Source organism: Protopterus annectens, chromosome 9.part0 (assembly GCF_019279795.1).
Source record: "Protopterus annectens isolate FY-2018-M chromosome 9.part0, PAN1.0, whole genome shotgun sequence".
Lineage (NCBI taxonomy): Eukaryota > Metazoa > Chordata > Ceratodontiformes > Protopteridae > Protopterus > Protopterus annectens.
The window spans coordinates 1,938,100,839-1,938,172,927 of NC_056743.1; the positions used below are offsets into that span (position 1 = coordinate 1,938,100,839).

General features: G+C 40.2%; 1 protein-coding gene across 1 annotated transcript; it reads left to right on the forward strand.

The window, feature by feature from the left end:
• The first annotated feature begins 19,853 nt into the window (after window positions 1-19,853).
• On the forward strand, window positions 19,854-47,345 carry LOC122812334 (uridylate kinase-like). Its single transcript, XM_044084745.1, has 4 exons — window positions 19,854-20,092; window positions 31,479-31,595; window positions 37,884-38,075; window positions 47,110-47,345. Exons 2-4 carry the CDS (start codon window positions 31,491-31,493, stop codon window positions 47,188-47,190), a joined length of 378 nt encoding a protein of 125 aa, XP_043940680.1. The 5' UTR covers window positions 19,854-20,092; window positions 31,479-31,490; the 3' UTR covers window positions 47,191-47,345.
• Window positions 47,346-72,089: the final 24,744 nt, after the last annotated feature.

A 72,089-nucleotide genomic window follows, 5' to 3' on the forward strand; every position in this document is an offset into this window, starting at 1 on the left:
GCTGCTCTGACACACAAAGGATTAGATATTTTGTAGTGTATATTAAGTACAAGTACAAGAATTTATTTTATGCCAGGAGAACACAAGCAATGTTTTTATGCTTATTTCCTGGTTTGTGAAGCAAAATTGACATGGTGTTTGCAAAAGGATTTCAGCACTGCTAAAACTATGGATAGACATTTGGAAATCTTCATGTAGATGGTGATGACAAACAAGAATTGGTAATTTCTTCAAGATAATGGAATCAAATGTAAGTGCATCCAGATCATCTTACAAATACACACGTGAATTTTCACAAATAAGTAATTTTTATTCTGAAATTGCACAGAACTAGATAAGATAGCATTCTAGAGGTAGTTTTCAAGTTCAGATTTTTCCTGTATGAGTTTAGTGATGTTACTAGTAATTCTCAAATTGTTATAAAGAAAATATAAGTAATGTAGGACTAATTAATTAACTGATGGGATTAATTAGAGGCAAAGGGAGAAAGAGTAAATCAGTTGCAAAAAGTTAGGAAAATAATGGAGAATACTTTAAAATCACGAGAATAAAAGCAGCAGGACTATTTGTAGAGTTAGTTGTGATGCATCATAGGTTCATAGGTGATTACTAGGCTATCAACTCCAGGGGGCCTTTTAAGCCTAGCCCTGCTTCCCAATTTGCCTCTGTGAGGTAAAAAAGCTTAACTATTATGCCATTTGAGATGAATAATGGATCATCTGGGGACTGAACCTAGGACCTTCTGCATGTAAAAGAAATGCAATAACAACTATACCACAGAGCTTTATAGATTAGTACTAGACCAACTGCCCTTGTGGGCCATTTTAAGCCTAGCCAATTACCCTATGTGAGAATCAAACCCTGCACCTTGTGTCTCCAAGGTAGACATTTTAACTGTTATGCCATCCTCCCACCCCTTAAGATAGCCTAAAGGACATTTTTGTGTCTGTGCATCGGGGGGAATGGTACATAGGAAGTGTGAGACACCTTTAGTGATTGTAGTTTTATTTTATAGCAATACTAATAAAGGAATGAATTAGCTTATTAAAAATATTTAATTGCTTTCTTCTCTTCAAGTAAGTCTGGCACTTGGCACAGAGGGGTAAGACAGTGAACTGTAGTTCCTCTGGTACAGGGCATAAAGTCCTCAATTCTCATTTGCCTACTATGTGACCTTGAGCATGTCACTTAATATTAGAGCACAACAGGATTCTATTGGAATTCTATTCATATGAAATACAGTCATCTTATGTTTACATTTACCAGACAATTTTCACAGTATGCATAGTATGTGTACTTGGATTTTACAATATGCACAGGATGTGTATATGATTTATACAACATGCACAGGATGTGTATATGATTTATATGACATGCACAGGATGTGTATATGATTTATATAACATGCACAGGATGTGTATATCTGTCCATTGCTATGTACTAGGCTAACAGCCACCAGGCCTTTATAAGCCTAGCTACACAATCCAACTCAGTTGTGTCCATATGTATCATGGGAGTTTATTAGGAGGAGGTATGTTAGGAAGTTTCTAGAGGTTATGTGGGGGATATGTTAGTTTGGGCATTACTGTTGCCTCTGTCTATCACAGACATGAGGCCAAACCTGGGGTGAATTTCAGATTTCCCATTCATTGTTCCGGGTTACATTTAAATAGGGTTAGGGATAGATGCTGCATCACATAGATGAGGAGCCTGTTTCAGAGCACTGGGATCCTCTGAAATGCATGTCTTACTTATGCCACAAGCAAATTTTATATTCTTGGATCTAATGGTTCTTTTGTTGTTCATTTTGCAATCTGCAAAAGGTCCATCAGAGCTGTATCCGAGAATTCTTTGTATGCCAGGCATAGACTGTCTCTCTGTTACCTGTAGGAGACAGAGATAGAGCTTTAAGGCAATCCGTATAGAACAATGTGTTTATACCCTGGATTCTCCTGGCAAGGAACCTCTGTGGGCATTGCAACTGTTAAATATGCTTGGTCAGGTACATGCCAAAGGAAGTATTATACTCAGTGGTGGGTCTGATAAGGGTGGAATGAAGTGGCACTATGACTTTCTTGGAATACGATTCTCATGTCAGCTACAGCATAGGTATGTGGCCAAACAGGTTCACATTGGGCAGTATTCAGACGTCAGCTTAATGGGTAAAGGACATGTTGTAACATGTAACATTGTAACATGTTGGTTAAAATGTGTTATTACTACCTGAGGTAACAACCAGTAAAAGCAATGAAATTCATAATATTGTAAACCAGGCTTCAGTGGATAAATAGCATGCAATTTGGTAAATAAAAAAAATACTATCAAGATGCAAAAGACATGATTTTAATACATCAGAACAAAAAGAGGGAAGATGTGGAAGTGCAGTGAGATCAGTAAGCAAATGTAGGGTAAATTAGGATAAATGCAAAATGATTGCTATACACAGCAGCATTTCATGGAGGTCAAATCCTGACCTTTGTGACATGATGATAAACAGACAGCTATTTCTGATGTTAGCACAGGTAAATAAAATGTATTCACAGTAAGAAAGGGGAGAATGCATGAGATATAATATTGCAGTATCATTTCAGGTAGTGAAATTAGATTTAGAGATCATCTGGGTACACCTTAATACTTGTAAATATTCTATGTGCTGTAGGAGTTCCAGGCTCCCTATGGCATGGATAACCACTTTGTTTCAATGCCAGGAATAAGATTTTTTAAAAGGATCTTCATTGTAGTGTTTGATTCTAATCTTGCTATGCTGTGCATGTAGGACATTAATAAAATAATACAAGATAGGTACTAGGGAATTAATGATAGAGGATGTAAGCACATAAATACATGGACTGAATGTTACCATTTAAGCACTCCAGTCAGTAGGACTGTTTCTAACCTAGTGCTTCTATTTCTTGCACGTCATGCATATCCTACTGAGTTATTTCTCAGTGTGAATCTAAAGATAAAAATAACCAGATGGACATCTGAAGTAGCCTCAGTCCTGCCACCTATCTGTCACTTTTCCGGACTACTGGGAAATTTAAATGTTAGTCCGATAATCCAGAAAGCACTGTACAAACTCCAGTATTTTGTCTATTTGCACAAAAAGAATGTTGGAGTTTGTAAAATTACAGCCTTGAGTGAACATTTCAATTGAAAAGCATCACAAATGCAATGCATTGAAAATTGGGACTTCTTAAAAATGGGGGTGGGGACAAAAGAAAGCAATACACCTCATCATAAAATGGGTGGGAAACTGGGAGGGGTAGGTATGGAAATGGACAGAGAGGTGGGGTTGTGGGTAGTGTAAAGGTTTGCTTTTTGGTTTGTTTTCTGTCACATAGAAAAGTGGCAGCCCTGTCTACTAGACTCAGATCTTGAATACCCACTTTTTCTTGAGTATATTTCACATGATTCATTGATAAAGGCTGAATCAAAGAGAACACTTTTAGAGGGAAAAGTATTAAAATGCAAGTAAAAATGAAAAGCATAGGGTGCTGACTTGTTGGAACATGGGCTAAATTCTTGACTAGGCTTGTAAGGGCCTCAGGGCCAATAGCCTTGTAACTTCCTATGATCCTACAATCCTATGAATTTCTGTACTTCAAACCAGAAAAAAGTTTGCATTCTGTGAAGCATCAACACTGGAACTATAGTTGTCCCTTTAAATAAATGTCACAGTACTACTTTGTTATGAAAAAAATACATATTACGGAACATGCTTTTCTAAGAGAAACAGATTGATTTCTTCTCTTGAAATAAATCTGGCAGATGGCACAGAGGGTTAAGGAAGTGAAATGCAGTTCCTCTGGTACAGGGTCTAATGCCCTCAGTTCTCATTTGCCTACTATGTGTGTCAAAGGAAAAAACTTCAAAGACCAATTCACATAAGGTTCAGGTATGGCACCCTTTGTTACTTGCAACAAGGAGACAAAACATGCAGATACAGGATTTTGCCTAAATTACTAGTAGGCAGTATGCTTCTTTTATACAGTTCTATGAAATGTTACTTTTCTATGGTTGACATAGTTAGACACAGCTTTCTGTATTATTCTATAGAAAATGTTACTTAGATTTCCTGCTGACATGTCCAGATTTAAAACTCACTATGTGTTACATAGAAAATGTTACTTGGATTTCCTGCTGACATGACTGGATTTATGAAAAACATTTGAGAAAAACAACCTGGCCTTAGGGCTTTATTTTTAGCCCACTACAAACTTTCTATTCTTCAGTTGTGCAGTTCTAATATATATGTGTTACATTTCAAGGTACATTTCTAGCTTAGGTACAAGTAATGCTGACTACGGTTTATATTTTCAAGCAGCCTTTGTTTTCATTATCAATAGCTTCAGCAGTTATGTACTTTTCTCATAGCATAAGCAGAAAATCAATAACTCTTTGTTTAAATCTCATGACATTAGTAGAAACGAGACATCTATTATTATTTTCATGACATTAGCAGAAATCAAATGCTTTCCTGTTAATTTCCAAAGCATAAGCAGATCATAGCTGCATATATGACATAACAGGATTGGAATGTAGCTTCTGCAGATTTATGCAGTGTGAACAGAATAAATGTATTAACCCTTTTTAAACCTCGAATGCACTAAGTATGCATATTACTAATACATATTTTTCTAACATTTCCCCCCTTTTAATACTTTTATTCCACTTTCAAAATAAGCATAAACAATGTTTTCTTCCCCTAACCTCTTCCTACTCAGGATCTGCAGTTAAGAGAGTCATTCAGTTTAAACTTATGAAAGCATTTTCAATTTTTCAACAATTCTTCAAGTTCAGCACCTTGGTATAAGGTTTCTGAAACTGACATGTCTATAAAGTCTTTAATCAGTCTTTTCATGCAGGGGATGCAGCAGCAAACACATACCACCAGTAGGATCATTCCTACACAGATGGCAATCAGGATGTTCATCAGGATACTGCCCCACCCCCCAAACAATCTCTGGAAAAAGTCCGTCAATAGATTTGGTCCTGGTTTGGTCATAGCCAACACTTGCTGAATTACCTCAAGGTGATTGTCTATCTCGTGTTTGTGGTCAGGAATATACGAACAGCACTCCCCCTGGATTAAAGCGCAAGTACTTCCTCTCGCCGCTAGGGTGAAGTTGAGAGCCATGCGGTTTTGAAGCACTATAGTTCTCATGGCAGTTAGTTCATCAGTCACCAATTCTAGAGCGGAAAAGGTTGCATTGCTCATTATTTCGACAAGTTTAGACAGGTTTCTCAGTTCCCAGATTGATTTCATTGCTCCATATGCTGGCAGTATACCTGCCCACGAGATGATGGTAGCACCCAAGTCCATATGTGACAGTCCATTTTTCCCTATGCCCACAGCGTGATGTTTTTTCCAGCCTGCACTGATCTGCCCCACTGGATTGACAGGCTTCTTGAGTTCTCGTCGAACATTTTGAATTTTCCCCTGAGGCAAAACTGCTGTGTGTCGTATGGCCGGAACCAGGTACCCCAAATAACAACTGCCGGACCAATTCTCAGGTAACCACTTGTATGCTTTCCTACCACATACAAAATAACAGTCCTCTACTTTGGTAGTAACTTTACTATGTCCTGGTTCTGGATGAAACATTTTTTTGTCAACTATAATCACTTGTTTATAGAGGTCAGCATTATGTCTTACTTCATCAGTTGTCCTATGCATCAGTTCAAAAAATGAATCATAGATTGTGTTGCAATAGGAACCTGTGTTATCAGTTTTATTGTAGCATCTATAGGGAACAGTCACATTGCAATTGCTCTAACCCACCTGAACTGTATCATTTTTGTAAAAACACACAGTCCCCTTCTGTCGAACAGACAAGTGCAATGCTACTTTATCTTGTGATGTAACATCTGATGTAACATAGACTAAATTTTTCCCAGGTCTTGTTGGCTCCTAGGGGGACTGAAGTTAACAATAACCCCCCCGTATGCTGTTGGCAAAGCTGTGCAAATCCAGCAATTCGAAACATTGAAGGTCTCCGCATACACATATTTGATTGCCTGGTAAATGTTGAAATTTGGGTGCCACTCTACGTGCAACTCTCCACGCATATTCAGTTCAGTTTGTGTGGCTGGGAAAAGGAATGGCCACAACAAAAAGATTATTGTCACTAGTACAGTTAACAGGATGATTATGCAATACTTCTGAGGAAATGGTTGTTCTGCATTCCTGTTTTCTCCGACTCTTCCGAGTAGTTTTATTTGGATTTTTCTGGAGTCTATCATTTTTGCTTTTGACATGTGATCTTACTCTCTGCCCTAATAGGACCTTCAGCACCGATGGTTTCTTCACTGGGGTTGAGACGGATCAGTCCTATTGATCTGACCCCCCCGTTTGTAGCCAGACTTTGTGCTGAGAGCCCCGATGGAGAGATAAGATTTTTGTCCAGTTCAAAGTTCTTAACTAGTTAGCAGTGCATCAGGTGGATCCACGAGGCTCGCTCTGTGATTTTCACTGCAGTAGGTGTCGAAAGAAGCACCTGGTATGGACCTTCCCACCTTGATGACGTCCAATTTTTCCTTTTTATGGCCTTTATCCACACCCAGTCCCCCTGGGATCACTGCCACTCCCGATGTTTCGGTTTGTTCTTTATCTGAAACAGAATTTGACTGCAACAGATGTTTAGAATTCAACAAATTTCTCATATATTCAGCTAGTGTATAGTCAGCTTCCTGGTCTGCGGGCATGAGAAGTTTCCACTGAGGTGTATAATAAGCCCTTCCAAACAGTTTTTCAAAAGGCGTCAATCCTTTTGCAGTCGGAACAGTTCTCATGCTCAGCAGTGCCAGGGGCAGACAATACACCCAGTTCTTTCCTGTCTCGGCTATTAATTTTCTTAATTTATTCTTTAATATTCCATTGTGCCTCTCAACTAGCCCTGCAGACTGCGGATGGTATGCACAATGATTTTTTAAAGAAATACCAAAATGCTTACTTAATTGCTGTATGGTTTGGTTTACAAAGTGTGTACTGTTGTCACTGTAGATCCTTTCCAGAATGCCGAATCTAGGGATGATTTCTTTGACAAGAACTTTTGCTACTGTGGCTGCATCTGGATTTTTGATTAGAAAGGCTTCCACCCATCTGGAAAACATATTTACAATGACAAGACAATACTTCTTATTTTCACATTTGTTCAATTCTATGAAATCCATACAGATAGTGTGAAACGGATATGGTGGTGTAGGGAAACTCCCTTGCTTGGGCTTTAACGCCCCTTGTGCATGATGTTTGTTACAAATTTGGCACAGCAAACAAAATTTTTTAGAATAGTTTGTAAATCCGTACGTTGTGAACACCTGGTTCACCAGCTGTACCATCCCCCCTGTTGAGACATGGCATTGCCCATGGCTCAACAAAGCTGCATATCTAAACAAATTAGATGGTAGTATCGGTTTCCCTTCTTTAGAGATGTACAGCCCCTTTTCGAGAACTGCTCCTCGTTTTACCCATTTTTGTTTTTCAGCTTGCGTAGTGAGTGTCTGCATTGTCTTTAACATTTCTAAGTCTAAAATTTCAGAGGGTTGTAGTTCCTCATTTAAAAGAAATACTTCTGAAGCTGCTTGTTTTGCAGCTGTATCAGCTCTCGCATTACCTTTTGAAATCCTATCTTGTTGCTTGGTGTGAGCTGTGCATTTACAAATAGCTACTTTCTGAGGTAAATGAATAGATTCTAAAAGATCTGAAATAAACTGTGCATGACTGATAGGTTTGCCAGTAGATGCTATCATTCCTCGGTTTTTCCACTGTTGCGCAAAAACATGTACAGTAGAAAAAGCATACTGGCTGTCAGTAAAAATGTTTACACATTTAACCTTTGCTAAGGTACATGCCCGTGTCAGGGCAATCAATTCTGCTGCCTGTGCAGATAAGTTGTGTGGTAAAGGTTTAGCTTCTATAATCTCAGTGTCAGAAACTACTGCATATCCTACTAGGTTCTGTCCTGCAGGACCCCTTTTGCACGAACCATCCACGTAGTATGTCACCTCGGCATCATCCAAGGGGGCATCCATGAGATCTTTTCTAGGTAGTGTCTTTTGCTCAATCACCTGCAGGCAGCAGTGTGGTGTGCCGTCTGCAGGGGTTGGGAGCAAGGTAGAGGGGTTCAAAGTCGTACATCGTTCAATTGTCATGTGAGGTTGGCTCAACAATATAGTCATACAGGAAAGATGCCTAGCAGGGAAAAGATATGCTACCTTCTCTTGCAGTAAAATAATCGCAACTGCATAAGGCACTCTCAAAGTGAGAGGATGGAATAAAACTACTGAGGCCGAAGCCTGTACTGCCATTGCAGCTGCAACTACTGCTTGTACACAGTGAGATATGGACCGTGCCACTGGGTCTGGTTGTGATGAATAGTAAGCAATGGGGTGTTGCTTGTCCCCATGCTGTTGTGTTAACACTGATGTCATATAACCTTGCTTTCAATCTACAGTTTGGAAAAAACGTTTATGGTAGTCTGGTAATCCCAGAACTAATGAGGACGCTATTAACTGTTTCAGTTTGCAGAAAGCAGATTCTGCCTCTGGTGTCCATTGTAACAAATCCTGTGCTGCCATAGGCTTTTTATATATCAGGTCAGTCAGAGGTGCAGATTCCAAGGCATAGTTTGGAATCCAACTCCGGCAAAACTTAGTTGTACCCAGGAAGGACATAATTTCCTTCTTGGTAGTGGGTTTTGGTGCTTTCAAAATTGCTACTTTTCTGTCCTCATCTAATGTTCTACCTTCCTTGGATATCACATATCCTAGATATTTGACTTGTTTTTTTCCAAAGCTGCAGTTTATTTTTGTTTACCTTATGTCCTTCAGTGGCTAAAAATCGTAATAGCGCTATTGTATCTTCTTTGCAATCTTGCTGGGTGGGGGCCGCCAGCTAGATGTCATCAACATAAAGTAAAATCTGACTGCCTCTTGGTGGGGTAAATCCCGCCAAGTTGCTTGCCATTTCTTGTGAGAATATTGTTGGACTTTCACAATATCCCTGTGGTAGTCGCGTATATGTATACCTTTTCCCCTGAAATGTGAATGCAAACCAATACTGGCTGTCAGGGTGTATTGGTATCGAAAAGAACGCATTGCTGATATCTACCACAGAAAAATATTTCTGTTGAGGTTTTAAATCATTCAACAGTGTGTGTGGGTCTGGCACTGTAGGTGCCCTTGGTATTACTGCGTCATTTACAGCTTGTAAATCTTGGACCATACGCCATTCTCCATTTGCTTTTTTAACAGGAAATAAGGGTGTGTTACATGGTGAATTGGGAGATTCCACAAGCACCCCTTCCTTAAGTAAAGCTGCTAGGATAGGTTTGATTCCTGCCTCTGCATCTTTTCTTAAGGGATACTGTCTTTTCTGTGGTCTAAATGCTGACTTTGGCATGATAGTAACTGGTCCCAGTGTACAAATAAGTCCTACATCTGATTTTCCTGTTGACCAGAGAGTTTCTGGTATATTCTGTAAGGCATTCTCTTCCTCCTTTAATAGGAGTGCTAATCAGCTGTCCTTGCTAGACTGCAAGTGCACCGCTGGGTGGGTCTGAGTTATTCAATTCAGCTTCTGTATTTGTAGTCCCTGTTCTGACACTTCTAATTCTGTCTGTTTCCCCATCTCGTGACTTTTTCTCCTAGGTCTGCCCATTCTATGTTTTTGTTCTTGGTTAAGCTAACATGTGGTAATCGATTAGATTTATAGAGTGCAAAGAACTCCTGGGGCAATGAACAGCTGGCTACACTGTTCCCTTCTGTGTCCTAGTACAGGTTATGTAATATTAATCTGTTTGCATGATTTTTAAACAATTCTTGCTCATATTCCTTATCAGGTCCTGGTGTGTTACAATAATACAGGGTACAGTGCAACAGGTGTTGTTTATCAATGTCAAGGGAGGGGAACTTGCTGATGGCTACATTCATTAATTCTTTGGTCACAGTCCCTGGACCAGTCGTAACCAAGTCCTGGCTGTACCAATAAAACATTTCACCCTCCGATTGCACTGTAAAGGTATCAATTTGTCGCTGTGCTTCCATACCCTGCATGGTTGGGATTACTGCTATACCAAATAGTTGCATAAGGTCTCTGACCAAGAGGTGTACTGGGCATTTTGCAGAAACAACAATTTTGCTTTTCTGAGTCAATCCTGAAACAGGATCAGTTATTGAAATGTTACGGGAGAGGGGCTCCCGGTACAACTGTCCATTAGCTGCCTTTACCAGTATGTAATCAGGTGACTCTGTGTTTTCTGGCAGTTTGGAGGGATGTATCAGGGTTCGTGATGCCCCTGAGTCACACAAGAATTTGACTTCCCTCCCTTCTACCAAGAGTGTAACTTCTGGTTTTGTGTCTGCTAACTAGAGCTCCAGGCTCAATAAAGCTAGGTCTAATATTTCATTTTCTTCATTGTCAGTAACTTCCTGCACTTCCTCTATTTCTTCTGTCACATCCTCTACTCCCTCTATCACATTCTCATTTGTCCTTTCTCCGCTATCCCCTTCTAGTGATTCCTGACTACCATATAGTCAGTCCTCACCCTCCTTGTCTTCCGTGGTTGTCTTTTTGTTTTTCCTGCAATCCCTTGCCAAGTGTCCCTTTTTACCGCATATGAAACATTCACCCCTTTTCTTTCGCCCTTCAAAGTCCTCTGATCGCTGATCAGATTGATTGTTTCCCTGTGCATTTTTCTTGCCCTTTTTCCCGGACTGTACTACATAAACTTCTGCTCCATCTTCTACAGAAAATACTTGAGCTTTCTTTTTCTTTTTGCTATTAAAATGCCTTTCGGCATGCCTAGCATATTCAAGTAATGACTGTAACCTGCTTGTACGATGATCCACCATGTGTTTTGTAATAAAACTGCTTATGGGTGCAATACTGCCTTTTAAAAATGCATTTTTTTAACTGCTGTTCATATGGGGAATCTTGTGTTTGATCTTCAGGAACCTGCATTCCACAGTGGTTATTAAAACATTCTAATAATCTGGCATAATATCGGTCAATAGTTTCATCTTCTTGTTGGATGCATTGGTTAATGCAAGTCCAGTCTGCCCAAGGCTTCCATTTTTCAGAGATGCGGTCTGTAAGACCTTTTACTCTGTTGTCTAGCTCTGCACTGCTATGTGGGAGGGGTCTGTGTGCAGCGTCACAGGGATTTCAGTTGCCACTAATCATGTGCCAATCTGGCCCCACAATTTGTCTAACTACTTTTTCTACCTCTTCTCTGTTTAAGTTATAACTCAGCCTCATTCCTTGTAAATCTTCTGAGAACTTTCTAAAATTAACTTTTGGATGGGGAATTCCCTCAGTGGCTTTCCGGATATCTTCCGGAGTCCAAGGTCTATACACTAAAATAGCTGGGTCCTGACCGTCTTGTCCTGCCTGAGGATTGGGTACTTCTATAAGTGGACATATTTCTTCTTCACTCATAGATCATGAATTCTTAACCATTTGATATAACTCAATGCCTTCATTTGAGTTACCTGCTCGTATTTGAGATCTGGTCCCGATGGGATCTCTAATAAATGGTTTTACTTTTGCAATGTCTCTATTTTCAGTGACAACAGGATATCGTGGGGGTGGACTAACCTGTTCACTTGCTTCATATTCTGGTAAGGGAGGTGGAGGGGCTGATGCTATTACTAAGTTATTGTCCTCCTTATCTAAAAACATTGTTTTTGAATTGTTGTTCTTTTGTTCCCTACGGTTTACTTCCTCAATCCACCTGTGTGCCTGAGGAATTCCTAATTGGCATTGCTTTTTTACCCGACCTTTGGAATCAGTTTTGAGCTGTTTGACAAGTTTGACAAGTGAGGATTTTTCTAATTTTCCGTCGAATTCGTACTTATTAACCCATTTTGAATAGTATTTAATATCGTCAGCGCACTGCGACTGCATGTATTTTGTATCTTTGGTTAACGGCGGATTTTGGGGTCTTTTTGTGCAATTATTACCCATTTTGTTCTACCCTTTTTTGATCGTTACGTAACTTCTCTTATTTTTAATGTGGTACCACGGATTTTGTTATAGTCTCTTCAGAATGACTGCCTACCTATTCTGTTTCTCCTGATCTATGACAAGACAGTAATCTTTTCTGTCCCTGACTGGTAAAATACAGTCTTGAAAAAAACAATACAAATCTAGTCCCTGATCTAAAACAGAAAACAGAAAAAAGTAGATTCACCTTACCTGAGCCTACGTGATTGATCACCTGGTTCATGGAGACCCGTCCTTCAGTCGCAGATCAGAAAGTGGCTGGCCTCTTTTGTACGATAATTCAGTTGGAGGGCTTTTCAAATAAGAAGAACCGATTTGGTTTCTTCCCCATACGGTTTCAACCACCTGGCCCGTCTGATCCGAGCTGATCCGAGCTGGGTCCGGCTCGAAACTCAAAGACCAAAGGAAAAAACTTCAAAGACCAATTCACGTAAGGTTCAGGTATGGCACCCTTTATTACTTGCAGCAAGGAGACAAAACATGCAGATACAGGATTTTGCCTAAATTACTAGTAGGCTTTATGCTTCTCTTTATACAGTTCTATGAAATGTTACTTTTCTATGGTTGGACGATTAGAAACAGCTTTCTGTATTATTCTATAGAAAATGTTACTTTCCAGATTTAAAACTCACTATGTGTTACATAGAAAATGTTACTTGGATTTCCTGCTGATATGACTGGATTTATGAAAAACATTTGAGAAAAATTACAAACTTTCTATTCTTCAATTGTGCAGTTCTAATATATATGTGTTACATTTCAAGGTACATTTCTAGCTTAGGTACAAGTAATGCTGACTACGGTTTATATTTTCAAGCAGCCTTTGTTTTCATTATCAATAGCTTCAGCAGTTATGTACTTTTCTCATAGCATAAGCAGAAAATCAATAACTCTTTGTTTAAGCCTCATGACATTAGTAGAAATGAGACATCTATTATTATTTTCATGACATTAGCAGAAATCAAATGCTTTCCTGTTAATTTCCAAAGCATAAGCAGATCATAGCTGTGCATATGACGTAACAGGATTGGAATGTAGCTTCTGCAGATTTATGCAGTGTGAACAGAATAAATGTATTAACCCTTTTTAAACCTCGAATGCACTAAGCATGCATATTACTAATACATATTTTTCTAACAATGTGACTGTGAGCATGTCACTTAACCAGACATTACTTTCAAATTGTTTCTGAAAAGGGACTGTGTGTGCAGTGGGTCTATTTGGTCTACATGAAAACAGCATTGTTTGTGTAGTGCATGGGTGAAATCATGGAAAAGCAGAAAAGTACATGAGAGAATGCAGAGACGTAGCAGCATTGACACTTTCTGAACAGTGATCATACTGTTCTGCTGTCAATCAAGAATGGCAAGTATAATTGGAAGGAATTTTCCAGAATAGTATCACATAGCCTTGTTTTCATGTGCTTAAAGTCTGCAGTTTTGCCATGTTGATTAGAATTTGAAAGAATACACTAGTCTTTGCTTTATTCTACCAATCTATTTGGATCTATAAATGTTTTGTTAAAGTATTTTCATGTGTCTTGATTTACTAATGACAGTAATAAGGAACCTCTTAACATTGGGTATGTCTGCCATGCACATTTTAACAAAATTATTTAAATGTTCACATTAGCCCCATATACTGTTCACCACTTATGCAAACTGCATTTATGGCTGTAGTCTCATCGCTTACTAAGATTTTTGTATTTCAGTCACTATCTTACTTCTCTTATTTTCAGGTGTATCGTCCCTACCTGGATTTCCTGCTACTCTCTCTTACACCTGTCCCTTTTACCTGACATGCATTTTTCTGATCACACTTTTCCCTTTGCTACGTAGTTACACTAATCTACAATTTAACTTTAAACACAGGGAGCTTGTCTGCAGGAGCCTTCATTTGTGTATTTGTTATTTTCCCTGCTCTACACACACACACACATTATCACTTTGTCTAAAGTTAAACCTGTTTTCAGTCAGATGTTTGCCTCTCACTCAGTCATCCATTATGCCACATACAGTCTTCCCCTCAGTAATGGTCCGTATAAATCTCCAAAGTCACAATATTTTTGTATAATGTCTGATAAGTCACATAGGCATTAATGGTACCATCTGAGCCTTGGTCTTTTGTAAAGAAGAAATGACGCGCACACACCAGTTTGTCTCTAGACTCACAGTACTGTCTGGAATTTCCTTTAATTACCGATAGCTTGTTCTTATGTTTGATTTGTCTGCTGCTGATATCAAACATTAACTATATTTAAAGATATGGCTACTTTTTTGTTGTTGCTGTTGGTGGTGGTGCTGGTGGTCCTGAAGCTGAAAGTTCAAATATTTTTGACCAGGTTTTCTGATTTTTGACATGCTAACTTTTCTGTAATTTCAGCAGGGTTGGCGGGCTCAGTATCACGGATAGTTCTATATTGATTTTTATCGGTATTAGTTGCCTTGCCTTCTATTTGGAACTATCCACTTATTTCTATTGTGATTATTCTAATGTTGCTCATCAGGCATTCTGGCACTCTTGTAATGATAGAGACTCTTGTAAAGATAGCTTTGCACATGGTCTCGAATGCCTAAAAACTGTTATACTACTCTCCTTGACAGCATATGATAATAACACCATCTAGTCTACCCTTTCAACTTCCTTTACATTCTACCTTCCCTTTATCCTTACCTCTTTCCACATGTCCATAGATTAAATGTCTCTGCTTATATCCCCCACTACACAACCCATTTCAGTATTCCATTTCCTCGATCTACAACCCTCTCTGTGAATCGATATTTTTGGAGCTCCACGGAACAGTTAGGCTTGATAGTTTGCTTAAGTTTAAGGATGCATGGACAAACACAACATTTCCACAACAAACAGACCATTTCTCGATCTATGTCGTGTTGCAGTACAACTAATCCCTATTCTTCATATGAAGAGATTGTCGATTGCTAACTGACAGCCATTACAATACACTTAACAAAATCATAACACTGTTGGTACATGAGACGGGGAATCAGTGCATGTTTCGTAATCACTAAATTTGAGTTATAAAGTATCTTTGCTTTTTGTTCTTACTATTGCTATTATAATGGAGCTTTTCTACCTGGACCTCCACTGAAAAGGGTTTATTTGTTGTCAGTCGGACTTTCCCAGTAAACAAATGGAAATAAATAACTCTTTGGAAAACTTTATCTCTTTATACCACTTGAGTGACCATAGCAAGACAAAGTAAAACTGTCAGCACTGACCAACAATGAAAACCACACCTCTGTTGTCAATTCTACTTCATGCAGCCCGAAACTAATTCATTTCTCAAATATGAAATCTGAACAAAAAATAATAGTGGTAGGACCTTCAGGGAAACAAGGACATTTTTTAAGTGAAATGTAATGAAAGGCCTCTGAGCACTAAACATCTTAGAGGTACCATATACAGAGAATAAATCTAGGGAAGAGTTAAGTACACTGAGGGTGGAGTTTTCCTTTATGTTCTACTATGCACACCTTCTCCCTTTATGGAATATAATTACACTGATCAGAATCCCCCTCTTTCTCAAAAGACTGCAGTGCCTGTAGCCCATGATGTCATTACAGTCCACCTAGGCTGGTAGGACTGACTTAGTACAGCCCATCTGCTAATGATTACATAACATGACTATGTCACTGATTCATCTAGTAATAATTACATCATGATGAGTCATTACATGATAGGCCAGAGTTGGTACAGTTGAACTGGTAACGATTGCATCACAATACATTGACTCAGTGGAAAATGTTCTAGTCTGATGATGTCACAATCCACATACAGAGCTATTGTCATATAAAACAAAATAGAGAATGCCATGCCTGTCAGTACAAAGAATACAAAAGTAACAGAGCAAGCGGTAATTGATATAACTAGCAACATGGGCATTTCTAACAGTAAGAAATCATCAACAGAAGAAACTCCAGTGGCATCTACAACTCACGGTAAGTCTGCAAAGGAAACTTGGTTGAGGATTTCCATATTACCTATACAGCATAATTCATTTTTGAAGAGCTACATGTTACTTTTGGTTAGGAAGTAAACCCTAAAATACAATCTGTTATACATTGTAAGGCAGGAACTTACATATTAGAAAGAAGCTTGTGAAATTTTGCAACAATGCTTAATGTTCTTAAGCCAGATTTGTAATTAATGTTTCCTTTTGTACTTTGGATACCAAAGAAAAATGGAACTAGACATTTGTCTCTCTCTTATCAAAAAATGTATATTTAATCAACACAGGTTGTTGACTCAATATTGGACACAGGTTGTTGACTCAATATTGGTTAAGAATATGAGGCGTATGAAAACACATACACACACACACACACACACACACACACACACACACACACACACACACACACACACACACACTTTGTTGAGGGGTCTACAACATATTTTAAGTACATGGGTAAAAATATAGCACTGCCTTCTCTAAAATTCCCACTGAGAATGAATGATTTCTCTCTTTAATGCATTTTACATTATCATTTTTACAGCATTCATTGTGAAAAGAAAAACATAAAATGCTGATTGTTATAGTGGCCATTTATAATACTTTTTATATTACTGTGAGCCCTTTCTCATAAAGTAGAGGAAGCGGGCAGCAAATCCAAGTAGCTGAAAGTAAACAACAGATTCAGTAAGAATGCTGTCAGCAGTCAGAAAAACAAAGAAAGAAAGAAACAAAAATAATAAATAATAGAAAATAAAAATATTATGTATATTCTCAATGTGGCTAAAGTTTTCATTACTAAAATGCATTCCTGAGAGATTTGTAGCGCCTCTGTGTTGTGTGAAGTTTACTGCAAAATGAGAATTGTCTGTACTGCAAAAGGGACTTATGTAACTAGTCCTGGTGATCAAGCATATAACCCTGCTTTCACACTGTTACATTGTTTCACTATTCCTAGTGTCTCAAAAGCCAGACAAACCCGTGTATTTATTAGATCATCCTCTTTAACAGCTATGATTTGAAAACACAGACGTTTACTTCTAATTTTTTATATTCTCATGTCAGTAGATTTGAACACAATGGCCTTACATGCTGCCATGAAAATAGCCTAAGAGTGTGCATACAGCTGTTTTTTTTTTCTTTGCCTTGTAGGCGCAGTGATTTCAAAGTACCTTCAGACATGATATTTAGTCTGAACTTGTGTCAAGTTGAAATTTAACATTTCACTTTTCGTGAAAACAATTTAATGTACACTTGTCTGTGTGTTTCCAATGCTTCAGACTTCACTGTAATCACTCCTCTTTACACTGAAGTACAAATAAATCATTTCAGGTTTCTCTTCAAAATGCAGCATCTTTTTAACCCACCAGTCCTTTTTAATACATGTATGCAAACTAAGATTTTTCTACAGCATTAATAAACAAAGATTGCTTCCATTTTTACTTTGTCACTGACAGAAAATGCATTGAGCTACAACTACACTGTCTCCCATGCGCCTCATCACTATTTATCATCTTCATTACTGCTACAACGCATTTTCACACTGCATTTCTCATCTGCATTAGTGTTACAATGTATTCTCATAATGCATTTCTCATCTGCATTAGTGTTACAATGTATTCTCACAATGCATTTCTCATCTGCATTAGTGTTACAATGTATTCTCATAATGCATTTCTCATCTCCATTAGTGTTACAATGTATTCTCATAATGCATTTCTCATCTCCATTAGTGTTACAATGTATTCTCATAATGCATTTCTCATCTCCATTAGTGTTACAATGTATTCTCATAATGCATTTCTCATCTGCATTAGTGTTACAATGTATTCTCATAATGCATTTCTCATCTGCATTAGTGTTACAATGTATTCTCATAATGCATTTCTCATCTGCATTAGTGTTACAATGTATTCTCACTCTGTATTTTTCATCTTCATTATTGTTTAAACATATTCTCATGCTATTATTTCTCATCTCCATTACTGTTATAATGTATTCTTACACTATTAAACATTTTCACCATTTCATCAGTCACATTTTATCTTCTGCACTTCTATTTCATATTTTTCACTGTGTACTTTAATTTTTCTCTTGACAAACACCTACAGCTTTTGATAAGGTCAGCTCTACTTCTTCTAATAACCAGACCCTTCTTTGAAGAATTCTTATACCATAAGCTAGTCTGTTCTTATTAATGAATTGTTCAACTTCCCAACTCGTAATCCTTTGCTCATTTATTTAACTCTATGACTACGGCAGTTACAATTTCATGAAGGACCTTGTGCCCCTGAAAAGAACAGATGGCAAATAAAAGGGAAGCTGTTTCTGGACTCATTGCTATTTTGTCTTTGCAGTCTTCTTGAAAGGTGAGGTGTTAAATTCCTTGTGTATAGACACAAACCCAGTTAGCCAGCATGCAGGAACAGCACAATACAAGGCAAGGGCAACTTCAAAGTCATAATTAACAAGCAGGGAAAGCGAAACATGGAAAGTATACTTAAATAAAATTAGATCAGTGCACAAACAGCAGTAGGTAAACATTTCTTGATATAAACAAGTAATCATGTTCTGTAGCGAAGGGTACAAATATGGCACACTGTACCTTTTTAAGCTTCTCAGATATTCTACTTGTCAATGAGGAATAAATCACATTTTTGATTCCTGCATCAAGGTATTAGCATTTTGTGTACCTAAGGCTACGTACTCACATATACAGATACCCCAAGGAGCTGTGATCTCATCCTATGCGGTCCTATTGTTTCCAGTATGCTGTAGAATAGCTTGCAGTTCTCTTGAAATCTTATGGGCCCAGGAGTAAGGTGGAAATCTGTAAAATTGTCCTGCAGTCTTGTGGCTTCCAGGAAAGCTATCCTGCAGATAGAAAGATTCCAGGAGTCTCCTTTCACAATTCCATAGGTTCATTACTTCAGATCCCCACATTCCCCAAGTGCTGCTTAGTCACAGAAAAGTCTAGATTTTTGGACAAATGGTGTTCAACAAAACCTCCTCTGATTGATTCCTATAGGTATGCAATATTTTATATGCCCTACTAATTATCCCTTTTTAATAGTTGTTTCTGTCCTAGATTCTACTAAAAACTCTCCCAGTGCTGGTCTTTTGCTTAGGATTCCCCCATTTCTTTATTTTTGCCTATACTCTGATATCAGTCCTTGACAGGGAAGTGCAATCTCTAGCCTGCAGTCCAAATGAGTTCTTGGCTTCTTCTCATTCTATTAACTTTCTCTCTCCAATTATTTGCTCCCAATACCTTGGTTCCGATGTCAGTCTTCTCCAGTAAATTCCAGCTCCTTCTTGCCTGTTCTCGCTACCCCTAATTGCAGTCATCCCTATCAGCAAAATCTCCTTTCTCCATTCACATGATGGCTTAGTTCATAGAATACTTTCTGCTACTTTATGAATATAATCATTTTCTGTATAGTTATTGTTATTCTCCTTTTGATCTGCATCCAAAATCCCAGTCTCTCCTTGTTTCTTGAGCGCCTCTCCATTATGCCCCCAACAGATTTGTACCCAAGGCAGCTGCCCCTTCATACCTTCTTAGTTACGGCTTTACTTTATAGTGTAGAAATCAGCCTTAACCTTTGGTCAGTGTCAGTGTAGCATTTTTCACAGTCTCACCATTTTTTGCATGGACTCCTCCAGATACTCTGGTGTCCTCCCAAGAAATTCTCACTGATTAGTTAGACTGACGTTATCCATACATACAATATTTACCCTTCAGTTTGTCTCCTGGATCATGGCATAAAAAGGTTTGAGGGAGACCATATCTCTTACTTAAATAAATAAAATAAAATGACAGTAAATTAATTCTCTAGTATGCTATATAGTTTTTAGTATCCTATCTAGCATCTACTTGTGTCTTACAGCTGTGATTCAATTCTCTTTTAGAAAAACTGCAGAGATGTAAAGTCATCCTCCTGTTGGGGGGTCCTGGTTCTGGGGTCAAAATTCAGGCAAAAAACCTGGCAGAAAAATTCAACTTGCTGCATATATCGTTTGAAGACCTACTACTGGAGAAGGCTGGTAGTGCAACCTCAACAGGTAACCAAATCAAAGAAGCCATCAAGAAAGGCAACCCACTGCCTACGGTAAGTGCCACAACTGCATGTCTTTTTAATGGCTGTAAATATTAGCTTTTCAGCCTGCTATGCAAGGATTAATGCTATATCACAGGTGAATGAAGGGGTCATATTTGTGCTGCAATGCTTGATATGTGTCTGCAGACAGTTTATGATTCCCATTTTAACTGAGACAGTCTAAATATTTACAAGGAAGCTCTCTTAATTCATACAGAACAAATGTTATAAACATGTAAAATTAATGTACAAAATGTAATGGCTTATTAATACAAATAATAGTGGAAGGGAATTAATTAATAACCATGGTCTTGCTTATCTGTGGTACACAGGTCATGAAATACTGATAATATTTGCCCTTATTGCTAAAGATGAAATATTTTATCTGCAGTGTACATGGTGATAGTTACACTTTGGATAAATTGATAGAGCACAGGGTCACATAATGACATTAAGCACATGGGAATTTTGGATACCATTAATGACTGAGGTTTTATTCCACTGCTGTACCAACTTCCCACAGGCTGATGTACACAGCAAAGTATATAATCTTACGTTCGCAGTGGGTTGTATATATGTCTGTCTAGTTCTCTTTTGCACTCACTAAGTGGCTCATATGGCTATGTCTGCTCCCTCAGCCCAGTGCTCAGTGTGTGTATAGTTGTGTCTCCTTCTGAACTGACTGTCAGGCAGCACTATGCAAAGCTGTATGTGCCCCACATGCAAACAATAGGTGGTATCCATTACCCGTGGCATAAATAAATAACTTGTTCCTCTATGTTTACAGTGGGTGGTCTACACGACTGTCTGCCATGCTAGCAATGCCACATCTACTCCCACATATCCTCAGCTGTGACCATGTCAACTACCCACCTTGATTACAGCATATGGTTTGGATAGACATTTCTGTTTCATATATTCACGATGAGAGATATCCTATCGGCAGTCTACCTAAAAGTATGTAGCCTTAATAAAAATGGGAAGAATTTAAACTGGACAATCTGGAGATACTTTGTTCTAGGAGAATTCAGCTTTCCCTTCTGGATTTCAATAAAAATCCACCCTATTCAAGGCCAGCAGATCAAACTATAGAAATAGCAGGGAAGCTTGCCTTCCAGACATGGTAAACTTGAACTGAACCAAACCAACACTATTTTCAACAGAGATCCTAAACACATATCACTACGTGTACTCCAAATATCTATAGCAATTATCTGTATACTATCTCTCTCTCTCTATTGGCACATTTAGTGCCACTCTCAATAAGCTAACCATGTACATTAATAAAATAATACCAAGCATCTTTATCTTCTTACTTAGTTGTAAAATCAAAACAAACAAAAAAAAAACCTAGAAAAGTGTGTGTCGCTGTATGCATGCATAAAAGTGAGAGTGAGATCGATTGCATTTTGTGCTCGTTAAACAGCTCTTTCACTGCTTAGCGTGTGTAAAATTAAAACAAATGGGTAATTAAAAAATAAATAGAAAAGTTTGTGTGTGTGTGTGTGTGTGTGTGTGTGTGTGTGTGTGTGTGTGTGTGTGTGCGTGTGCATGAGTTCGACCAAGATGCATTCGAAAGAAAGCGTCTTCGGTCTTCTAATAGTATTGGGTGATCCTATATGATATAAACTTCATCATTTTCTATGATTCTTTGTGGCTCAAGTTTCCAGTGTTTTTCAGCCACTTCAATACCATAATGTTTGCACAATCTCCAGTGTAACAGTCTCGCCACATTATTATGCCTTTCAGTATACAGTCCCTCTGACATTACTGTGTCGCAACCAGCAACAAGGTGTGTGACTGTTTCCAATTCGGTTTTACAAAACCTACATATGTCTGTTTCTCCCACATGTTCAATGGACTTTGTAAACCAGTGTGTATGTAGCCCATTGTCTTGGGCTGCCAACATTTCTTGGTTTGTATTTGCCTCTCCTTAACCATTCCTGCATTCGTTCTTGATCAACATTAGGCTCTTCCAGAAGCTTTCTATGCTTGCAACTATATTTATGTTTTTTCCACATTTCTTGCCTTCTCATCTGGTTCTTCATCTTATATTATTTATTTTGCTTTTTGGCACATTCAGTTGCTGCCTGGTTTTTATCCACTTCTGGCTTGATTTCCATTCCTGATTGACGTTGATATTCTTCTGCTAAATTAAGCAGAGACGTCATCTTAGATTTATTTTCCTCATGTTGTAAAACTTTCACTACATTTGTATCTTGTAAGGTCAGTAGATATGTGTGGAGTCCCACAACTGCAGATCTATACATGTAATCAATTTCAAGGAAGTCCATCCCTCCTTCGGAATGGGGAATATATAATCTTAGTATACACTGATTTTTATAAATCATTTGTTAAGCATGAAGCATCCTTCTTGTTTTAATATCCAGTCTATCCAACACTTTTTGGGGCCAGTCAATCACTCCAAAACTATAAGTTAGGACAGGAAGAGCAAATTGATTTATAGCTTGGATCTTGTTCCTAGATGTCAATGCTTTTTTCAGGATTAAAGTCTTCTAAAGTACTCCTTACTGAGTTTTATTCACATTTGTTCATGTTTTATTGCTGGTCATTCATCAATTCACAAATATTTATACACTCCCTCTGGCTCAAGTTCTTTTATATCACATTCTTGTCCCAAAGTGATGTTTTCCTGGTGCTGCAGTTTTCCTTTTTTAAAGGTTGGTTTTGCACATTTATCAAGACCAAATGACATTCCAATATCATCTGAAAAAGTTTTGACATCCTGCAGCTGTGCTTTCAGTTCCTCATCTGATGAGCTATACAGTTTTAAATCATCGACAAAGAGAAGATGAGAAGTCATTAGACTTTGTTGTTTTCTAGGAGCCAAATTGTAGCCATGGCCTAAGCTGTTAAGTAAACAGCTTAATGGATTAATGGCAAGGCAGAATAGCAATGGTGACAAAGAGTCACCCTTGAATATCCCCCTTTGAATTTTTTATCCCTGGGATAATAATCTGTCCTTTATCATGGCTTAATTGCAAAGTGGTCTGCCACTGTTTCATGGTGACAGTAATGTAGTCAATCAGTGTAGGGTGTATCTTATACATTTTAAGCACTCTTTTATCCATGAATGTGGGATACTATCAAATGCTTTTTTGTAGTCAATCCATGCCATACTTAGATTCTTCCCCTTTTTACAGTTCTCCACTATAACTTTGTTTAACAAATGATCCTTTGTTCCATATGACTTTCTTTTATTGCCCTTTTGTTCTACTGCCATAATTGAGTTTTCTTCTAAATGACTCTAAACTCTGTCGGCGTCAATCCCCGTGTATAGTTTATACGTCGTTGGAAGACAAATTATTGGTCTATAATTTTTAGGGTAGCTTGCAGGTTCACTCTTAAGTAAGAACATTGTTTTTCCTTTTAACCAGTTCGGTGTGTGTTTGGGGTGCGTATATAAATAGTTCTTGCACATGGCTAAATCCTCATGCAAAGAAGTTAATACTTTAAGCCAAAAGTTAGGTACTGCATCTGGGCCTGGGGTTTTCCAGTTAGAGGCTTTTCTTAACCTTGTTTCAATGTCTCGGGCTGTTACTTCATCCCATTTCATATCCTGTACGTTTAAACTTCTAAATCTTTCTTTTACTTCTTCTGTCCATTTAGCATCTTTGTTATGTTCCACAGGATCTTCATAGATAATTCTCCAAAATGTATCTACTACCTCTTTTTTTGGTGGTCCTTCAATTCCTTTTACCTTATTTCACAATTCTATATAAAACATTTTTGGGTCATCAATAAATTGCTTATTTTATGCTTTTCTCATATTTATCATTGTATTTTCTAAGTCTTTCCACCTGTTTTGAAATTTTTAGTTTGTTATCTCTAGTAGTGCATAATAGATCCTGGTTTGTTCATAGGTTCATAGGTTGGTACTAGGCTATTGGCCCTAGGGCCTATACAAGGCTAGCCATAACCATTCCCTGGCTATTTCTTCCCACACTATTTACTTCCCTGGACCGCTGTCTAACAGGGTGACTGACGGGATCCCCGAGGTGAATTTCCTTTCTCCCATCCAATCGTCAAGGTTCCTTTTGAAGAGGGCCAAAGACGTGCTCTGCTTGACATGTATGGGCAGTCTATTCCAGAGTCTGGGGAGTCTCTGGGTCAGGAACCTATCCCTCCAGCATGTTTTGTTTTATTCTGATGACAAGGTTTAGATCCCTGGAGTGTGTGACTCTGAGGGATTGGGATTTCTTTGAGTGTAGCATGTCCAACAGCTCTGGGTTTGACATGGCCTTGTATGTTAAGCAGAGATTGCCTCTGAGTAGACAATATGTGAAAGAGTATAGCTGGAGTTCTTTAAGGCGGTCAGCGTAGGGCATCTGCTTTAGGCCTGTGATTCTTTTAGTGAGGTATTTTTGTGGCCTTTCCATTTGATGCAGATGTCTTGAGAGGTACATACCAAATGGGGCATTGTATTCTATAATGGGTCTAATGAGGGGTGAGTACAGTGGGACAATAACCTCCTTTTTTCTGGATGAAAAGCCCTTAGTGATGAGGTGTGCCACACAGAAGGATTTCCTGACTGTTGTGGCGATGTGGTTATCGAGGGAGAGACCACTGTCCACCTGTGTCCCTAAGTCTCTTATCACACTTTCGGTGTTTAGTGTACTGCCACCTATGTGGTAATTCACAGGTACATGTTTTTTTCCCAAAGGGGATAACTATACATTTCTTGGCATTGAGCTTGAGCCCATGGCTCTGGCACCATCTGTTCTAATACTGCGCATTGCTTTTATCACATCTATCTTTCTTAGTATTTTTGTTGCTCTAGTCCCTCTTATATAATCTTATAACAATGACACTTCTTGTCTTAGCTGCTTTATAGTTTTCCCTGTTCGATATTTCCATGATGGTATTCACTTTTGCCCCCTCTTTTCCCTCGCTACCCTGTGTTCCTGTGGTAGATCTTTATCAGTTATTAATTTAGCAGCACAGTAATATATTCTGTTTACTTCTGTTATATCGCATGGATCTCAATGGGCAGTCCTAATTACTGTGTTCATTTGTTTTATCAAGCTTCTGATTTTTGGGGTTTTATTAACCTTCTCTCATTGATCTTGCGATATCTGTCTTTGTCTATTAAATCAAGCAACTCTTCTCTTAACTCCTTTTCTTCCATACTGAGGGCACATCCCTTGTTTTCCATTTCCTGCGGGCATTCTATAGAAAGTTCTATGACATCATCTTGTGTCACATTGTCTTCAATTTCATCCTGTGTCATCTGTTGTTTTGTCATATGGAAACTCACTGGCCTATCACTCCTCAACATTGACTGCATCAGAGTTTCCACAGTTTCCTGTTCCTTTCCTTCCTGTCTAGCTTCAAGTGAACTTTTATACTGGTTTCCTGTGGAAGGCTCCAAAATATCTTGATATGGCAGAAAATTGATGTCTGTGCAGTAACAGAAATGTGGTTCAAGGCTCCTGAGAGCACCCCAGCACTGGATGCAGGTTATTTAAAATCAAGAGGTACCATACCTTTCTACCTATTAGCTCAAGAAACTTGGACCGGAGCACAAAAGGAGGGGGAGTATCTATATTCATAAAAGATACCTACACCTCCAGGTTAGTGGCACTGCATGAAGCATCGGAAACCATCCATGTGCAACTAACAGCAGGCAAAACTGCCTTTCAATTTGTAGCCTGCTACAGAACACCCTCCCTATTACAGAAACCCCACTTGGCATTCCTGAGAACACTGGAGAATATGAAGGTCTCTCCAAACACTATGTTACTGGGTGACTTCAACTACCCAAGCATTGACTGGGAAAACTACTCAAGCCCAAACACCCTCGTCCAACGGTTCCTTGAATTTATAAACTCTAACGCAATGGAACAACTGGTCACCACTCCCACAAGAGGGAACAACATATTGGACCTGGTCATCACCAACATGGGGACTCTATGTTCCACACCAGAGGTAAACCCCTCATTGGTAAGATCAGACCATAAACAAATTTCCCTCGACATCCATATCCCATCCCCACCCCCAGCCAAGGAAATCACTGTAAAGAATTTCTCAAAAGCCAACTTTGCACTTCTCAAGACTGAGGTGGAATCCTTCAAAGCCCCTGGGCCAGAGGATAATACAGCCCAATCTGCAGAATCCTTTACAAATGCATTCTATGAGCACCTGCAGGAATGCATGGATTGTGCTATCCCAAATAAAACCAAGACTCACTCCTCCAAAAACAGGAGACTGGTCTGGTGGACCCCGGCCATAAATAAGCTATACAGCAGAAGGAGGAAGCTACTACAAGACACAGCAAAATCCCAAAAAGGGAAGGCATCTCTGATCAGTATTAGCAAGAAACTTCGATCCCTCATAAAATCATCAAATGCCAGCTTCGAAAAAAAATTGCCCTAGACACTAAAGATAATCACAAGGCCTTAGGCTTTTGTATACTGGCCACATGGGTGGAAACTCCCAGATATGCTCTGAATTGTTGCATAACGGTACAAAATATACTGAACCTACAGACATAGCCAACATCCTGGCAGACAGATTCAGCGCAAACTTCTTCCCCCCCAAAGGAGCAAATGCCTATCCCAACTGAATGTAACCTCCCTGACATCACAGATGCACAGGTGAAAGCTGCCCTCTCCAAAGCAGCAAACACAGCATCTATGGGACCGGACGGTGTCCCAGGCTGTGCCTTACATGAGCTCCAAAAAGAACTGAACCCTCACATTAAGTCACTGTTCAGACTTAGACTTACTACAGGATATGTACCCAAAGAATGGCGTACAGCTACAGTGGTCCCACTCCACAAAGGTGGTGCCACAACGGACCCAGGAAACTATCGCCCCATAAGCCTGACTAGTCTGGTCTGTAAAGCTATGGAGCATATTATCATGGAACTCATAAACAAAGACATTGTGAGCCTTCAGACACTGGACCCTACCCAATTCGGCTTTGTTAAGGGCAGATCTTGCCTCTTAAACCTAGTTGATTTCTTTGAAACAGTTTCCAAAGCCATAGATGAGGGCAAGGTAGTCCACACAGCCTACCTGGACCTCGCAAAAGCCTTCGACACAATACCCCACTTGGGCATCATAAATAAGCTTGCCAGCTTAAATATCAACCCCTATATCACAAGATGGGTTGCAAACTGGCTCAGAGATAGAACCCACATGGTCAGAATCACAGGTGTCATGTCCGAATCCAAACCAGTTACAAGTGGCGTCCTACAGGGCTCAGTTCTGGGACCTCTCTTGTTCGGTATATACTTCCCTGAGGTTCAGGCTAACATGGGGGGATTATGGCTGACAAAGTTCGCAGATGACTGCAAACTGGGGGCCATAATCGAATCTCCAGCTGACACAAGCATTCTCCAAAAGGGTCTCACAGAGAAGGATGCTTGGTGCCAGAGCCACAGCCTCAAGCTAAATGCTAAAAAGTGCATAGTCATCCCCTTTGGGAAAAACAAGGTGCCCACAAATTACCACATAAGTGGTAATCCATTAAGTACGAAAGAAGTAATTAGAGATTTGGGGACCAACGTAGATAGTAATCTCTCCTTTGATAATCACGTTGCCAAAGTGGTTAGAAAGACCTTCTATATAGCCCACCTTATCACGAAAGGGTTTGCATCTAGATCAGGAGAGGTCATTGTGCCCCTCTACTCGTCACTCATCAGGCCCATAATTGAATACAATGCCCCTTTTGGGATGTACCTTACCCGACACCTGCAGCAACTGGAGAGACCCCAAAAGTACCTCACCAAGAGGATCATGGGCTACAAACAGATGTCCTATGCAGCTCAACTAAAGAAACTCCAGCTCTACTCAGTTGCTTACCGCCTACTCAGAGGCAATCTATGCCTGACGTACAAAGCCATGTCAAACCCAGAATTAATGGACATGCTCCACCTCAAAAAATCCAAGTCCCTTAGAGCTACATGCTCCAGGGACCTAAACCTCAGCACAAAAATAAATAGGACATGCTGGAGGGACAGATTCATTTCCCAGAGGCTCCCCTCACTCTGGAATAGAATCCCAATTCATGTTAGACATAGCCCCTCGCTGATCATCTTCAAGCGAAATCTGGACGCGTGGATGGGAAATTGCAAATTCACCCCTGGGATCTCTTCTGTATCCCTGCTAGACAAAGGCACAGTAAACTAATCTTAAAAGGGTACCTTCTGTGACCTACTTTACAGAGGCACAGTAGGCTAATCTAATAGGGAGGCAGAAGCCAAATACACTCTGGCTAGGCTTATAAATGCCCTAGGGCAGATAACCTAGTATCTACCTACGAACCTATGAACCTATGAACAGGTCACCCATTCTCTAAGCAAGCAGTACTGTCTAACAGGGTGTGTGTTACTCCGGGTCTGTGTTGTTTACACAGTATTTGGATGTAGGACTCCACAGGCAAGGGTGTCCACAGCCCTGGAAGGAGCTTATTCACACAGTAACACACACCCCGGAAGACATTATTGCCCTCAGAGAATGAGCTGTCTATAAAAGTGTTGTGTGTTTATTATTTATTTTTATTAGTATATTATTATTTTATATATATTTTTGTTGTAAAATAGTTCCTCTGCCTAATGTTTCAAACTTGTTGTAGAATGTGTAAATGGTGTTGGTGGCAGTATCTTACATACAAAATATAAGATTTTCAAAAAAGTATCCAGATACTTATATTTTTTCGATCCTTAACTCATAAAATTTGTGGTTTGTTGGCAATCATTGACAGTTGACGTCACATAATAATGGCATTCATTTGAGTTTCAGACTTTATATCCTTCAGAAAATGCATGCTAACACAAATCCTGTTATTCTAGGAACTTCCTAAGTTTATAAGAGCAATATTCAAAATATGTTACTATTTTGTAGCCTTTGTCTCACCTTTATTTCAGGCTTTAACCAAATTTCTAGTTGATAGGTGTGCGTACATCCTAACTGCTACTGCTACTGCTGTATCGATCTCATTCTCTCTCACACACACACACACACACACACACACACACACACACACACACACACACACACACACACACACACACACACACACACACACACACACACACACACACACACACACACACACATACACACACACACACACACACACACACACACACACACACACACACACACACACACACACATACACACACACACACACACACACACACACACACACACACACACACACACACACACGCATATACACGCATACATGCATATACATACACACACACACACACACACACACACACACACACACACACACACACACACTTTTCTGTTTTTTTTGTTTTGTTTTAATATTACTTTTAATTTTACATTTGCTAAACAGCAAAAGTGCTGTATAGCGAGTGTAAAATAATGGCTCACTCAATCTTACTCTCATTTTTAAGCATGCATGCACATGCATTTTTTCTAATTTTTTTCTTTAATGATTTTTCTTTGTATTAATTTTACACTCACTAAACAGCAAAAGCGCTGCTTACTGAATGTAAAATAATGGCATCCGTTAGCTTTGCTACAGTCCAAGCTCCATGGCAGCTTAATATGCTGCCAAGAAACAGAGGACTCATTTTTGAGAAGGTATTATCTGTACATTAACAACCTGCTGGAGAATATTTGTTCTCCAGTCAAAGTGGCAATATACAGGTCACCCATTCTCTAAGCCAGCAATAATACCCAACAGGGTGTATATTATTGTCTAAATGGCACATTCAGAACCAGTCTTTTTCATTTAAGACCAGACTTGAAAGGTTACCCCACAGCTTACTACTGATCTGGGAAACCATTACAGCTAGGGATAAAGCTTGGAAGACAAGCCCAGAGAAATATTGTTTTAGAATTCCAAAGGCTACATACAAATGTTAGACTTAATAACAACGATCTCAAAGCTAACTCTGTCAAGAATATGCAGGAAAGATAACTTGGTCAACTGAAATAATTCTGGTAAACATTGAGAAATACAGTCACCAGGTAGAAGCTGTTTCCCAAATGGGAAGCATTCACTACTTTTATTATCGACCTGAGGGGCTCACCCAAACAAATGACTGGTGCCAGAAACATGACCTCAAACTGAATGCCAAAAAATGCATCATCATCCCTTTTAGGGAGAATGACATCCCCACAAATTATCACATTGATAATTTGGCACTATGCACGCAATCAGTCATGAGGGACTTGGGAACCCAAGTTGATAGCAAATTAACTTTTGACCACCATATTGCCTCCATTGTACAGAAAGCTTTCTACATGGCCCACCTCATTAGTAAGGGTATCTCATCCAGGGACAAGGTAGTCATAACATCCCTGTAGTCTTCCCTTATAAGACCGATTATTGAATACAATGCCCCTTTCGGCATGTACCTCACAAAGCATATGCAGCAGCTGGAGAGACCAGGAGAATCCATGGCTTCAAACATCTACCATACACAGACAGGCTAAAAGCCTTGTCCCTCTACTCGGTCTTCTATAGACTCCTCAAAGGTGACCTCTGTCTGGCATACAAAGCAATCTCAGACCCTGCCCTGATGAGACTGCTGCATATACGCAAGTCAAGTTCCACTCGAGTAACCCGCATGCGAGACCTCAACTTGGTCTGTGACATCAATAGGACTTGTTGGTGGGACAGATTTGTGTCCCAGAGACTCCCCTCTTTTGTGGAATAGACTCTCTCTCCATGTAAAGCAGAGTACCTCATTAAACCTTTTTAAGTGCAACCTGGGCAACTGGATGGACAACAGAAAATACAACCCTGGGATTCCACCTGTGTCCCTGATGGACAGTGGCTTAGGGTGCAAACTTGTTGGAACATGGGCTAAATTCTTGGCTAGGCTTGTAAGGGTCTCAGGGCCAATAGCCTAGTAACTTCCTATGATCCTATGATCCTGATATAAAGACAGTGTTGTACCGGTCCGTAGCCACTGATACAGAACTGTTGTTTAACAGTGCCTAAACAGTCACTCATTCTTTTACCTACAATACTCACCTTTTCTTTTAAACAATTTATATTTCTCATGTGTCAAATGTTTTGTATAAATTCGACTGACTCTGTAAAAATGAATATTATACCCTTCACACCAAACTCGTAAATCTCCATTACCAGTTCCATTGTAGCTGACTTCTGAACAATTGCAAACCTTTTCTATGGCCAAAATACTTGAAAAGCTTTACAATTAAATACTAGAACACATTATTAAATATATAAAGCAGTAATCCTGCCAGCATCCTACGAAGTGTTCATTTTCAAAAGGAAAATATAATGACTTGACCAGCTTTGTGTTACACAGCATGCAAGTAGGTGCTGATGAATTTCAAATCATGGCCTCCCTGTTCACTGCACAGTACCTTAAACACCACATACTGTTGTCACCTAACAATACTTTTGTCTGTTACAGGATGTCATAGTAATGGTACTGCTGGAGAAGCTGGTTAATCACCTTGACACCCACAGGGATTTCCTCATCACAGGTTTCCCACAAAACATTGATCAGGCAATGGAGTTTGACAAACAGGTATGCAAGTATTTTTTTTTTTTTTTTGTAGTTTGACAATATATGCCTATCGTATATTAAATAGCTAAGGCAGGCTTTATAAATATTTGCTCAAGTTCTGATCTGAGTAATAATGTGACAACAGTTCATGGCATCTGAGTTTTCAATAAAGACAGCACTTTTTTGAGGGGGCTATAACCAAAGGTCACTAGGACATATATGTCACGTCTTTTGAAAATGATCTTTTATTGAAAGGCACATGGGGCAGGACACCCTCAGTTATCAGTAATTTTCCCATATAACATGGTCTATCTAAATAGATCTAATGTTAATAATACCAACATGAAAAAGTATCTAACAAAAAAAATCTGAAACATCAGCAAACCCCGTTACAGCAGGGAAGGGTATATTCCTTTTCCCCCTGTGGTGCAGTCTCAGAGTCGGTATATTTAAGAAGCAGAGGGTGTGGGAGGCAAAGACCCTTATATCAGGAAACAGGGGGTTTGCAAAAACATTGGTTTTGGATGTGTTCAGTTTCTACCAGTATTCTGTGTTTAGATATTTTTTATTTTTGTTAATATGTTTTTCATGTTGATATTATTAGCATTAGATCAGTTTAAGTATACCTATAATATATGTAAGCTATGTATGTATATATGTGTGTGTGTATGTATGTGTGTGTCTGTGTGTGTCTGTATGTGTGTGTGTGTGTGTGTGTGTGTGTGTGTGTGTATATATATATATATATATATATATATATATATATATATATATATATATATATATATATATATATATATACTTCAGAATGTCGACTGTTCAGAATGCCGACCTTCATATGGCCAACACCATATGACTGACATTCCGAAAGACCGACATCCTGAAATAGCACCATTTACCTACCTGTAAACATAGTAAAATTGTATTATGCAAGGGGGAAAGCCTCCCTGCACTCCCCACACCCCCTGCTACTTAAATATTCTCACTCTGAGATCGCACTACAGTGCAGGAAAGGAGACTCTCCGCTATCATTTGTCGGCCTTTAAAACGTTCGCTCATATGGTGTCGGCCATATGAGTTACGAACATTTGAAAGTTCGAACAAATGAAGGGCTCCTATATATGTATATATATATATATATATATATATATATATATATATATATATATATATATATATATATATATATATATATATGAGAACCTATCAGTTCTAAGAAAGAACGCTTACCCAATGACCAGATCACTGAGATCACATCGCTGACAGAGCAGATCTTCAACAATGGTAAGTATAAGTAGTGCGGAATGGGATGCATTCCCGTTTCCACAATGTGGTGCGATCTCGGAGTTGGTATATTTAAGTAGGGGGATGTGGAGGGTGCAGGGGGGCTTGCCCCCTTGCTATACATGTTTCTTTTTTTTTTTTATTTTATTGCGGAAATGGGAATACATTCCGTTCCTCAGTAGTTATACTTACCATTGTCGGAGATGTGTTGTGTCGGCGATGTGGTCTCTGTAAGTGTTCTGTCATGGATCTGATACATATATATATATATATATATATATATATATATATATATATATATATATATATATATATCATCATCATCATCAGCCCCCTTTTTCCCATTTTTCCTACATGAGGTCGGGGTATTGTGTTAACTGTCACCATCTCTCTCTCTATTCAATACCACACTCTTGCCTTCTTCACCACTGTCGCAGATCTTTCATACAATCCATCCACCTCTTTGCTGGATGTCCTCGCTTCCTCTTTCCTTCTTGCTGTCTGTCCCAAATCTTCCTCACCATATTGTCTTCTGCTTTTCTGTGCATGTGTCCAAACTACTGCAACCTGTTCTCTTTGATCTTTTCTGCAATTGGAGCTACTTTGGCTTCTGCTCTTATGTCCTCATTTCTTCATCTGTCCCACAGTATGCATCCTACCACCCTTCTCAGGCACTTCATTTCCATCCCCTCAAGCTTCTTCAGTTGTTCTGCCTTTACTGCCCAGGTTTCTGTACCATACAGTAGTACTGGTTGCACCACTGTCTTGTACACCTTACTTTTCAGCTTCTTTGGCATTCTTCTTATCATAGACTACACCTGACACTCTATGCCAGTTGGCTGCAGCCCCTCTGATTCTAGCTTTGACCTCTTCATTCAGACTTCCCTTCTCCTCAGCCACCCCTCCCAGATACTTGAAGCTGTTTACCTGTTCCACTATCTTTCCTTCCATCCCTATTCTCAGCTTCTTCTGATTTCCCCAATTTGCTGCCATTACCGCCATCTTATCTGTGCTTGGTTTCATCCCGTGTGCCTTCAGTTGCGTATTCCATTCTCCTATCCTTTGCTGAAGTTCTAACTTCTAGCTCAGAGTCTGCCTGTAATGCCACATCGTCTGCATACAGCAACTTTGTTGATCTGTCCCCTCTGACCTGTTTGCTAATGTAGTCCATCACCAGTATGAACAGAGGTGGGCTCAGAGATGAATCCTGGTGTACACCCACTCCCACTGGGAAAATCTCTGTGGGGCCGAACACTGTTTGTACTTGAGTCATTGGGTCCTTGTACATAGCCTGCACTAATTCTACCAATGTTTCTTGGACTTCAAGCCACAGCAGTACTCCCCAGATCAGCTTCCTTGGCACCTTGTCATAGGCTTTCTCCAAGTCTAGGAATGCCCAGTTGGACTCTCTCCTCATCTCATACATACATTTATACACACAGACATAGATGTATGCATGTATGTATAAATATATGGGATGTGAACCATTTGTTGACAGCTGCCTTCATCAGGATATGGCAAAGACAGTAGAGCTGATCAAACATCACTACCGTTTTCACTGCTACATCAAGGAAGAGTGGGGATCAGGGAGACTGCCCTTTCCTCACTGTGGTGTGATGTCCCAGTTGGTATGTATAATGAGCAGGGGTGTGGGGGGTGTAGAGGGGCTATCACACCCTGTTAAAAATGTTTAAGTTTAGTCAATCATTTATGGATCAATGATTAGTCATGTCAAGAGGAGGTAATACACACACACATACATGTATATATATATATATATATATATATATATATATATATATATATATGGATCTATGTTAGAAGCTTGAATTTTCACAAACTTGAAATTCATATTATCGAGACAATAAGTTTCCAAAACTCGAACTTCAAAGAAACAACAAAAATCTACCTTTTTTCTGCATTTTTGCAGGGGTGCAAGCTCTCCTGCACCCCTACACTACCTGCATATTATATATACCAACTCTGAAATTGCACTACAGTGGGGAAAGGTAAATTCTCCAGTCCGCACTGTACCATGATCTCCATTCAAAAGCTTTGAGTTTTCTGAAACTGAATCATATTTATTTATTTATTTATTTGTTTATTGATTTTAGATTTGTTGATCAGGTTTGTCCGTCTGGGCTACAATTGTCAGTTTTCAGCGGAGGCCCAAGGAGAAAAGCTCCAACAGAGAAATAGAAATTTTACATATTGAATACATATAGAATACATTCATCAGTACCACACATTACTGCATTACAGTGCCACACATTACATTCATCAGTACCACACATTACTGCATTACAGTGCCACACATTACATTCATCAGTACCACACATTACTGCATTACAGTGCCACACATTACATTCATCAGTACCACACATTACTGCATTACAGTGCCACACATTACATTCATCAGTACCACACATTACTGCATTACAGTGCCACACATTACATTCATCAGTACCACACATTACTGCATTACAGTGCCACACATTACATTCATCAGTACCACACATTACTGCATTACAGTGCCACACATTACATTCATCAGTACCACACATTACTGCATTACAGTGCCACACATTACATTCATCAGTACCACACATTACTGCATTACAGTGCCACACATTACATTCATCAGTACCACACATAACTGCATTATAGTGCCACACATCACATTTATCAGTACCACACATTACTGCATTACAGTGTCCTACATTACACTGTGGCAAGTGAAATACATATAGAAATGCATTCATCAGAGGAATACATTCAAAATTACATATTATATACATAATAGTGCAATAGTTACACAGCTGAAATATTTTACTAGTTATGTTTGTACAGTGATGTACCAAGAGGTGAAGATAAAGTAGTAAGTTTGTTTATTGAAGGGAAGGAAGAGAGAAGAGAAGTAGAAGGTTATAGGGGTGTTTACGGGGGATGATTACATTAGCAGGTCCATTTTTCATGAAGGTATTTTTTTGTAACAGTTTTGAATTGATTGGGATGTTCAAGAGATCTTATATCTAGTGGTAGGTTATTCCAGGCCTTGGAAGGGTTAAAGCTATAGACTAGGTGACCCATTTTGGTCCTTGGTTTGTAGATTTTTAGTAGGCCTTGTTCAGAACTGCGGAGTAATCTAGTGGGGAGGCAATGAGAGATTAGATATGAGATAGTTAGACAGAAAGAGGGTTTGTAGACAATGGAGTGAATAATCTGAAACTGGTTATACTGAAGCAGATTAGGTAATTCTAGCCAATTTAGTTCTTTTAGTGAGAGACAGTGATGGGACTTGTAAGACTTTTGGGCAGCAAATTTGGCAATCCTGTTATAAGTTGTTTCTAACTTGTTTAGTAGTCCAGTGTTGAGGCTGGTGAGAATTTGGGAGCTATAGAGTAAAGTGGGTAAGAGGCAGGCATTTGAAAGGGTTAGTTTTACTGTTTTGATAAGAAGATATTTTTTGTTTCTATAGAGGAGACCTAACTTGAGATGTGTTTTTAGATGTGTATTCAAACATATTGTGTTAACAAAATGAATTTTGGGTTTCTGAAAACTCGAAGTTCTGATACAGACCCATATATATATATATATATATATATATATATATATATATATATATATATATATATATATATATATATATATTTGCACACACAAATGCAAACACAAGGACCCAAGGTGAGGTGTTCCTGCAAAAAACACACATTTAGAGTGAGATTCAAACTTCACCATTATTTTACAAGAGTTGCACTTAACTGCAATAGAGAGTCTCAAATTCCCAACACGTTTAATATAATTAAATAGTAAGTGAAGTAGATAACTGTTATCTCACAATCAAAGCTTCCACAACTTCAAGAAAGGTTCTGGAAAACGGACTAGTTTGCTTATTCATTGTTAAAGAAAGATCATATTTTCACTGGTTTAATTGCATATGGAAAAAAGGTATTTGAATAGAATTACTAATATTTCTACATAAATCATTTTGGCTAGAACAAGATTTCTATGTGTTAAGTACGCTTCGAGTTACCTGAAAAGCATAATATACCCTGTTAACACCAAGAAGATAAGTGTTACAGCCTTTCCATAACAGCTGTTGTGGGAAAGAGTTAAAGGGGAAAAGGGGAGAAAAGAAAACATAGTGTTAAATTTATGATGCCACTTTATGCCATCTGATGGCATGCTGGTCATGTAGATACAGAGTATATCTAACCCAGTTTCATCTAACAGCAGTATTGGTTAGGAGCTGGAAATGGTGGAGTATCTAGTGGTATGTTAGGAGAGGGGTTGTTACTATGAAGGAAACTGTAGAGGCCAATTTGAAAATGGATGACCCAAAGAAAACAGTAGCCAAAAAGTAATGTTTACCACAGTCAGGAATACTTCAGTGGGCAGCATGTTTAAAAAGTCAGAAAAGGTATTCATGATAAAGGTGGTATGCTATAGTTTTTAAAATGGAGTTTAAAATATGTTGAAAAGAAAAATCATGTTTGCTCCATCCTGATATGTAGTAGTAACCTATGGTCACTGCCGGTTCACCCATCCTGGGAGGAAGGAACCATGTTGTGTTACTGCAGAGGCTAGACATCATGACTGACAGCAGTACATCTTCTAGAGCTGGGCCTAATGGCATGTCCACGGTATCACTGAGTACCCCCATGCCAAGGCTGCTTTGGGATCTAGGAGTCAGTACTTGAAAAACCTTCACGTCTGCCTGGATGACAGCCTCCAATAATTGGTTCATAAGGTCAGCAGGTATGAGGAAAAATAAAAAAATATAGTGAATAAATAAATAAAAACAAATCAGAATGAAAATGAAGATGAATTTAAATAGGATTGTGTAGAACAGCTGGTAAACAAATGCCAATAGTCAGGTCTGGCTAAATATTGTTCGTGAATATCATATTTTGTGATTCAAGTTTTCATTCTTGATTTATGATAAAAATCTATAAAGCAAAACAAAAGCTTAAAATATGAGCTTGAATGCAATTCTAAGAATATGTTTGCCTTCTTTTTTGACAGGCAGTTTGTCCCACCCATGTGATTCATATTAACTGTAGTACAGGTACCAGGATGACTCGCCTTCTAATAAGAAAAGAGTTACAACAATCCTACATGAAGGATGAAGCTTCCTTGAAGAAACGCATGTATGATTACTTCAAAACCATTGACAGCATAATTAATTACTACAGAATCTCGAGCCATGTCAAAGAGGTAAAGTGGTGTTTCTGCTAGGTTTTCTTTTGCATTTTAAGTCATCACAGTGAAACATAGGTTTATAGGTTCATAGAACATTACTAGGCTAATGGCCCTATAGCCCTTATAAGCCTAGCCACATTTATTCCGAGTTGCCCCGGTTGTTGGTGGTTATGTGAGTGAAGTTCACAGAGGTAAGGTCTATGGTAGTTGACTTCCTCTATCCAGGAGGGACATGGGCACCACCCCAGGAGTGAATGTCCGGTCACCTATCCATTGCTTAAGGTTGTGTTTGAAGAGCATCAGGGAGGGGCTCTGTTTCATGTGAGTTGGAAGCTTGTTCCAGAGAGTGACCCTCTGCCAATTTGATTTACAAATGTATAGCATTTCCAACAGGGCCAGGTCAGAGACTGCCCTGTAAGCCAGGCACAAGTCACCCCTTAGCAACCTGTAGGAGACAGAATACAGTGACTGGGCTTTCAGTCTTTTCATGTATGACTTTTATTTCGGTACCCTGTAATTTCTTGGTGAGAAACCTCTGTGGTCTCTCCATTTGTTGCAGATGTCTGGTGAGGTACATGCAAAAGGGAGCATTGTACTCAATTATTGGTCTAATGAGGGATGAGTATAATGGAATTATAACATCCTTAGCTCTAGATGCGATGCCTTTACTTATAAAATGTGCCACATAAAAGGATTTTACTATGGATAATGATGGTTAAAGTTCAGAGTGTTGGCAGTCTGACTACCCAGATCATGTACCACTGTGTCTTCTCTTAGGCAGGTGCTGCCTGTAATGTAATTAGCAGGGATGTCAGCTTTCCCAAAGGGAATAATAATGCTTTTTTTTTTTTGCATTTAGCTTTAATCTGTGGTTTTGGTACCAATCATTTGTCTGTGTTAACCCTGTCTGCAGTATATTAACATTGTTGGGGGACTCGGTGATTGCTCCCAATTTGCAATCATCAGCAAACTTGGTCAGCCAAAGGCTATCCAAGTTTACCTGGACTTCTAAGAAATAAATTCCAAACAGTAAGGGGCTCAGCACAGAAACCTGTGGTGTGCAACTGGTGATTGGTCTTTTACTACAGGTAAAGTCACACACACAGTATGTGTCCTGTCAGTGAGTCAGTTGGCTACTCATCTGGTAATGTAGGGGTTAATTCCCAATTAGGAGAGTTTCACTATAATACCTGAGTGGGAGATTGTGTCAAATGACTTAGCTAGGTCAAGATAGGTGTTGTGCACCATCTTTAGATTACCTATGGCCTTGTTAACAAGTCCCATAATGATTCTTGTCATGGCCTTGCAGATGAGGCTAGTCAAGCTTGTGGCCGTATAATTCCCAGGGTCGGTTGATGGTCCTCCTTTGTGCAGAGGGTGTTTGTGCTGTCCTCCATTCCACCAGAACATAGCCAGTTTGCAGGCTGTAGTTAAGCAGGGATCCTAGTGGGTCTGCTAGATTATGGTTTAAGTTGTTTAGAAAGCAACCTGGGATGTTGTCTGGTCCCATTTATGCAGTGTTTTTTTGGCCTTGGACAGCACAGAGGTGATCAGCTCTCTTGAGATAATAGGCAGGTATGCTTTGGTGGATGACTGTAGGGAACAGGGATGTGAAGTTTGCTCCATATTTGTCAGCTAGCAGGTTGGCTATTACCTCCAGCTGAGTATGGGTAATGCCATCCACAACCAGTTCAGCACATAGCTGGGTATTCCCGTTTAGATTTCAGATGTAGTTAAAGAATGCCTTGTGATTATCCTTAACTAGTGAAGTGCTTTGTAATTAGCTTTGAAGGACCTGACAAGATCTCTAAGTTGTTTGTTTAAGCTAGATAGGGATTTCTTCCTCTGCTGAACCAGTTCCATCTTGTTCTTGGACATTTGTTTCTTTCTCTTTTTGTATACCGTGTTTATTCTAGGGGTCCGCCAGGGTAGCTTGTTTCTTCAGCAAGACCTTGTTTTAATCCAGTTGGTTACAGCCAATGCTATACAACTGCTTAAGTGATTATACAGAGCATTGGTGTATATCTCTGCTTTAGAGTCTATGTTATCTGTGTTTGAGGGGGGCTTTGAAGCTTCTTAGGCCATTACTTAGTAGGTGGTACTGTGTCTTTGAAAAATTCTTAATCGTTTTTGAGTTTGATGGGGTATCTGGTCTTATAATTACATTGAATGAGACTGATTTATGGTCCAATCTTACCTGGGAAGAAATCACACAGGTGGGGGGGTGCAATGTTCTCCCATGTGAGTGAGTACTATGTCCAAGACATCTGAGCCTCTTGTGGGTGTGCTGACTAGCTGTTCTGGAGCATTTGCATTGACAAAGTCCAAGTACCTCTGAGCCAGCATATTTGTAGTCATGTATGTTTCCCAGTCGACGGTAGGATAATTAAGTTCACCCATGAGTAAGGTGTTGGGCTGTATGGCAAGTGACTCCAGTAAATCCAGGTATGCAGTACGCTTTTCCTGTTTCATGGTGGGGGACCTATAGCTAGCTATAATGTGGTTGCTTCTAGTTAACTGGACATGGAGTAGGTGAAATAAGTCATACTGTTTGACCAGTCTCGAGGTGTACTTATCCTTAATGAAGATGGCTACATCTTTTCCTTTAGTTCTTTCATGCTCAGTTTGTTGTCTGAACGTATGGAAGGCATTATAGCCCTGCATGGCCGGGGTGCTTTCCATGCTTTTGAACCCTGCCCCAGTGACTGCACACACATCAGCAACTTCCAAAGTGAGAAGTGCTTCCAGGAAGTGCAGTTTCTTGTTTAGACTCCCAGCATTAAGCAGCAGCACCTTGAGTTTATCTAGAGAGGATTTTGTTATATTGGGAGGTTCGTTATTTTAATACTGCCAAAAAAAGAAAGGCACAATTGAGGTGGCTAATGCCATTGTCACTATCCAAAAGCCTAGAGGACAAAGGTGTAGACCATCTCTGGCAGCGCAGCATGGCCTGTCGACCTTGTCTTCCCGAGCTGACAGATATTGGATCCCCTTGGAGTGACACCAGAAGTTAAGCCAATTGTTAAAGTCAATATTTTTTTGTTTGTATTGTAGTATCATCCTTGGAGAAGGTAGAATGCTGCTTAAGGCTAGGCTCATACCTGCCTGTGATACACAGTCTGAAAGCTCAGTCATATCTCTCTCTTCATATAGCCCATTCAGGTACGTCTCAAGTCATTCACCCCGACATGGACTAAGACAGAGTCATACAGGTAGTGGTGTTTGAGTGAGAGGACGGATCCTGGCACCTGACTGGCAGCTACCACCCACCTTATGGGCTTATTTGTTCAGACACTGGTGTGTGTTATGTGTTGTGGTTGCTTTTGTGCATTGTTATGCGTGTAAGTTGTTTCCATTTGGGAGGCCTCTAACATTTTTGGTAAGTTGCCACTGAGTACCTCCGCATATGTGGGTTTTATGTGTCATGTCCTTATTTAGTTTGGGAAGTGTGTGTGTGAATTGACAACCAGTTTGGCATTGATTTACCCTTATGTGAGTGTCTTGCTTCCAGTTTCATAGTGTAACTACAACTCTCACATAAAGAATTTGTTTTAGGAGTAAGTTATTATTGGTATATATGAGACAATTGCAACATTGCCTCAGAGTAACCATGTCTGTCAGGCTGGCCAGAGAGATGATGGGAACCTGTCCATCCATAATAGCAGGCTGTTACTGTACATTTTATTAGGGAAGATAATGGGTTAATTTCACAGGACTGTGCTGGTAGCACCAGGACTACAAGAGGGACCTGTACTTTGTGTAAGCTAAGGTTGACCAATAAGACAACGCTGCTCAGTGTGCAACTGGGTTGCTCTTAGAGCAGCAGAAACACTTGGAAGGGTTTCACTGACCAATCTTTAGGGAAAAGCTGGGCTTCTAGGCTTTTGCATCTATACAGGGCACAGCTAACCACTGCTGATTGAAGAGACGCTCCACACAAATGTGAGGCTTAAATTTTAAGCTAACTACCAATCAGGAAAGCACACAATAAGCCTTTCATGAGCAACCCCCAACTCAGAGAAGTTAGATTGGCACAGTTCTGCCACAAGGGTACAGAAAACTACCTTCTTAATGTAGAATAGCTGGTTTGGACCCCAAGTGTAACAAGACCACACAAACTACCTACAACTAACAGATACAATGTAATACAGTGCAATTAACTACTTAAAGCACAAGTAAACAGTACATTTTTTGTACCAAGAAGTGCAAAAAATAACAGCAAATAGCTTAAGAAACTGCTAAAGTACAGTCACAGTATGCATAGGAGAAGTGAAAAATACTTATTTTTGTCTTTTTGATAGTGGATTGCTCCAAGTGAAAGCAGATTCTTGGCAATCAGCAGCAAAGTCACCAAATAATGAGCATCTCTAAGTATCTATGCCAAATCCTGCACAAATGCAAGGCTTAAATACAAGCAAAGAGAAGCAAGTTTTAACCTAATTACCAATCAGGAAAGCATGCAATAAGCCTTCCACCAGTAATCACCTACTCAGATAAATTAGATAGTACACTTCACCCCAAGGGTGCAGAAAAACACCTTAATGTAGTAGAATAATTGGGTTGGAGCCCAAGTGAAACAAGACCACACAAACTACTTACAACAACCATACAATTAACAGATACAATGTAATACAGTTCAATTAACTACTTAAAGCAGAAGCAAATGGTACTTTTTTTGAAACTGCTGAAGTATAATCACAGTATATAAGAGAAGTGCAAAAAAAAAAACATAGAGTCCTTTTGTGTGTTTCCCTGCTCAGATAGACCAGGTAAACACCTAGTGCCATTAGAAGAATAATCCCAGTCATCCTAATGTAAAAGCAAAGTATAGGAGTGTCTGGAGTGAAATTATACCACAAACAAACGTAAAAGATACAAAATGCTACCACAAACAAACTTAAAGATATGGGTACAGCAGTGTACCCATATACAACTTGTAAGTATGTGATTCAGTAAAAGTACTTTGCTTAGTATAACTGAGCCAAGAGCCACTGAATTGTACATAATTTATACAAGTCTTTCGGCTTTTCCCGTTTAGGGGTCGCCACAGCGGAACTCCGGTCCACTCACCGCCTGCTCAGAGGTGATCTGTGCCTGACATACAAGGCCATGTCCAACCCTGAGTTAATGGACATGCTCCACCTCAAAAAATCCAAATCCACCAGAGCCACGAGAGCAAGAGACTTAAACCTCAGCACGGACATAAATAGGACGTGCTGGAGGGATAGATTCATCACCCAGAGACTCCCTACGCTATGGAACAGAATCCCGGTCCATGTGAGGCAGAGCCCCTCACTGGCTCTGTTCAAGAGGAGTCTTGATGAGTGGATGGGAGATCATAGGTTTACCCCGGGGATCACCTCTGTATCTCTACTGGACAGAGGTACAGCAAACTAATGGGTATAGTATTCTCGGTTCTACTTTACATAGTCGACAGTGCATAACACCGACAATGCAATGATCGACACCACATAATCGACAGTACAGAAGCACGACACCTCACATGCCCGACAACGAAATAACCGACGGTTCACAAACACGAAACCTCATACGCTGGACACACCACAATAACAACAATCAACAAACAAAACACATCCCCTTTCCAAAAACCACACACACAACACAAGCACACCAAAATCCTTACAAACCCACACTAAAACTCACATACACAACTATCTACAACCCTAACCCTAACCCTAAGGTCCGTCACTATCGCACACTCAGCTAACCCGCGCCCTAATCCTAACTCACTTAACCCGCCCCTAACCCAAAGACTATCACTACCGCACACTTACCTAACCCGCGCCCTAACCCTAACTCACTTAACCCGCCCCTAACCCAAAGACCGTCAATATCCACACTTACCTTACTCGCACCCTAACGTCCGTCACTACCACATACTTACACAGCCTTTTCCCATGTCGGTATCCTCGGCGTCGGTGTTTTCATCCGTCGGCGTCGGTCTTCTCCATTGTCGATCTTCTGGCATTCACGATTGCTCTGTCGATGTTCTCAACTGTCGGCTATGTAAGGTAGAACCAGTATTCTCAACCTAAGGGGTGGCGAAAGCCACATACATTCTGGCTAGGCTTATAAATGCCCTAGGGCAGATAGCCTAGTATGAACCTATGAACCTATGATTGGCAGTGGATTTTTACGGTGCTGAGTTGCCAGCCTGACGCCCAACCTTCAAAGAAGGCACGCCCATTCATGCTCGCACCTACCTGCATGTCTTTAGCATCACTCGACCACGAGGAGGACATGCAGACTCCACATAGAAGGCGCTCCAGCTGAGAATCGAATGGGAGAACCTCTTGCTGTGAGGCGACAACGCTAACCGCTGCACCATCGCGACCCAATTGTACATAATTTATAAAGGCACTAAAAACAAGATAAGCTGATTAATAAGCCCTGCAGCCAATAAAACTACATGCTGAGTGAACCTAATGTCAGGTTCCCCAAAACATGGAGACTGAATGGCCGAAATATCCGATTCACATATACTAAGTCTGAGATGCTTTTTCTCAGAATGCTGTGGTCTTTTTTTTTGGCACTCGGAAATTTGAGTGCTGACTTTTCAATAGGAAGCTGTTTTTTCATGGGATACAGCCAGAATCATAAAGCCACACACAAATTTGTGGTGCAACATTATTTATTTAACATTTCTTTCCCAGAAAGTCTGACTTGGAACTAAGCCAATTTTCAGCAGAGGCCTGGGAAGAAACACTCCAGTTGCATGTCTTTGTGATGTTTGAGGAAACCAGACCACCTGGAGGAAACTCACATGAATGCAGGGAGGACATGCAGACTCCACACAGAAGGCACCCCAGCTGAGAATCGAACCAGAGAACCTCTTGCTCTGAGGCAACAACACTACCGCTGCACCACTGCATCTTCCATATCTCAAACAATGTCCGACCATATTATCAAACAATATTTTTTAAATTATTGTATTAATGCAGAAATATATCCTTGTGTATTGAAATACCTCCACAGTCAATGTCATGGTTTGCTTAACAACAATCTGAGTTTGCTTTTAGTGAGTTAGAAATCCTGACTTTAACTGCTGCTAATATCTGTTGTCTTTTATTATTGATTCAATTAGTTCACTGATTGCATTTATTTTTCCAGTCTTACTCAGATTATGTCAAGGTGTTTCTCAAGGATGTAACTCAGCAAATATGTAGATGTTGTCTCCTTCTCGAGATTGTATTAATGCACTGACATTAATTAGAGTTTGCATTTTATTTATTTTCTTAGCTTTCTGATTTCATTTACATAGGTCATTCTTTTTCTTACTGTGGATTACAGAACACGTGTATGTGTGTGTGTGGTTTTCTTTTTTTATGCAGTCTAGTACCTCATCTTTCTTAACTATTTGGCTAAGGTCAAGTGTAGTTCCCTGAAGAAAGAGATATCAGGGTTCCTATCAGATAGTCGAACTTTTGCAAGTTCAAACCTCATATGGTCGAGACCATAAGTTCGAATTTGCAGAAGTTCGAGCGTTTCAAAGGAAATCACTGTAAGGGGAGGTTTCCGTTTTGTTCAATGTGGTGCGATCTCGGAGTAGGTATATTTAAGTAGTGGGGGGTTGGGGGTGCAGGGGGCTTGCCCCCCTGCTTACAACAGTTTATTTTGTTTTCTTTTCTTTTTTTTTTTTATCCATAGTCGAAGTTTTTTAACTTCGAACAGGATGGTTTGAACATTCCATGTTCAAAGTTATTAAACTTCGACTGTAATATAGACCCAAGATATCATGTGCTTTCACCTTAAGGTGTACATCATGGATTTACTATGCTTTTTGTTTGCTTGACTTTAATGTGCTGAATTTGCTTAGTCATTCCTGAATGGGAAAATCTTCATGTGGCACCATTCACTACTACTTTGGCTCATATTCATTGCACTGCAGTAACCTACACAGCAAGCGGCCACTCCATTAAGTTCAGTTGTCTCCAAACCAGACCTTTAGTCCCACAAGAACTACCACTTCTGGCACACAGAAAAACACATGAATTAATGAAATGTGAGGTAGAATATACAAAGCAGTATGTGGAGACTTATTTAAATATGTCATCTGATGAAAATGTTTTAACTATGCATGGGTAAGATTGTGCATGTCTCTGTGGAGCAGAGGGATGGAGCCCTGAGTACAACCCTGGTAAACAGGGTTCAGTTAGTGAGCTGATATGGAGGATATCACCACATTTCCACAAGGGGAATTCCACCCCAAGTAACCCAGACCCTCCCTTTGACCTACTGTGTCCCTGACTGGGCACAACCTTCCCTACCCACTTGGACAACAACCTTCCTTCCTCCCCCTCTTAGCTTAACTCCTTCAGTATTGGTGCCCACTAAAGGAATCCCACTCACCTGAGTCACAGTCGACACTCCATCCTTCTGCTCCATGGTGCCAGGCACAATCTTCCCCACACATAGTTAAAAACGTTTTCATCTATATCAGTTGTGATATTTGAATAACTTTTTGTACACTCTGACTCACATTTCAGTAATTCAGGTTGTTTCTCTGGGTGTCAGCAGTGGGCAGACTAGAAAATCCATGATGACTGCCTTTCTTATAATGTCAGTGGTTACCAGTTCCTGGTGGTGTCAGCCTAACTGCCAAGGAAAGCTTACCCAAAAGCAGACATCAGCTGAGTTTGTATTGTGTTTCCTGTACTAACATGCAGCAGCAATATTCCTGAAGACCTACTCTTATTGGTAGGAAGGACACATAATCCTGCCATAACAGGTTCCAGTTTTACATCAGGTTCTAGTTTCATTTAAAAAATGCTGCCAGGTTATAACATCTTGCAAAATATGGTACCACACAGGTCAGCCACCCCACTATAAAGACAATATAGCATACCTAGAAATGCTTAGGGGTGTTCAGCTGAAGAAGCCACTGCTATAATTTGTATTAGTACAGGCAGAAAAACAGGAGATCGACTTTGAAGGAAAAGAAGTAAAACGTTTTATCATTTGCTGAGGTAATATACTTGTTTATCTAACAGTGCTCTTAAATAATTTGATTTTATTTCTTTCTTTCCAGATTAATGGTGAAAAAGAATTAGAACGTGTATTCAAGAAGTGCTGTAAAACCCTCACATCAGTTCTGAAATGCAGATGTTAAGCCTTCAAGATTACATCGTAATCCTCACCCATTTTTCCCGTACTACATATCATACATTACAGTACTTGGGATTCTTATAAATACTTTAAAATGCAAGTAAAGAGGGAACTAAACACATGGTCCAGTCTTTAAACAATAAAAAGCTAATAAAGCTCATAAAATTCAAAGCAACCTTTATAGTGTTAAAATGGTAAGCACCTTCACAATACACTTACTGCTTCTTCAGACCAATACGAACAACTAACTGAAACTGCTCTATTTAGACAATGTATCAGGGAAGGAACCAGTCACAAAACAATGTTGAGTGGTAGAGTACTGGCGTCCTCTCCAGTTCAGCTGGTTAATCTGGGTATCTTGAGACAATGCTACAATTGTCTCATGTACACAGACAACCCTCTCCTCCTCCCAACAAACACAAATACATGTGAGAGATGCAACTATATAGCTAAACTGGAGGCTGAACTCTCTCAACTCAGGGCTGGCATGACCAGACAGGAGGAGATGGTAACCACACACACAGCAAACCCAGTCCCACATAGACCTACCACAACTGCAAACCAAACACATAAAAACACAAAGACATACTCGGAGGCTCTAATAAAAAACTTACCAAAACAACAGAGGCTCCCAAAGCAGACATCCAAAAATCCACCACCTCAAAACAATACACATAGGTTCATAGGTTCATACTAGGCTATCTGCCCTAGGGCATTTATAAGCCTAGCCAGAATGTGTTTGGCTTTCGCCACCCATTTTAAATTTATTTTGCTATGCCCTTTTTCGAGGTTAGTATACTGTGCCTCTGTCTAACAGTGACACAGAAGTGATACCTGGGGTAAACCTATGATCTCCCATCCACTCATCAAGATTCCTCTTGAAGAGAGTCAATGAGGGACTCTGCCTAACCTGGACTGGTATTTTATTCCAGAGTGAAGGGAGCCTCTGGGTTATGAATCTGTCCCTCCAGAATGTCCTATTTATTTCAGTGCTGAGGTTCAAGTCTCTCGAGCTCGTAGCTCGATGGGATTTGGATTTTCTGAGGTGCAGCATGTCCATTAATTACGTGTTGGACATGGCTTTATACGTTAGGCACAGATTGCCTCTGAACAGGCGGTATGCCACTGAGTAGAGCTGGAGTTTCTTTAACCGGGCAGCATATGGCATCTGTTTGAGCCCTTTGATCCTCTTGGTGAGGTACTTTTGGGGTCTTTCCAGTTGCTGCAGGTGTCTGGTAAGGTACATCCCAAAAGGGGCATTGTACTCAATTATGGGCCTGATGAGGGATGAGTAAAGAGGCATGATGACGTCCCCTGATCTAGATGTGAATCCCTTCATGATTAGGTGGGCTATATAAAATGTTTTCTAACCACTTTGGCCACGTGGTTGTCAAATGAGAGATTGCTATCAACTTGGGTCCCCAGGTCCCTAATTACTTCTTCTGTACTTAATGGATTACCACCTATGTGGCAATTTGTGGGCACTTTGTTTTGCCAAAGGGGATGACTATACACTTTTGGCATTTAGCTTGAGGCCATGGCTCTGGCACCAGTTGTCTGTTTCTATGAGGCCCTTTTGGAGGATGCTTGTGTCGGCTGGAGAGTCGATTATGGTGCCCAGTTTGCAGTCATCTGTGAACTTGGTCAGCCACAGTCCTTCCGTGTTGGCCTGTACCTCTGAGAAATATATACCGAACAAGAGAGGTCCCAGGACTGAGCCTTGTGGGACACCACTTGTAACTGGTTTGGAGTCTGACATGGCTCCAGCAATTCTAACCATGTGGGTTCTGTCCTTGAGCCAATTTGCAATCCATCTAGTGACATAGGGGTTTATATTTAAGCTGGTGAGCTTATCTATAATGCCCGAGTGTGGTATTGTATCGAAGGCTTTTGCGAGGTCCAGGTAGGCTGTGTGGACCACCTTCCCTCGTCAATGGCCTTGGTGACTGTTTCAAAGAAATCAACCAGGTTTAAGAGGCAGGATCTGCCCTTAACAAAGCCGAACTGGGTAGGATCCAGTGTTTGTAGGTCCCCAATATCTTTATTTATGAGGTCCATGATGATCCTTTCCATAGCTTTGCAGACCAAGCTAGTCAGGCTTATGGGGCGATAGTTTCCAGGATCCGTTGAGGCACCACCTTTATGGAGAGGGACCACTGTTGCTGTATGCCACTCTTTGGGCACATATCCTGTAGTAAGGCTGAGATTGAACAGTAGTTTTATGTTTGGGTTTAGCTCTTCTTGGAGTTCATGTAGGATGCAGCCTGGGACACCGTCTGGTCCCATTGATGCTGTGCTTTTTGCTTTGGAGAGGCGGCGCTTACCGGAGCATCTGAGATGCCAGGGGGGCAGCACTGTGCTGGGATAGATATTTGCCCTTTTGGTGGGGGGGGGGTTTGCGCTGAACCTGTCAGCTAGGATGTTGGCAATGTCTGTGGGTTCAGTGTATTTTGTGTCATTTTGGACTAATTCTGAGCATATCTGGGAATTACCACCCAGGTTGCTAACATAACTAAAGAAAGCCTTGTGATTAGCCTTAGTGGCCTGTGCAAGTTTTCTCTCGAAGCTAGCCTTAGACAATTTTATGTGTGCCCGTAGTTTTTGCTAATACTGATCAGTGATGCCTTCCCTTTTTGGGATTTTGCTCTATCATTTAGTAGCTTCCTCCTTCTATTGTATAGTTTGTTTATGGCTGGGGTCCACCAGACAGGACGCCTGCCTTTTGGAGATTTGGTCTTGGTTTTTTTGGGATCGCATGATCCATGTGTTGGTGATGATCAGGTATTTGAGTTTATAAATTCTGGGTTTGTAGGCTATAAACTGGAAGGCAGTTTTACCCACTGTTAGTTGCACATGGATAGTCTCTGATGCTTCGTGCTTTGCCACCAACCTGGAGGTGTGGGTATCTTTGATGAATATCGATACTCCCCCTCCTTTCGTGGTTCGGTCCAAGTTTTGGGGCCGAAAAGCATGGTATGAGGTATAACCTGGTAGTGCTGGGGTGCTCTCAGGAGCCCTGAACCAGGTTTCTGTTACTGCACAGATATCGATGTTCTCCATGCTAAGGAGAGTTTTGAGTGTGTGCATCTTGAGGTTTAGACTTCTGGCGTTGAGTAGCATTACTCTTAGTTTCTTATCCCTTGTGATACCTGTGGAGGTGGGTTTGTCTTTTGAGCCTTGCCTAAAAAAGGCACTATGGGGGTAGCAAGAGCCTTTGCCAATATCCGAAAGCCCAGGGTAACAGGTGCAAGCCGTCCCTAGTGAAGCATCGTGGCTTGTCGAGCATATCATCCCAAGCTGACAGGCATTGGATCCCCTTTGAATGACACCAGTACTTAAGCCAATTGTTGAAATTGATCATCTTGTCTTCATACTGTGGCATCATTCTTGGTGAGGGTAAGATGCTACTCAAGGTCAGGGTCATACCGGCCTGGGCTACATGCTCAGAGAGCTCCTTTATGTCTCTTTTCATGTAGTCCAGGGAGGTACATCTCAGATCATTCACACCAGCATGGACAATGACTGAGTCATATTTGTACTTGCCTTGGAGTGACCTGAGTGCTTGTGTTATGTGGCGGATCCTAGCGCCCGACAGGCTGCTCACCGTGACCCTCTCCTTGTTCAGCCTGGTGAGCGGGACGTCAGTGTGCCTGACAATAGTCACCTATTACAAGTGTATCAGGTGTGTTGTTTAGTCTTAAGGGCTGTGACTGTTCGGCACACTGGCTTTGTGAGATATGTGTTGCACGTGTTTTGTTTTGGGGTAGCGGCTGCTTGGGTGTCTGCTTTGGAGGTCTCTGCTGCTTCAGCAGATCTTTATTTAGAGCCTCTGAGTATGTTTTTGTGTGATTATGTGTTTGGTTTGCTGTCGTGGTAGGTCTATGTGAGACTGGAATTGTAGTGAGTGTGGTTTCCTTCTCCTCCTGACTGGTTATGCCAGTATTGAGTTGAGAGAGCTTAGCCTCCAGTTTGGCTATATGGTTGCATCTCTCACATGTGCAACACATACTTCAATAAATCAGTGTGTCAATCAATCACAGCCCTTAAGGCCAAACACCATGCCTGATACACTAGTAATAGGTGACTCTATAGTCAGACACACTGATGTCCCGCTTACCAGGCTGAACAAGGAGAGGGTGACTGTGAGCTGCCTATCGGGAGCTAGGATCCGCCACATAACACACGCACTCAGGTCACTCCAAAGCAAGTACAAATATGACTCCATCATTGTCCATGCTGGCGTGAATGACCTGAGATGTACCTCCCTGGACTACATGAAAACAGACATAGAGGAGCTCTCTGATTATGTAGCCCAGGCTGGTATGACCCTGACCCTGAGCAACATCTTGCCCTCACCAAGAATGATGCCACAATACAAAGACAAGATGATCAGCTTTAATAATTGGCTCAAGTACTGGTTTCATTCTAAGGGGATCCAATGTCTGTCTGCCCGGGATGACATGTTGGACAAGCCACGCTGCTTTGCAAGGGACGGCTTGGACCTGTCACCACTGGGCTTCCGGATATTACATGGCTAAGGCTCTGCCACCCCATAGTGCCTTTTTAGGCAAGGCTCAAAAGACAAACCCACCTCCTTAGATAACAAAAATGAAAAAAACTAAGGGTAATGCTGCTCAATGCCAGAAGTCTAAATCTCAAGATGCAGGCACTCGATGCACTCCTCAGTATGGAGACATGGAACATCCGTCTGTGCAGTAACTGAAACCTGGTGCTCCTGAGAGCACCCTACCAGGCTATTCATGCTTTTTCGCCCCAAAACCGGAACAACAACGGGAGAGGGAGAGTGTCCATATTCATCGAGGACACGCAACACATGAAGCATCAGAACCATAGGCAAAACTACTATACAACTGGTAACATGTTACAGACCACCCTCCCAATCTCAGGAAACCCACTCAGCCTTCCTGAAGACATTGGAGGATATGAATGTATCACAAAATACCATCATACTGGGAGACTTCAACTACCCTAACATAGATTGGGTACATTATTCTAGCCCTAACACCCTAGCCCAAAGGTTCCTGGAATTCATAAATTCAAATGCACTGGAACAACTAGTCACCTCTCCCACTAGGGGACATAATATACTAGACCTGATCATCACAAACATGGGGACAAAATGCTCCACACTGGAGGTATACCCCTCACTAGTGAGATCTGACCACAAACTAATCACCCTGGATATACATATCCCACCTCCACCTCCAGCACAAAAGACCACAGTGAAAAACTTCTCAAAAGCAGACTTCACTCTTCTTAAGACTGAGATGGTATCCTTTAAGCCCACTGGGCCAGTGGATACCACATCCCACAATGCTGAATCCTTCACAAATGCCTTCTATGGATATCTCCAAGAATGCATGGATCATGCAATCCCAAATAAATCCAAGTCCCTCTCCACCAAAGGCAAGCGTCCTATCTGGTGGACCTCAGCCATAAACAAATTGTATAACAAATGAAGGAAGCTACTGCACGACAGAGCAAAATCCCATAAAGGGAAGACATCTCTGATCAACACTAGCAGAAAACTACGTTCTCTCATAAAAACATCCAAGGCCAACTTTGAGAGAAAAATCGCTAAGGACACTAAAGATAACCACAAAGCCTTCTTCAGCTATGTTAGAAACCTGGTGAAACCCTCAGATATGCTCAGAATTAGTTCACAACAAAAATACACTGAACCCACAGATATTGCCAACATTGTGGCTGACAGGTTCAGTGCAAATTTCTCCCCTCCCTTACCCCCAAAAGAAGAAATACTTACCCCAGCTGAATGTAATCTCCCTGTCATCTCAGATGTCCAGGTGAGAGCCACCCTCAGCAAAGCTAAAAACACAGCATCAATGGGACCTGACGGTATCCCAGGTTGCGTGCTATGTGAACTCCAAGAGGAGCTAAACCCACACATAAAAATGCTATTTAACCTTAGCCTTACTACAGGATATGTACCTGAACACTGGCGTACAGCAACAGTGGTCCCACTCCACAAAGGGGGTACCTCTACAGACTCTGGGAACTACCGCCCCATAAGCTTAACCAGCCTGGTCTGCAAAGCTATGGAAAGAATCATTATGGAACTCATAAACAGAGACATTGGGGACCTACAGACACTTGACCCCACCTAGTTCAGCTTTGTAAAGGGCAGATCCTGCCTTTTGAACCTGGTTGACTTTTTTGAAACAGTCACTAGAGCCATTGATGAGGGCAAAGCAGTCCATACAGCCTACCTGGACTTGGCTAAGGCCTATGACACAATACCCCACTCAGGGATCATAGATAAGCTCAACAGCTTAAATGTAAACCGTTATGTCACTAGATGGGTTGCAAACTGGCTAAAGGACAGAACCCATAAAGTTAAAATCGCTGGAGCAATGTCAGACTCAAAGCCAGTCACAAGTGGTGTCCCACAGGGATCTGTCCTGGGACCCCTCTTGTTCGGCATTTATTTCTCAGATGTTAAAGCAAACATGGGAGGGTTGTGGCTGACAAAGTTCACAGATGACTGCAAACTAGGCGCCATAGTCGATACACCAGTGGACACATACATCCTACAAAAGGCCTCACAGAAATGGACAACTGGTGCCGGAGTCATGGCCTTAAACTAAATGCCAAAAATGTATAGTCATCCCTTTGGGGAAAAACAAAGTACCCACAAATTATCACATAGACAGCAACCCAGTGAGTACGGAAAAAGTAATCAGAGACCTAGGGACTCAAGTCGACAGCAACCTCTCATTTGACACCCACGTTGCCAAAGTGGTTAGAAAAACATTCTACCTTGCACACCTTATCATGAAGGGATTCACATCCAGATCCAAGGATGACATTGTACCCCTATACTCCTCCCTTATCAGACCCATGATTGAGTACAATGCCCCATTTGGTATGTACCTCACCCGGCATTTGCAACAGCTGGAGAGACCACAAAAGTACCTCACCAAGAGGATCAAGGGTCTCCACCATATGTCTTATTCTGCCAGACTAAAGAAACTCCAGCTCTATTCAGTAGCATACCGCCTGCTCAGAGGTGATCTCTGCCTGACGTACAAGGCCATGTTCAATCAGGAACTGATGGACATGCTCCACCTCAAAAAATCCAAATCCATCAGAACCATGAGAGCTAACGACTTAAACCTCGGCACAAGTATGAATAGGACATTCTGGAGGGATAGATTCATAACCCAGAGGCTTCCCATGCTCTGGAACAAGATCCCAGTTCATGTTAGGCAGAGCCCCTCACTGATTCTCTTCAAGAGAAATCTTGATGAGTGGATGGGAGATCGTAAGTTTACCCCAGGGGTCACATCTGTGTCACTACTAGACAGGGGCACAGTAAACTAATTCTGTTATATAAGGGGACCTTCACTGTGTCACTACTAGACAGAGGCACAGTATTCTAAATCTATTCTGTGCATTTTGTACAATTTTATGGGGTGGCGAAAGCCACATCATTATGGCTAGGCTTACAAATGCCCCAGGGCAGATAGCCTAGTACTAAACTATGAAACTATGAAACGAAGTATTCATGAAAAGGTGCAATAATGCAGCCAGTCTCATTCCATCGCCTTTTCAAATCACAATACAATACATAACTAAGGAAAAAGAATAATAACTACAAATAAATGAAAAAAAAATGAAACATAAACGTTAAAACCTCTCACATTATATATTACATTTTTATTTACTATTAACAGAACTCTCTTGCCTTTAAAAATGGTTTTCAGGGGATCTTGACATTATGTCCACTCTCTTTTTGTGCCTGCATCTTCATAAACCATTTTGCTTCTAACCTTTCCATAAAATTCCTAATATCTGCTTTTCAGTTGTTCTCTTCAATTAAGTCAACTACCATAAACTCAAATATACTGTTTCTAGCAGTATCCATAATATGTTTCGCTAATGCATTACTTGTTAGACAAATTCTGATGTTATATGCATGTTCTTTAATACAGCTTCTTAGAGACCTGTTAGTTTTACCCAAATAAAATGCATTGCATGCTAAGCAACTTGCTAAGTAAACCAAGTGACATGTTCTGCAATTAGCAGAAACATTAAACTTAAAAACTTGTTTACTATTGGGATGTACAAACCTTTCTTAGTATGGCAAGGTGACATTGGACCAGTTTTTTGAACATCTTAACAATTTCACTACTTTCTTGAGATTCACTATGTAGAGGTCACAATATGAAATACATTTCTTAGATGTTAATATTAATATTATTTAGAGCACAAGAGTGGAATATAACAACAGGTATTTATAGGAAAGTCTGCCATAGAAATAATACTTTCACAGATGTAGTATGCAACATAGAGATGTCTTTTGCAACATCGTAAAAGGACAAGGAATGTGAGTCTCTAGTCTCTGTGTTAATGATTGTAACTTTAATGAGGAACTTGATGTATTGAAAGAAAAGTTTTCAGAGAGAGGATATAGTGGTTCCAAGGTTGGGAATATATTAGAAGAGGTCAAACACTTAAGAGAAAGCACTGCTAGACCTTATTTTCCCGATATGGGCATACCTATTAATGCTATTGATCAGCCAGCTAGGACAGCTAAGAGTTTTACTGGTATGTCCATCCATCATAGTAGTAATTGCAGTGACATTCTCAAAATTATTAATAAATATTGGTCTGTGTTACTTAGTGATTCTCGTACTAAGGAAATAATAGGTGTGAAGCCCAAGTCTTGGTATAAAAATAAGAAATCTATTAAGAATATCTTATATTCCCAGATAAATATTTATACATCTGATAGGATATCATTGAATTTAGGAACTGCACCATGTTTATTTTGTAATTATTGCAGCCATACAATCACCACATCAGAATTTGTACATCCTGATAGTAAACAAGTTTTTAAGTTTCATGTTTCCACTAATCGTGGAACATGTCATATTGTTACGTTAGCAAATTGCTTAGTATACAATGCATTTTATTTGGATAAAACTAGCAGGCCTCTAAGAAGCCGTATTAAAGAACATTTATATAACATCAGAATTCGTCTAACAAGTAATGCATTAGCCAAACATATTATGGATACTTCTAGTAACCATATAGTTGGGTTTATGGCAGTTGATGTAATTCAAGAGAATGACCGAAAAAGGGGATATTAGGATGTTTATGGAAAGATTGGAAGCAAAATGGATTTTGAAGATGCAGGCACATAAAGGGAGTTGACTTAATGGCAGGATCCCCTTAAAAACATTTTTAAGGCAAAAGGGTTGCTTTAATAGTAAACATAATTTTAATATATAATGTGAGAGGTTTTAACTTTTATGCTTCATTTTTTTCATTTATTTGTAGTTTTTTATTCTTTTTGCTTAGTTATTATTGTATTGTGATTTGAAAAGGTGATGGAATGAGATGGAATAAGTTATTGCAGCTTTTCATGAATACTTGTTTGTGATTGTTTCATTGCTTGATACATTGTTTAAATAGAGGAGTTTCAGTTAGTTGTTTGTATTGGTCTGAAGAAGCAGTAAGCGTATTGTGAAAGTACTTCTGTTTTAACATTATAATTAAAGGCTACTTTGAATTTTATGAGCTTTACAAACTTTTTATTGTTTAAATGCTGGACTGTGTGTTGAGTTCACTCTTTGCTTGCATGTTATTCATTATATTTTTGAGGGAACCATTAATTTCTGGGCTTGCTGTACTTTTACTTGTTGGTTTTATTGTTCTGATCCCAGGTAAGCATGGCCAAAGATTTTACCGACAACCTGGAATTAGCTTACAACCCTTTGAACAATAATGGAACTAACGCTTTGGAACTTAAACAGCAGCGAATTTACTGAAATGTATTGCTACGAGCAACAAGCCATCACTGAATGTTATGTACTGAACTAATACACAATTTACTGATAGTGCTGACATTGATTTCAATATCTTACCATCTTCGGTGAACAAGTTGGAAAATGATTTATTAAAATTAAAAAAGTTACAAACTCAAAGTCAACATCTTGAAGCTTGTTTAATGTTTTGGGTTGTTCCTCGTGGATTAAGAATCCTTAGAATGCCAATGCATGGCAATCAACATCCATCCTTATTAGCTGAGTGACAACAACTCAGTCTTGAAACCATTTATCAGTTATATTAACTTAGTCTTTGTTAAACTATTTTAAACCAGAGGAAGATAAGTTAAGGGAGAGCATCATTGAATAACAGAATAAATTATATGATGTTTTTCCTGGCTCTATAATTGATAAAAAGTTAACAGAGCTAGTTGATTTGGCCACTAGGTATGAGAGAAGTTTGTTACAACAGAAAAGAAAGAAACTTGAAAGGGATGTATGAGATTTTAAGTGTGGGCAGGTGTTTGCTTGGCCAAAGAACGGAGACCAAACTGTGATTGCACTAGGAAATCCATTGAATGTTAATAAGTAATATCCTGCAAGCAATAACATCTAATAATAGAGCAGCCCCACATTCCCAACAACCGAGTGACCCTGAGACCTTGCATGTACTTCCTCTTGATGGAGAAGTACCCACCATTTCTTGTGTTAATACTATAGAAAACACTGTCATTAAGGGCTCTATGGTTGACAAATCTTTGCTATCCTTTGGTTGTGATGTTAGACAGAAAACTGGTTCAACAGCTGTATGCCCTAGTATGTCTAGTTTACAAGGGCAGGTTTTTCCCTCTTTTCCATTACCAATAAACCAAGAGGGCATGAGGACCCACAGTCATTCACAGAACAGAGGTCAAACCAAAAGGAAATTGCAAATGGGAATAGACAAAAATCGATCTTTGGGGGAAAAGAAAATGTGGCCACAACAGTACACTCATTGATTTGGAATATTTATTCTAGAATGTTATCCATTGATGAGATACCAGTATTAGAGAAAGGGCTGCCTTTTATTCCAGCTCAGAAAGCCATATTATCTGATACCATAATTGGTTTGAAAATATTTTTGCAAAATGTAAGATTAAAACTCATGTTTATGGGCTATGATAATAGTAATGACTGAAGCATTTTCAAAAAACCTAAAACATTTATACCACCAATTCAGCCTTCGTTAGATACATTTGGCAAATTATCGTTCTCTCATAAAAACATCCAAAGCCAACTTTGAGAGAAATCGCTAAGGACACTAAAGATAACCACAAAGCCTTCTTCAGCTATGTTAGAAACCTGGGCGGAAACCCTCAGATATGCTCAGAATTAGTTCACAAGAACAAAAAATACACTAAACCCACAGATATTGCCAACATTCTGGCTGACAGGTTCAGTGCAAATTTCTCCCATCCCTTACCCCCAAAAGAAGAAATACTTACCCCAGCTGAATGTAATCTCCCTGTCATCTCAGATGTCCAGGTGAGAGCCACCCTCAGCAAAGCAAAAAACACAGCATCAATGGGACCTGACAGCATCCCAGGTTGCGTGCTATGTGAACTCCAAGAGAAGCTAAACCCACACATAAAAATGCTATTTAACCTTAGCCTTACTACAGGATATGTACCTGAACACTGGTGTACAGCAACAGTGGTCCCACTCCACAAAGGGGGTACCTCTACAGACTCTGGGAACTACCGCCCCATAAGCTTAACCAGCCTGGTCTGCAAAGCTATGGAAAGACTCATTATGGAACTCATAAACAGAGACATTGGGGACCTACAGACACTTGACCCCACCCAGTTCGGCTTTGTAAAGGGCAGATCCTGCCTTTTGCACCTGGCTGACTTTTTTGAAACAGTCACTAGAGCCATTGATGAGGGCAAAGCAGTCCATACAGCCTACCTGGACTTGGCTAAGGCCTTCGACACAATACCCCAGTCAGGCATCATAGATAAGCTCAACAGCTTAAATGTAAACCCTTATGTCACTAGATGGGTTGCAAACTGGCTAAAGGACAAAACCCATCAAGTTAAAATCACTGGAGCAATGTCAGACTCAAAGCCAGTCACAAGTGGTGTCCCACAGGGATCTGTCCTGGGACCCCTCTTGTTCAGCATTTATTTCTCAGATGTTAAAGCAAACATGGGAGGGTTGTGGCTGACTAAGTTCGCAGATGACTGCAAACTAGGCTCCATAGTCGATACACCAGTGGACACATACATCCTACAAAAAGGCCTCACAGAAATGGACAACTGGTGCCGGTGTCATGGCCTTAAACTAAATGCCAAAAAATGTATAGTCATCCCCTTTGGGAAAAACAAAGTACCCACAAATTATCACATAGACAGCAACCCAGTGAGTACGGAAAAAGTAATCAGAGACCTAGGGACTCAAGTCGACAGCAACCTCTCATTTGACACCCACGTTGCCAAAGTGGTTAGAAAAACATTCTACCTTGCACACCTTATCATGAAGGGATTCACATCCAGATCCAAGGATGTCATTGTACCCCTATACTCCTCCCTCATCAGACCCATGATTGAGTGCAATGCCCCATTTGGTATGTACCTCACCCGGCATTTGCAACAGCTGGAGAGACCACAAAAGTACCTCACCAAGAGGATCAAGGGTCTCCACCATATGTCTTATTCTGCCAGACTAAAGAAACTCCAGCTCTATTCAGTAGCATACCGCCTACTCAGAGGTGATCTCTGCCTGACGTACAAGGCCATGTCCAATCAGGAACTGATAGACATGCTCCACCTCAAAAAATCCAAATCCATCAGAACCACGAGAGCTAATGACTTAAACCTCGGCACAAGTATGAATAGGACATGCTGGAGGGATAGATTCATAACCCAGAGGCTTCCCATGCTCTGGAACAGAATCCCAGTTCATGTTAGGCAGAGCCCCTCACTAACTCTCTTCAAGAGAAATCTTGATGAGTGGATGGGAGGTCGTAAGTTTACCCCAGGGGTCACATCTGTGTCACTACTAGACAGGGGCACAGTAAACTAATTCTGTTATATATGGGGACCTTCATTGTGTCACTACTAGACAGAGGCACAGTATTCTAAATCTATTCTGTGCATTTTTGTACCATTTCATGGGGTGGCGAAAGCCACATCACTATGGCTAGGCTTACAAATGCCCCAGGACAGATAGCCTAGTACTAAACTATGAAACTATGAAACTAAGTATTCATGAAAAGGTGCAATAATGCAGCCAGTCTCATTCCATCGCCTTTTCAAATCACAATACAATACATAACTAAGGAAAAAGAATAATAACTACAAATAAATGAAAAAAAAATGAAACATAAACGTTAAAACCTCTCACATTATATATTACATTTTTATTTACTATTAACAGAACTCTCTTGCCTTTAAAAATGGTTTTCAGGGGATCTTGACATTACGTCCACTCTCTTTTTGTGCCTGCATCTTCATAAACCATTTTGCTTCTAACCTTTCCATAAAATTCCTAATATCTGCTTTTCAGTTGTTCTCTTCAATTAAGTCAACTACCATAAACTCAAATATACTGTTTCTAGCAGTATCCATAATATGTTTCGCTAATGCATTACTTGTTAGACAAATTCTGATGTTATATGCATGTTCTTTAATACAGCTTCTTAGAGACCTGTTAGTTTTACCCAAATAAAATGCATTGCATGCTAAGCAACTTGCTAAGTAAACCAAGTGACATGTTCTGCAATTAGCAGAAACATTAAACTTAAAAACTTGTTTACTATTGGGATGTACAAACCTTTTCTTAGTATGGAACGGTGACATTGGACCAGTTTTTTGAACATCTCAACAATGTCATTACTTTCTTGAGATTCACTATGTAGAGGACACAATATGAAATAAATTTCTTAGATGTTAATATTAATATTATTTAGAGCGTAAGAGTGGAATATAACAACAGGTATTTATAGGAAAGCCTGCTATAGAAATAATACTTTCACAGATGTAGTATGCATCATAGACATGTCTTCTGTAACATCGTAAAAGGACAAGGAATGCGAGTCTCTAGACTTTGTGTTAATGATTATAATTTTAATGAGGAACTTGATGTCTTGAAAGAAAAGTTTTCAGAGAGAGGATATAGTGGTTCCAAGGTTGGGAATATATTAGAAGAGGTCAAACACTTAAGAGAAAGCACTGCTAGACCTTATTTTCCCGATATGGGCATACCTATTAATGCTATTGATCAGCCAGCTAGGACAGCTAAGAGTTTTACTGGTATGTCCATCCATAATAGTAGTAATTGCAGTGACATTCTCAAAATTATTAATAAATATTGGTCTGTGTTACTTAGTGATTCTCGTACTAAGGAAATAATAGGTGTGAAGCCCAAGTCTTGGTATAAAAATAAGAAATCTATTAAGAATATCTTATATTCCCAGATAAATATTTATACATCTGATAGGATATCATTGAATTTAGGAACTGCACCATGTTTATTTTGTAATTATTGCAGCCATACAATCACCACATCAGAATTTGTACATCCTGATAGTAAACAAGTTTTTAAGTTTCATGTTTCCACTAATCGTGGAACATGTCATATTGTTACGTTAGCAAATTGCTTTGTATACAATGCATTTTATTTGGATAAAACTAGCAGGCCTCTAAGAAGCCGTATTAAAGAACATTTATATAACATCAGAATTCGTCTAACAAGTAATGCATTAGCCAAACATATTATGGATACTTCTAGTAACCATATAGTTGGGTTTATGGCAGTTGATGTAATTCAAGAGAATGACCGAAAAAGGGGATATTAGGATGTTTATGGAAAGATTGGAAGCAAAATGGATTTTGAAGATGTAGGCACATAAAGGGAGTTGACTTAATGGCAGGATCCCCTTAAAAACATTTTTTAAGGCAAGAGGGTTGCTTTAATAGTAAATATAATTTTAATATATAATGTGAGAGGTTTTAACTTTTATGCTTCATTTTTTTCATTTATTTGTAGTTTTTTATTCTTTTTGCTTAGTTATTATTGTATTGTGATTTGAAAAGGTGATGGAATGAGATGGGATAAGTTATTGCAGCTTTTCATGAATACTTGTTTGTGATTGTTTCATTGCTTGATACATTGTTTAAATAGAGGAGTTTCAGTTAGTTGTTTGTATTGGTCTGAAGAAGCAGTAAGCGTATTGTGAAAGTACTTCTGTTTTAACATTATAATTAAAGGCTACTTTGAATTTTATGAGCTTTACAAACTTTTTATTGTTTAAATGCTGGACTGTGTGTTGAGTTCACTCTTTGCTTGCATGTTATTCATTATATTTTTGAGGGAACCATTAATTTCTGGGCTTGCTGTACTTTTACTTGTTGGTTTTATTGTTCTGATCCCAGGTAAGCATGGCCAAAGATTTTACCGACAACCGGGAATTAGCTTACAACCCTTTGAACAATAATGGAACTAACGCTTTGGAACTTAAACAGCAGCGAATTTACTGAAATGTATTGCTACGAGCAACAAGCCATCACTGAATGTTATGTACGGAACTAATACACAATGTACTGATAGTGCTGACATTGATTTCAATATCTTACCATCTTCGGTGAACAAGTTGGAAAATGATTTATTAAAAATAAAAAAGTTACAAACTCAAAGTCAACATCTTGAAGCTTGTTTAATGTTTTGGGTTGTTCCTCGTGGATTAAGAATCCTTAGAATGCCAATGCATGGCAATCAACATCCATCCTTATTAGCTGAGTGGCAACAACTCAGTCTTGAAACCATTTATCAGTTATATTAACTTAGTCTTTGTTAAACTATTTTAAACCAGAGGAAGATAAGTTAAGGGAGAGCATCATTGAATAACAGAATAAATTATATGATGTTTTTCCTGGCTCTATAATTGATAAAAAGTTAACAGAGCTAGTTGATTTGGCCACTAGGTATGAGAGAAGTTTGTTACAACAGAAAAGAAAGAAACTTGAAAGGGATGTATGAGATTTTAAGTGTGGGCAGGTGTTTGCTTGGCCAAAGAACGGAGACCAAACTGTGATTGCACTAGGAAATCCATTGAATGTTAATAAGTAATATCCTGCAAGCAATAACATCTAATAATAGAGCAGCCCCACATTCCCAACAACCGAGTGACCCTGAGACCTTGCATGTACTTCCTCTTCATGGAGAAGTACCCACCATAAACATCCTAATATCCCCTTTTTCTTGTGTTAATACTATAGAAAACACTGTCATTAAGGGCTCTATGGTTGACAAATCTTTGCTATCCTTTGGTTGTGATGTTAGACAGAAAACTGGTTCAACAGCTGTATGCCCTAGTATGTCTAGTTTACAAGGGCAGGTTTTTCCCTCTTTTCCATTACCAATAAACCAAGAGGGCATGAGGACCCACAGTCATTCACGGAATAGAGGTCAAACCAAAAGGAAATTGCAAATGGGAATAGACAAAAATCGATCTTTGAAGAAAATGTGGCCACAACAGTACACTCATTGATTTGGAATATTTATTTTAGAATGTTATCCATTGATGAGATACCAGTATTAGAGAAAGGGCTGCCTTTTATCCCAGCTCAGAAAGCCATATTATCTGATACCATAATTGGTTTGAAAATATTTTTGCAAAATGTAAGATTAAAACTCATGTTTATGGGCTATGATAATAGCAATGACTGAAGCGTTTTCAAAAAACCTAATACATTTATACCACCCATTCAGCCTTTGTTAGATACATTTGGGAAATTATGTAATAACGACTTGTACAATTATTTTGAGCATGTTCCACATAAGAAATTATTTAATAATTTAACTCTTGGTAAGAGGCATGCATTACATAATCTGGCTGATGATTAAATTATAGTGATCAGACCAGCAGATAAAGGAGGTCCGACAGTTATTATGAATAGGGAATTTTAATATGAATCTATGAAAACACTACTTAATGATATACAGACATATACTTAAGTTAATTATGATACTAGCAATATGATGAAAATTCGTATTTTGGGTATGTTGGATGACTGCATGGCTAACAAATTGATAACTACTGATTTATACAATTATTTGAGAGTTGATGAGCCCCTCATTCCAATTATACTGAGTCTTCCAAAGATACATTACTAGGAAAGATAATGAACACAAATAACCTTCTGTGTGTCCAGGAGATACACCAAAGCTTTCTGCTAGTAGACTGTGCCTGATATACCTCCCTGGGGAGCCCCCTCCCCCCAGTAACAGCCTTAAGGCATTACTAGGAAAGATAATGAACACAAATAACCTTCTGTGTGTCCAGAAGATACACCAAAGCTTTCTGCTAGTGGACTGTGCCTGATATACCTCCCTGGGAGGGCCCCCAGTAACAGCCTTCAGGCATTACTAGGAAAGATAATGATACACAAATAACCTTCTGTGTGTCCAGGAGATACACCAAAGCTTTCTGCTAGTGGACTGTGCCTGATATACCTCCCTGGGGAGGCCCCCCCAGTAACAGCCTTCAGGCATTACTAGGAAAGATAATGAACACAAATAACCTTCTGTGTGTCCAGGAGATACACCAAAGCTTTCTGCTAGTGGACTGTGCCTGATATACCTCCCTGGGGAGCCCCCCCCCAGTAACAGCCTTCAGGCATTACTAGGAAAGATAATGAACACAAATAACCTTCTGTGTGTCCAGGAGATACACCAAAGCTTTCTGCTAGTGGACTGTGCCTGATATACCTCCCTGGGGAGGCCCCCCAGTAACAGCCTTCAGGCATTACTAGGAAAGATAATGAACACAAATAACCTTCTGTGTGTCCAGGAGATACACCAAAGCTTTCTGCTAGTGGACTGTGCCTGATGTATCTCCCTGAGGAGGGCCCCACCCACAGTAACAGCCTTCAGGCATTACTAGGAAAGATAATGAACACAAATAACCTTCTGTGTGTCCAGGAGTCCAGGAGATACACCAAAGCTTTCTGCTAGTGGACTGTGCCTGATATACCTCCCTGGGGAGCCCCCCCCACAGTAACAGCCTTCAGGCATTACTAGGAAAGATAATGAACACAAATAACCTTCTGTGTGTCCAGGAGATACACCAAAGCTTTCTGCTAGTGGACTGTGCCTGATATACCTCCCTGGGGAGGGCCGCCCCAGTAACAGCCTTCAGGCATTACTAGGAAAGATAATGAACACAAATAACCTTCTGTGTGTCCAGGAGATACACCAAAGCTTTCTGCTAGTGGACTGTGCCTGATATACCTCCCTGGGGAGCCCCCAGTAACAGCCTTCAGGCATTACTAGGAAAGATAATGAACACAAATAACCTTCTGTGTGTCCAGGAGATACACCAAAGCTTTCTGCTAGTGCACTGTGCCTGATATACCTCCCTGGGGAGGCCCCCCCCCACAGTAACAGCCTTCAGGCATTACTAGGAAAGATAATGAACACAAATAACCTTCTGTGTGTCCAGGAGATACACCAAAGCTTTCTGCTAGTGGACTGTGCCTGATATACCTCCCTGGGGAGGGCCCCCCCACAGTAACAGCCTTCAGGCATTACTAGGAAAGATAATGAACACAAATAACCTTCTGTGTGTCCAGGAGATACACCAAAGCTTTCTGCTAGTGGACTGTGCCTGATATACCTCCCTGGGGAGGCCCCCCCCAGTAACAGCCTTCAGGCATTACTAGGAAAGATAATGAACACAAATAACCTTCTGTGTGTCCAGGAGATACACCAAAGCTTTCTGCTAGTGGACTGTGCCTGATATACCTCCCTGGGGAGCCCCCCCCAGTAACAGCCTTCAGGCATTACTAGGAAAGATAATGATACACAAATAACCTTCTGTGTGTCCAGGAGATACACCAAAGCTTTCTGCTAGTGGACTGTGCCTGATATACCTCCCTGGAGAGGGCCCCCCACAGTAACAGCCTTCAGGCATTACTAGGAAAGATAATGAACACAAATAACCTTCTGTGTGTCCAGGAGATACACCAAAGCTTTCTGCTAGTGGACTGTGCCTGATATACCTCCCTGGGGAGCCCCCCAGTAACAGCCTTCAGGCATTACTAGGAAAGATAATGAACACAAATAACCTTCTGTGTGTCCAGGAGATACACCAAAGCTTTCTGCTAGTGGACTGTGCCTGATATACCTCCCTGGAGAGGGCCCCGCCAGTAACAGCCTTCAGGCATTACTAGGAAAGATAATGAACACAAATAACCTTCTGTGTGTCCAGGAGATACACCAAAGCTTTCTGCTAGTGGACTGTGCCTGATATACCTCCCTGGGGAGCCCCCCCCCCAGTAACAGCCTTCAGGCATTACTAGGAAAGATAATGAACACAAATAACCTTCTGTGTGTCCAGGAGATACACCAAAGCTTTCTGCTAGTGCACTGTGCCTGATATACCTCCCTGGGGAGGCCCCCACAGTAACAGCCTTCAGGCATTACTAGGAAAGATAATGAACACAAATAACCTTCTGTGTGTCCAGGAGATACACCAAAGCTTTCTGCTAGTGGACTGTGCCTGATATACCTCCCTGGGGAGGCCCACCCCCAGTAACAGTGTTCAGGCATTACTAGCAAAGATAATGAACACAAATAACCTTCTGTGTGTCCAGGAGATACACCAAAGCTTTCTGCTAGTGGACTGTGCCTGATATACCTCCCTGGGGAGCCCCCCCCCCCAGTAACAGCCTTCAGGCATTACTAGGAAAGATAATGAACACAAATAACCTTCTGTGTGTCCAGGAGATACACCAAAGCTTTCTGCTAGTGGACTGTGCCTGATATACCTCCCTGGGGAGGGCCCCCCCAGTAACAGCCTTCAGGCATTACTAGGAAAGATAATGAACACATATAACCTTGTGTTTGTCCAGGAGATACACCAAAGCTTTCTCTTAGTGGACTGTGCCTGATATACCTCCCTGGGGAGGGACCCCCCACAGTAACAGCCTTCAGACATTTCTAGGAAAGATAATGAACACAAATATCCTTCTGTGTGTCCAGGAGATACACCAAAGCTTTCTGCTAGTGGACTGTGCCTGATATACCTCCCTGGGGAGGTATACATGGACCATCCTCCCCAGGCTGGCAAGCCACCTCAACTAACTCCTCTGAAACCTAGTGGAGTATTGGCTACACTCAGTTACACTCAGAGATCCTCCCAAACCATGGGGCTTCTTATGCTGTATTTATGCAGACCTCAGATTGTCGTGTGAAGGACTTTCACCTCTATTATCTGCATCTATGACCTCATCTATTTTGGCACCACCAAAAGCTCATACTGACAGGTGAGGATGAGGACACTGAGTGATGTGAAGTTAGTATTGGTGGGAAGTGAGCAGGTAATCCATTCATACTGACACTGTTGTGACCTGAGATACACTAATGGTCTGTGTTGTGGTGGCCCAGTGAAGGAAAGAAAGGAATGACACCACTGTAACCTGGGAAACACTTCGGCCTGTGTATCCCAAACTGAAAGCTTTGACTTATAAATCTTCCCTTACTTCACCACCTGATTCTGGTACACTTCTTTGGTACCACCTGATTCTGGTACACTACCCTTGGTACCACCTGATTCTGGTACACTACCTTTGGTACCACCTGATTCTGGTACACTTCTTTGGTAGCACCTGATTCTGTTACACTACCCTTGGTACCACCTGATTCTGGTACACTACCTTTGGTACCACCTGATCCTGGTATACTACCTTTGGTACCTCCTGATTCTGGTACACTACCCTTGGTACCACCTGATTCTGGTACACTACCTTTGGTACCACCTGATTCTAGTACACTACCTTTGGTACCACCTGATTCTGGTACACTATCCTTGGTACTACTTGATTCTGGTACACTACCTTTGGTACCACCTGATTCTGGTACACTACCTTTGGTAACACCTGATCCTGGTATACTACCTTTGGTACCTCCTGATTCTGGTACACTACCCTTGGTACCACCTGATTTTGGTACACTACCTTTGGTACCACCTGATTCTGGTGCAGTACCTTTGGTATTGGTGCTGCTACACACATCTACTGGTCCATCTGGCAATCCTCCATCAACTCTTGCATGAACAAGACTCTAATATGCTTAAACCTTCTCCTCCCCAGTTAACTGCTCAACTCACTCTTTTTTTTTGGATAGAACGTAATGATTTTAATTCCAAAGACACATCACACTTGGTGTCAGACTGCAGTATACTAACCTACAGAAGGCAATATAGCATGTTGTAAACTGCAGTAACCTGAGACTAAGAGAACAATCTCATCTGCATACAACAAAGATGTGACACTCAGGTTCCCCCAGCCTGGATACTCTCCTCAAGTCCATGGGTGTGCTTTGGTTATAGTCCCAATGAAAACCACAAACAGGAGATGTGATACACCTTTAGCAGAGTCTTGTATGAACTATGCATGTATTTAGCTTAACTACAAAAAAGCAGCAGTAACCTGGGACATTCTACTGCAGTAGCACCTCCCACAACATACTCTGGCATGTACAGCCATATTGCCATCTGTAGGTTAGTATACTGCAGTAGCACCTCCCACAACATACTCTGGCATGTACAGCCATATTGCCTTCTGTATGTTAGTATGCTGCAGTAGCACCTCCCACAACATACTCTGGTGGGTACAGCTATATTGCCATCTGTAGGTTAGTATACTGCAGTAGCACCTCCCACAACATACTCTGGCGTGTACAGCTATATTGCCTTCTGTATGTTAGTATACTGCAGGAGCACCTCCCACAACATACTCTGGCATGTATAGCTATATTGCCTTCTGTAGGTTAGTATACTGCAGGAGCACCTCCCACAACATACTCTGGCGTGTACAGCCATATTGCCTTCTGTAGGTTAGTATACTGCAGGAGCACCTCCCACAACATACTCTGGCGGGTACAGCCATATTGCCTTCTGTAGGTTAGTATACTGCAGGAGCACCTCCCACAACATACTCTGGCAGGTACAGCTATATTGCCTTCTGTAGGTTAGTATATGCAGTAGCACCTCCCACAACATATTCTGGCATGTACAGCCATATTGCCTTCTGTAGGTTAGTATACTGCAGGAGCACCTCCCACAACATACTCTGGGTACAGCTATATTGCCATCTGTAGGTTAGTATACTGCAGTTGCACCTCCCACAACATACTCTGGCGTGTACAGCTATATTGCCTTCTGTAGGTTAGTATACTGCAGTAGCACCTCCCACAACATACTCTGGCATGTACAGCTATATTGCCTTCTGTAGGTTAGTATACTGCAGGAGCACCTCCCACAACATACTCTGGCGGGTACAGCTATATTGCCTTCTGTAGGTTAGTATATGCAGTAGCACCTCCCACAACATACTCTGGCATGTACAGCTATATTGCCTTCTGTAGGTTAGTATACTGCAGTAGCACCTCCCACAACATACTCTGGTGTATACAGCTATATTGCCTTCTGTAGGTTAGTATACTGCAGGAGCACCTCCCACAACATACTCTGGTGGGTACAGCTATATTGCCTTCTGTAGGTAAGCCAAAGGCATATCAGCAGCACTGCCAAAATCCCACAACCCATCCAGGCCCAGTGGTGGCTAGTAATGTCAAAGTGGGGGGAGGGGCTCTATTACAGCAATTCAATGACCATTACATATTATCAAATCTCATCCAGAGATGGTCTCAGTATGTAATCACTGATTATAGCCACTTCACTGACTATATACCTCAACAAGGCCAGCCCTAGATGAAATGGAGCCCTAAACAAAAGATTCAGAGGCTGCCCGCCCATGTTACACACTAGTTCCCCCTGCACTTCCCCACTGCCTCTGTACTGTTTTTGCTTCATTCTGGCCCCACACTATTCAGACAGAGGACTAATTTCTTGCTCTTATAGGATCATAGGAAGTTACTAGGCTATTGGCCCTGGGGCCATTATAAGCCTAGCCAAGAGTTTAGCCCATGTTTAGACAAATCAGCACCCAATGCCCCTGTCCAGCAGGGACATGGGTGGAATCCCGGGGATGTATTTTCTATTTCCCATCCAGTTATCCAGGTTGTGCTTAAAAAGGGATAAAGAGGTACTCTGCTTGACATGGAGAGGGAGTCTATTCCACAGATGGGGGAGTCTATGGGACACAAATCTGTCCGGCCAACAAGTCCTATTGATGTCACAGACCAGGTTGAGGCTGCGCATGGGGATTACTCGAGTGGAGCTTGACTTGTGGATATGCAGCAGTCCCATCAAGGCAGGGTATGAGATCACCTTGTATGCCAGACAGAGAGGTCACCTCTGAGGAGTCTGTATGAAACTGAGTAGAGGGATAGGGCTTTCAGCCTATCTGTATATAGTAGATTTTTGAGGCCCTGGATTCTCCTGGTGAGGAACTTCTGTGGTCTCTCCAGCTGCTGTATGTGCTTTGCAAGGTACATGCCAAACAGGGCATTGTAATCAATAATGGGCCTTATAAGGGAATAATACAGGGATGTTATGACCTCCTTGTCTCTGGATGAGATACCCTTACTTACGAGGCCTTGCAGAAAGCTTTCTGTACAATGGAAGCAACATGGTGGTCAAAAGTCAGGTTGCTATCAGTCTGGGTGCCCATATCCCTTATGACTGATTGCATGCTTAGGACGTTGTTAGTAATCTGATAATTTGTGGGGACATCACTCTCCTCAAAGGGGATGATGATGCATTTTTTTGTCTTAAGGGATGATGATGCATTTTTTTGTCTTAAGCTTGAGGCCATGTTTCTGGCACCGATCATTTGTTTGGGTGAGACCCTCTTGGAGGATGTCCATGTCACTAGGGGAATTGATGACAGTGGCCAGGTTGCAGTCGTCCTTAAACTTGGTCAGCCATAGCCCACTGGTTTTGGCCTGCACCTCAGAAAAGTATATCCCAAATAACAGAGGCCCCAAGACCAAACCCTGGGATATGCCTCTCGATAAGGGTCTACTGCTTGAGGTGGCTCCTCCTATTTTGACTATGTGGGTTCTATCAGTGACTCTAAGCAGCAAACACGGATCCTGGTTCCACAACAAATTGGCCAGTAGCACAAATCAGAGTACTTAAAATAGTTTATTGAAGTGTACAGAAAAATAAAATCCACTTTTCGTCAGGAATAATCTCCCAACTTCATCAGAACAAACATGGGCATAGTGACAACACGTATCTTATATAGTTAATTAATTTAGCACATGATGCACAAGTTAATTGGTCCATAGACTTAAAGTAATACAAGCATAAGTGCTGAACCGTACCATGAACACTGAAAATAAAATACGAATAAATAACTAAATAAATAAATCCCAGCTTCGTACTTTAAATATAGCAAAGAATTTTTTAAAAATGTTTAAAAGCTATTAACAACTATTCATAACATTTTCCTATCCATTTTATACTAATTCATAAACTGACAATATAAATAAATAAATAAATAAATAAATAAATAAATAAACCTTCTGACAACTTACCAACAATGATTTCATATGTACTAAAGAATTCAATATAAAATCTATAAAACGCGTATACATGGAAAGGTGTATAGGTGTAAAAAGGTATATATTATTATTTATGAAAAAATATGTAAATATAAATATATATATATATATATATATATATATATATATATATATATATAATAATGATACAGTTATGAATAACTATGTATATTCATTTATGTGTCTATTTAAACCAGCTCATGTCAAATCGCTGCTCAAGTAGTACAAATAATAAACTCTACAGGGAAAAAAATATATATATATATGTGTGTGTATATGTATATATATATGTATAACCAGCTGTTATTAAGTAAAAATATAAACTCCCTTTTCTAATAACACAGCTGATATGAACATATTCTGGTGAACTTTAAAATAGTGCCAGAAAATTATTCCCTGATGTCCAAAACATCTATTCTCACTCCTTTTCTTATCTATTTAAAATTTTCAGTCTAAGAATACACATAACTGAACACATTTCGTTAAGACCAGGGTATTGGCAGGCATTCACTCTGAGTTGCCAAAGTAATTCTATTCTTTCCAATTTTAGTGACTCAGGACCACCTCTTCCATCATT

Excerpts from the sequence above, each read along its gene's own strand:
- LOC122812334 (XM_044084745.1), top strand. The coding sequence starts at position 31,491 with ATGGTACTGCTGGAGAAGCTGGTTAATCACCTTGACACCCACAGGGAT. Across the intron at positions 31,596-37,883 it reads CAATGGAGTTTGACAAACAG|GCAGTTTGTCCCACCCATGT; the intron begins GTATGCAAGTAT and ends CTTTTTTGACAG. Across the intron at positions 38,076-47,109 it reads TCTCGAGCCATGTCAAAGAG|ATTAATGGTGAAAAAGAATT; the intron begins GTAAAGTGGTGT and ends CTTTCTTTCCAG.